Source organism: Lycium barbarum, chromosome 4 (genome assembly GCF_019175385.1).
Source record: "Lycium barbarum isolate Lr01 chromosome 4, ASM1917538v2, whole genome shotgun sequence".
NCBI classification, from domain to species: Eukaryota; Viridiplantae; Streptophyta; class Magnoliopsida; order Solanales; family Solanaceae; genus Lycium; species Lycium barbarum.
In genome coordinates this window covers 126146683-126218771 of record NC_083340.1, presented here as the reverse complement: position 1 = coordinate 126218771, position 72089 = coordinate 126146683, and the positions used below count along the sequence as shown (strand labels likewise).

The 72089-nt window shown below is 37.7% G+C and overlaps 4 protein-coding genes, 2 long non-coding RNA genes and 3 pseudogenes across 13 annotated transcripts in view; 6 read left to right on the top strand and 3 right to left on the bottom strand.

The window, feature by feature from the left end:
• Positions 1-13490: 13490 nt before the first annotated feature.
• LOC132638565 (uncharacterized) lies at positions 13491-15250 on the top strand. The gene is made up of 3 exons (XR_009581804.1): positions 13491-13597; positions 13718-13797; positions 14862-15250. It is a non-coding gene; the product is annotated as an uncharacterized LOC132638565 (long non-coding RNA).
• Positions 15251-34382: 19132 nt separating this feature from the next.
• Positions 34383-41678, top strand: LOC132637754 (putative late blight resistance protein homolog R1A-4; annotated as a pseudogene).
• Positions 41679-41702: 24 nt separating this feature from the next.
• On the top strand, positions 41703-43942 carry LOC132637753 (serine/threonine-protein phosphatase 4 regulatory subunit 2-like). The gene is made up of 4 exons (XM_060354797.1): positions 41703-41847; positions 43067-43198; positions 43281-43499; positions 43806-43942. Exons 1-4 carry the CDS (start codon positions 41703-41705, stop codon positions 43940-43942), a joined length of 633 nt encoding a protein of 210 aa, XP_060210780.1.
• A 9385-nt stretch (positions 43943-53327) lies between these two features.
• Positions 53328-56041, bottom strand: LOC132636392 (uncharacterized). The gene is made up of 3 exons (XR_009581239.1): positions 55741-56041; positions 55287-55337; positions 53328-54272 (listed from the first exon to the last, which is right to left on the bottom strand). It is a non-coding gene; the product is annotated as an uncharacterized LOC132636392 (long non-coding RNA).
• Positions 56042-58074: 2033 nt separating this feature from the next.
• On the bottom strand, positions 58075-59753 carry LOC132636391 (probable 2-oxoglutarate-dependent dioxygenase AOP1.2). The gene is made up of 2 exons (XM_060353244.1): positions 59070-59753; positions 58075-58248 (listed from the first exon to the last, which is right to left on the bottom strand). The coding sequence occupies exons 1-2, from the start codon at positions 59441-59443 to the stop codon at positions 58116-58118; spliced, it is 507 nt and encodes a 168-aa protein (XP_060209227.1). The 5' UTR covers positions 59444-59753; the 3' UTR covers positions 58075-58115.
• Positions 59754-60131: 378 nt separating this feature from the next.
• LOC132637752 (uncharacterized) lies at positions 60132-60743 on the top strand. The gene has a single exon (XM_060354796.1). The coding sequence runs from the start codon at positions 60132-60134 to the stop codon at positions 60741-60743; it is 612 nt and encodes a 203-aa protein (XP_060210779.1).
• Positions 60744-63517: 2774 nt separating this feature from the next.
• Positions 63518-66401, top strand: LOC132636390 (putative late blight resistance protein homolog R1A-10; annotated as a pseudogene).
• On the top strand, positions 66399-67405 carry LOC132637750 (putative late blight resistance protein homolog R1B-16; annotated as a pseudogene).
• Positions 67406-70619: 3214 nt separating this feature from the next.
• The window catches only part of LOC132636389 (uncharacterized), a 6563-nt gene continuing 5093 nt past the window's right edge, over positions 70620-72089 (bottom strand). For 6 of the 8 annotated variants that reach the window (XM_060353236.1, XM_060353237.1, XM_060353238.1 and 3 more), the window contains one exon: positions 70620-71095. In XM_060353236.1, coding sequence (XP_060209219.1) covers positions 70984-71095 — 112 coding nt within the window. In that variant the 3' untranslated portion in view covers positions 70620-70983. The remainder of the gene's footprint in view (positions 71096-72089) is intronic. The other 2 variants (XR_009581233.1, XR_009581224.1) reach the window with 2 other exon arrangements.

The window sequence follows — 72089 nt, the reverse complement described above, 5'->3', positions numbered from 1 at the left end:
CACATGAAAGGGAAAAACAAAAATATTGTCATGCAAGGGTGAGTACATCCACGTCGTACTCATCAAGTATCATCGACTCCCTAATATCGGGAAAGACTTTAAAGAAAACATCTTTCAAATGATGTGCTATTCAAATCAAGAAAGGCATTTCGTTACTTACAAAATACTTAAAGACTTAGAATTTTCTTTTAAGCTGAATAAGTGGCTTTAGCCCGTCTCCGCGGCACTGGAATCAATAGTTTTCTCGGCATAGTTGCAATACAACTTTTCCGGTCCATTTAACAAACTAAAGCTAGCCGAGATCAATAGCCTTCTTATCATGCAGCTCCTGGATTGAAAAGAAGCTGGTGGGCCAAGGCTTAAACTGCCAGACAGAGACAAGCCAGTTGGACTCTTACGTAATTGAGTATAGAAAGAGGAATAGTCTTATGTGCGGATTGATCACATCTTTAAGCGGGAGCACATATGGACTGACAAAATAGAACCAACCACCACGCGATCAGCGTGATGTCCGATCTCAGCCCTATCGGCTAATCCTCCTCACCATAATACCGTATGGAAGAGACATGAATCTTTGCTAGTATGATAACCCCAACCAAGGGAAACTATCTAGTCGCCCAAACCAATGGAAGAGACATGAATCTTTGCTAGTATGATAACCCCAACCAAGGGAAACTATCTAGTCGCCCAAACCAATGGTTACGACCATAGTTCTACACCAACACGTGTAGCTTCGGACATTTGACCCTTTTTGCAAATACCATCTCAATTCTAGGTCCAAGTATACTCCAAAAAATATTTTTCATATCATTTGACACCATTGATCCTTAAACATATTCTTTAACATGACCTTGATAGTCCAACATATCATCCATTTCATGAACTTAAGTCTCGAAAAATGTCATATAAATTTTATAAGGATCTTTTTTTTTTGTTTTGAAACATCACTTATGCACGAAATCGAAATCATGATGTTCAGCGTCAAGTAGAAAGCATGGATTTTAATATAATCATAAAACATATCCTGAAATACTTAAGATAGAACAAAACATATATATATATATATATATATATATATATATTTATTTATTTATTTATTTTATTTATTTTTTCATGGAAGACATGGAGAATGATCACTTGCTTGCCCCCTCAAGCTCACATTCACATTCTAATCATTTTTACAAATACGTGCAGTTCAAGACGTTGAAAAAGATCTGTACATATTAACTTGCCTTATATGATCCCGTTTGCCAAAGTAAAGTCCCAATTCATGAGCCTTTTTTAAAAAAAAGGATAAGATAAAGCTTTAAATCCATTGTGAAAATGGATTATTGGACAAAATACCTGAATGATGAAATTTAGAAACCTGCTGCACATGCTTGTAGCCGGCTTCGTATATTTGACAGCTGCGCCAAACCCGCGGCGCTTGCCTACAACTAGGGGCGGATCTACTAAGAGGGGAGGGAGTGTGATAGAAACTAAGAGTCTATCAAACAATATAGAAAACCACGTTCTCTATCTATTCCCTCAAGTAAAAGACAGAAGGTAAATAACACAAGATGTTTACGTGGAAAACTCCTTACTCAAGGGGTTAAAAATCATGACCTACCGGAGCAGGATTTCCCAACTTCACTAAACTGAGCAACTTTAGATTAAAACCTATTACAACCTAAGAATTAACCGCTTAATCCCTCAGCCCTTACAATAACTCTATTGTAAGCCCTTTATAATAACTCTATTGCAAAGCTACAAACCTTGACTATCTCTTGCCAAGAAAACAAAACAACAAAGGTTGAAATTTGTCCTAAAATGACACTTCTTGAAAGTAGTGTAGGATTACAAGTAAAGAACAATATGACAAAGACTTAAAAAACCTAAGTACTTAAGACATCTTCAGTGTTGGGATCTGGCCCTTAAGTTTGTGGCAGCTTTGTACTTGAGAAAACCTTGAGAGCAGCAGCGGCTAGCACTTGAGAGAGAATATGATTTTAGGTTTTGCAAGTGTTAAGTTAGTCCTTGTAACATGTTGTTTATATCTAAAAGAGCATGTGAGAAGAGATAGGGACATTTGATCTTTTGGTTTGGCCTCTAGCGAGCTGCAGCTGTGCTGCTGCACTCCTATCAGTCTGTACGGTGCAACAGCTTTACAGCTGTAGAGCTGACTGTACGACAGTTAGGGGAACTTATCACACCTGGTCCCTATCTGGTTCCTCGTGTATGTTTGGAAAATCATCAAAACACGAAATAACATAACTTATTAATTTCCCCTTTTTTGATGATGATAAACCCAGAATTGATATTCCTCCTGAGAACCAGATTCCCACTTGTTCCTCTTGCGGATCAGACCTATCTTTCAAGCATAACAACATGTTATTATCAACAACATCATATATCATCTACCCCTTGAACACAACATATCAATTTGAACTATTTGACCCCTTGAACTTTCCCTTTTTGGCATCATTGAAAAGAGTAATAAAAGTGGCACAAGCAAAAAGAAGTTCAGTAGCATTGACTCATTGCCACTTGGCAACACAACATAGCCAATAACAGGAACAACAAGTTAATTTCATTGCATAAACAGAGTAAGTGCCCATATGTGATTAATTACAGCAAAAACATAGTAGTTCCAACAACACAAAAATATGATAATGAAACATCCAAGAGTACCAATGTCATTAGGAACAGGGATCAAAAGAGGACATAACTTGGATTAAAAAGGGCTTAAGGACATGGGACTGAGGAGATGAAGGATAAGGTAGGGAAGAAACTAAGGGGCTATAATTTCGAGAAGCCTATCCACTCTCTCATTAGCAGTCCTCTGGTCCTGGACTATTTGCTCACGAAAGGCATCAAGTTTCTCCTTCAACTTCTCATTTTTCAGCCCTCAGTTGATTGTTAGCTTCTTCCACAGCGCTACTGGGACCAGGTTCCTATGCTTTCTTGACAAGCTTATCTTTAAGGATAGCATTTTCAGCCTGGAGCCTTTGGATCTCAGCAATAGCCTCCTTTTGGGCTTCCATTAGACTCGAAATAGTGGAATTGCTGCCAACACCACCCCTTTTTAGCACACACTCACATTCCTCCAAAGTTCTCATGGAGAACATTTGTTTCCTGGTCCCCATAGTGGCCTTTCCCGTTTTGATACGAAAATGCTCAAAGACTTTAGTTAGAAAGAACCCATAGGGAAGACCATGCCTACCCTCTCTCACATTGACAACCTTCAATCCAATTATCCAGCCTACAAGGCTTCTACAAGCCCAGCAACAATTTCTTCCGCACTCTTTATAATATTAGATCTACCCTGTTCCCTTTCACTTGAAGACCCTTCAAAATATACAGAGGGCTCATCTACTCCTTTAGGACTATCATGGGGAGTAAGATTACCTAATTTTACCAAATTTTCCTCAACGGAGACAGTTGCATGTTCCTTGGCCTTACCAACATTACGTGCCTCGTGCATGTCCTCAAACATCGATTTAGCATCAACAGCAGCATGTTCCTCTGTACCTGCAACCTCAGTCACCATAGTTTGACTAATGACCTCGATATCGTCATCCTTTTCATTGATTTCCTCTGTATTGTGGAGATATTTTGACATAAAAATTGTTTGACCACTTTTCACAGAGTCGAGTTGTTCAATAGGAGCAGAGGTTGAGGAAGAAGACACAAATTGCTTAGGGGTTTGACTCTTTCTTGTCCTAGGGGGACCAAAAATCGTAGGTTTTATGGGTGGGACAGTGAGGTTTTGGTCAGCAGAGATTGAGGCTTTTGGGGGTGACTCTTGGGTTTTTGGTTCTTGGTTCAGATGGGGTTGGATTTTTTTAAGGTGACAGAGATGGGTTCACTTCAGGCATATTTGGAGAGGAGGATTCTGAGTGAGAGATGACTGATTTTGGTTTAAAGAAGAAGAATGTAGGGTGTTTGAGTATGGACGCATGTTCAGTGAGAGAGAGAAAGGTCGTTTTAAGAGTTTAAGTAAAGAGAGAGATAAAATATTTTGATTTAAATAGGAGAGAGGGAATCGGTTCTGATTAGGTGTTAAACAAAAAACTTTTCTCGATCATCGGGTCAGTTCAGAGGAGGTGTACCGTGTAAGACTCAAATTTTAGAATTGGAGGCGGGAAGAAATTAATGACGTGGCACTCTAAGCAGTTCAAAAACACATAAGTACTGAAGAGACTACTAACTTGAGTCATAGGAACCAGGTTCCTTGACATTTTTTGAAAATGAGGACAAAAACTCTGAGAAGTGCAATGTCACTTATACTTGTGTTGTCCTGAAACTGCCAGGCGTGAATACCTGTAACAGTGTAAAATTGAGTTAGATGTCATCAAAAAACACTTTTTAGCATTGTTCCTTTCCTCTTAACATAGCCAACCATTGAGGGAACTTGTGGAAGGGCAACTAGTTGAGCTTGATCAAGCCCAAATCCAAGTGATTTCTTTCAAAGTGCTCCCTACTCAGTGCCTTGGTAAAGATGTATGGTACCTGGTCCTCAATTTTGTAGAACTTCATACAAATCAAACCTTTTTCAACATTATCCCTCAAGAAATGGTGCCTAACATCAATGTGCTTTGTCCGCTTGTGTTGCCGTAGATTTTTTGCCATATTAAGTATACTTGTATTGTCACACAAAAAGGGCACACAATCAGTAAGCACACCAAAATCCTCAAGCTATTGTTTATCAATAACAATTGAGCACAACAAGAAGCAGCAGCCACATACTCAGCTTCAGCAGTAGAAATAGCCACAAAATTTTGCTTCTTTGTACCCCATGAGACCAAGCATGACCCCAAAAAATGTGCCATTCTAGATGTGCTCTTCCTATCCACCAAATATCCAGCATAATAAGCTTCAGCATATCTAACCAAGTCAAAATTATCTCCTGAAGGATAGAAGAGGACCAGGTCCTGAGTCCCTTTGATATATCTCAAAATTCTTTTTGCAGCCTTCAAGTGAGATTCTTTTGGACTTGACTGGAACCTTGCACACAACCCAACACTAAAGAAAATGTCAGGTCTGCGAGCAGTTAAGTATAGAAGAGACCCAATGATACCCCTATACATGGTTTCATTGACAGGAGAACCAAGTTCGTCTATGTCTAACTGAGTAATTGTGGCTATAGGTGTATCAATGGTCTTAGCATTTTCTATCTCAAATCTCTTCAGCAGCTCCTTGATGTACTTTTGTTGACTTATCATGGTGCCTTTGAGATTTTCTTTACTGGCAGCCCAAGGAAGAAATTTAGTTCGCCCATCATGCTCATCTCAAATTCACTTCCCATGAACTTTGCAAATTCTTCACAAAAGGAATTATTAGTGGCAGCAAAAATGATGTCATCAAAATAGACTTGCACAATCAATAAATTTCTCCCTTATTTCTTTAGAAATAAGGTGTTATCAATTTTCCCTTTTGTAAAGCTATTTTCAAGAAGAAACTTTGACAATCTCTCATACCATGCCCGAGGATCTTGCTTTAAACCATATAGAGCCTTGTCAAGCTTGAAAACATGCTCAGGATGCTCATGACTTTCAAAACTAGGAGGTTTCTTGAAAAAGATTCCTCCTTCATATATCCATTTAGAAAGGTATTTTTCGCATCCATTTGGAACGATTTGAATTCCATATGAGATGCAAAGGCAATATGAATCCTGATTGCTTCCATGCGGGCAACAGGAGCAAAAGTCTTATCATAGTCAATCCCTTCTTCTTGATTGTAGCCTTGAACCACTAGCCTTGTCTTGTTTCTTGTTGTGTTTCCAAATTCATCAAGCTTATTTCGAAACACCCACATGGTTCCAATCACTGTTCTATCAAAAGGCCTAGGATCAGGTGCTACACCTTGTTTCTCTCAAATTGATGATGCTCTTCCGGCATAGCAGCTATCTAGTCAGCATCTTTCAATGTTTCCTTAATATTTTTAGGTTCAATTTGAGACAAAAAGGCTGAGAAGGCAAACATGTTTCTCGCCCTAGAACTAATTTGAATACCAGAGTCTAGGGAAGTAATCACATTTTGAAGTGGATGAGAACCCTTGTGCTTCTAGTTGGATACTTGAACTTCAGGATTTGAGGCATCGGGTTCCTCCATATAGGATCTATCATTGACATCAAGAGACGCATGGCTTCTACTTCTTTGTCCAACCTTAGAAGTGCCTGATACAGGATCAGCTACCCGATGTTCAGCGTTGAGTGGGGTAATAGAGGGACCAGGTACCTCTACGCCTTCTAGAGATTCTAGTGCATCTTCTTCACTGCTTTACTTGACTTGACTCATCAATTCAGTCTTTCCATTGGGATTTCTATGGCTTCATCAGGAACTTATGAAAATTCCCCATCTTCAGCTTCATCATTGTGTGTCCCTTTATCACCCAAATCATTTGATTTATCAAAGATTACATAGTTATTTTGTCATAGACCTTGTATGCCTTGCTATGAGAGAAGTAACCAAGGAAGATTCCTTCATCACTTTTTGCATCAAAATTTCTCAAGGCCTCCTTACCACTGTTGAGAACAAAGCATTTGCATCCACAAGCTCTCAGGTAAGTCAGCTTGGGCTTTTTCCCATTGAGCAGTTCGTAGGGAGTCTTCTCAAGCAGGGACCTGATCATGCAACTCTTAATCAAGTGGCAAGAAGTGTTAAAAACTTCAGCCTAGAAACTTTTATACACAACACTAGCGATAAACATTGTTCTAGCCATATCTTCAAGCGTCCTGTTTTTCCTCTCCACAACGCCGTTTTGCTGGGGGTGTTCTAGGAGCAAAAAAGTTGTGACTTATACCATTTTCAGCATAGAATTCTTCGAACTTGGCATTGTCAAACTCATTACCATGATCAGATCTAATGCTCACAATGTGATTTCCCAGTTTCACTTGGATTTGTTTCACAAAGGCAGTGAACATAAGAAATGTTTCATCCTTGGTTCTTAGAAACAGAGTCCAAGTGAATCTGGAATAGCCATCAACAATAACAAAAATGTACTTCTTTCCTCCTCTGCTAGGAACTCTCATTGGCCCACAGAGATCCATATGAAGAAGATCAAGTGGCCTTGAGGTACTCATATCTTTCTTTGATTTGAAGGAGTCTGCTTCCGTTTTATGCATGCATCACATGCCTTGTGCTCTTTAAACTTGGACTTTGGTAGCCCACGAAACCAAGTCCTTCACAACAAGCTTGTTTAGCAATGAGAAGCTTGCATGTCCCAGTTGTCTATGCCATAGCTCAGCATCATCATCCAAAGCACTAAGGCATGTCAAATCACTACCAATTACTGAATCAATATCTACTACATAAATATTCTTGAACATTTTTGCAATCAACACAACTTCACCAGATTTGAGCTTGGTGACAGTGCAAAAACAACACAAGAACAATAATTTATATCCTTTATCACAGATTTGAGACACACTCAACAGACTATACTTCAAGCCATTCAAATAGTACACATTCTCAATTGCATGGGAGAGGTCTTGCCAATTTTGCCAACTCCAAGAATATATCCTTTCTTTCATTTCCACAAGACACACTCCTACCTTAGAAGGCCTTGAGTGAGAGGAAATCATTAATTTTTCCAGTCATATGCTTTGAGCAGCCATTATCCATGTACCATTTTTTACTGCCTCCTCTCACTTCAGCTTGGAAGCAGAGTCACTGATTAGATTTAGGAATCTAAACCAGCTTGGGTCCCTTGTAATGATAAAGCGGGTAAATTAAACTTTTTTTAGTCCATGCAGGCAAAATATTTTTTCGTTTACGGGGACCAGGTCCCTCCTCTCTGAATTTCTTTACAACAAAATTCATATTTTTCTGAAGAGATTGAAATTTTGCTTTGCATGTATCCTTGTAATAGACAGTCTTACCACAGTGAGTGCACAACCAATTTTTAGTTGCAGTGACATACTTGTTGTGGGGATTATAGGGAATTTTTGCCTTTTGAAAACCAATGCCTTGCCTGCCACCACCATCACTCTTGTACATAGAAGCAGTTACATCAGAGGACCAGGGCCACTGAAGTGACTTATCAAGCTTAATTTTTTACCATTTTCAAACTTTCTTAGAGCTGTTTATTCTATTCTAACTCGGTAGTAAGATTCATTTTGATTCTCTCAAGCTCAATCTTAATCTTTCTAGCTTTCGTTTTTCTTTTAGAAGGAGTGTTCATTCATTTTTTCATTTGGTTATTTAACAAGGAATCATTTCTAGTTAATTCATCAACCTATTCTTTCAAATCTACAGTGATCACTACTAAGTCATCCCTTTCTTGTTCTAACTTACCAATTTCTTCGGCTAGAGCACTTTTTCTTCAATGAAACTATGATATGCACCAATTAATACATTTGCTAATGACATCAATTTTTTTAGAGTAATTTTTTAAGTTTTTCTGAACATCTAGAAAATTTACGTCATCCTCTTCATTGTCATCATCACTATCAGATTTAGCCATTAGTGCAAAGATTGATTCATATGTCGAGGGTCCATCATTAACAGCCATCAGGGATGCATCTATTTGATCCTCTTCATCCTCAGACTTACTTAAGGAATCTCCCTAGGCCTTAAGACCCTGCTTCACCAAGTTGTCAACAACTTCTCTCCTTTTGAACTTCATATCGGGGACCTGGTTCCTCTTTAGCCACTTTTTAACGTTGTTCTTGCAGTAATCCTTTTTGTGAAGAGGACATTCTTTGATAAAGTGACCAAGTTTCCCACACTTATGACAACAATCACTTCCTCTGGGATTTTTGCTTGTGTTTTTTTTTTTTTTGGAAACCACCATTCCACTTAATCATCTTTTGGAACCTACGAGTAAGATAAGCCATGTCTGACTCATCATCACTAGAGTCACTTTTGGCAGCAGCTTTGAGAATCAGGCTCCTCTCCTTCTTTGGCTCCCTTCTTTCCTGATCTTGTTGTCTTTTTAGCTCAAAAGTTTTGAGATTTGCAATGAGCTCATCAATTGTCAGTTTTTGTAAGTCCTTGGCTTCAGTAATAGTATTAAATTTGCTTTCCTATGAACTAGGAAAAACACTGAGCAACTTACGAACCAGTCTGTTAGTAGGAATGATTTCATCAAGTGAATGGAGTTCATTGATTATAGAGGTAAATCTCGTATGCATGTCATGAATTACCTCACCATCCTTCATCTTAAAGAGTTCATACTCAGTGGTAAGCATGTCTATTTTTGGACTGCTTTACCTGATTTGTTCCCTCATGAGCAATTTGAAGCGCGTCCCAAATCTCCTTTGCAGATTGGCATGAAGAGATTCAATTGTACTCATCAGCTCCAATACTGCACACAAGAATTTTCTTGGCTCTATAGTTCTTTTCCACAGCTTCCGGTCAGTTTCGTTATATTCCTTCCTTGTCTTTGGATCAGTTTCAACACGAGCCTCATTTTTCTTCATAGGAACAAAAAGACCATCACAAATGATGTCCTATAACTCAGAATCCTCAGCCATGATGTAGTCATGCATCCTTGTCTTCCACCACCCATAATATTTTTTATTGGATCTTGGTGGTCTTGTGCTAGATTGTCCTTTCTCTAAGTTTGGTGGAGTAGCCATGAGAAGGATCCTTCTAGGTGTTAAACTTTTAGAAAGAACCTACTCTGATACAAACTGATAGAAACTAAGAGTCCACCAAACAGTATAGAGAACCAGGTTCTCTATCTATTCTCTCAAGTAAAAGACAGAAGATAAATAACACAAGATGTTTACGTGGAAAGCTACTTGCTCAAGGGATTAAAATCCATGACTTACTGGAGTAGGATTTCCCATCTTCACTAAACTGAGCAACTTTAGATTACAACCTAGGAATTAACCTCTGAATCCCTCACCCCTTACAATAACTTTATTGCAAAGCTACAAACCTTGACTAACTCTAGCCAAGAAAACAAAACAACAAAGGTTGAAATCTATCTTACAATGACACTTCTTGAAAGTAGTGTAGGATTACAAGTAAAGAACAATATAACAAAGACTCAACAAACCTCAGAACTTAAGAAATCTTCAGTGTTGAGATCTGGTCCTTAAGTTTGTGGCAGCTTTGTTCATGAAAAGACCTTGAGAGCAGCAACGGCTAGCACTTGAGAGAGAATCTGATTTTAGGTTTTGCAAGTGTTGAGTTAATCCTTGTAACATGTTGTTTATATATGAGAGAGCATGTGAGAAGAGATAGAGACATTTCATCTTTTGGTTTGGCCTCTAGCGAGCTGCAGCTATGCTGCCAGTCGATACAGTGCAGCAGCTTTACAGCTGTAGAGTTGACTGTACGACAGCTAGGGGAACTGATCACACCTGGTCCCTATCTGCTTCCTCGAGTATGTTTGGAAAATCATCAAAACACGAAATAGCATAACTTATCAGTGTGTCATGCCACCCGCACACCTCAATCAAAACGTGGTATACAGGGGCGGATCTATGTACTATGGTGGGGATGCCATGGCACTTGGACACCTCAATTGAAATTATGTGTATATATGTATAATATGTATAAGATACTGTAGAAACAATAAACTTGCCACCCCCAGTAAAAATGAAGGGCATGGTGCCAGTGGTGAAGCGTATAGTTTTTGTATCACATGGACGCGAGTTCAATTCTGTTTGGCACGCTTTGCAATAACCTTTTTACCTTTTTGTTGCGTTTTTCTTTTCTTTAGCAAAACAAGTTCCTGCCAACCGACTCGAACCCAAAATTTGCCTCTATCATTAAAAGTCAAATGTCTTATTCATTAGGCATGGGCGCCATAATAGCTTTTCACATTAAGCCCCCGTTTGGCCATAAGAATTATTCACTTTATTTCGGAATTTTGTTTCACTTTTTTTCGGAATCAGCGTTTAGCCATGAGAATTTCAAATACTACTTGAAGTTGTATTTCGGAATACCAAAACTCAAAAAACTTGTTTTTCAAAAAAATTCACTTTTTTCACTTTTTTACAGCTACATTTCACCAAAAACTACAATTTCAAAAACTATGGCCAAACACAACTCCAACTCCAACTCCAAAATTCCAAAAAAAGTGATTTTTTTTTTTGTATCTATGGACAAACGGGGCCTTAGTTTTTAACTTGAATTTTGTTGACATTATTTTGTTTTAATTTTTGTTGACTTTCTTTTTCTTCCTTTTATTTTAAGCAATTACTCTCTTTGTCTCAATTTGTGTGAGTCACTTTTATTTTTAGTCTACCTAAAAAAGAATGTCACTTTCCGTAATTAGAAATAACTTAACTTTAAAATTCTCTGTTTACCCTTAATGAAATAATTTATAGCCGCACAAATGTCTAAGGTTTGTTTTAAATCACAAATTCCAAAAGTCTTTCTTTCTTTCTTTCTTTCTTTCTTTCTTTTTTAAACTTTGTATCTAATAAAACGATGCCACATAAGTAGAGGCAGAGGGAGTAATAATTTCCTTCTTTCAACTAAGTTTTTCTCCAAAATTTTCTCTTCTCTTTTCGTCAAAACTTTAAAAACTCGGCATTAAGTTCCTCTTATTCTTTGTTCTATTATATAAATCATTTGGATGCACATGGAAAAATTAGTTTATACTGTAAGTGGTCGTTTGGTTTAAGGTATAACATGGATTATACCGGTACTAATTTTTATACCACGTTTGGTATAAGGTATAGATTTATCCCGGGATTATTTTATACCTTGTACCAAACGTGGTATAAAAATTAGTGCTGGAATAACTCAACTTATACCTTCTTAACCCACTTATACTGGTATTATTTTATACCATCTTTCAGATGGTATAAAATAATACCAACAGATGGTATAAATTAGTCCCGGGATTGTAATCCCGGGACTATTTTGACCTCAAACCAAACGACCACTAATAGTTTAAATCCTGTTGAAAATTTTAATTTACAAAATAAAATGCATGTTATAACAAAGGATGACATAAAAACTATACTGAAATCTTATTTGATTTCTTTGGCTTTTTAAATTTTTTTTGTAGCTATCAATCGACACTTCCACATAAAACTTCTTCTCTGTACATGAAATTATGTACGTGAAATTCTTTGACCTCTTTATATTTAGTTTGTTACATAAAACGTGAAACATTTACAAATGTACATAACTATGCCTTCGTGGAGTGTTTTCAGAATATGAAAACTCATCGAGTGCAATTATAAAAGGATGATGTATATATATATATATATATATATATATATATATATATATATATATATATATATATATATATATATATATACATATATATATATATATATATACACACACAATTACTAATATATTGTTCGAAGTTTTTTCTTTTGCGCCATGTTGTCATAATTATTTCATTTTATTTTCAATTCATTTGTCTTTATAAATTGAAAAGACAAATAGCCAACCCGAGGTCCAAAGTTACTAATTTCAAGGTTGAAAATTGGGTAAACTTATGGTCAGTTTGATCAACACATCTATGTTCAAAGCGGTCTGGCACCCGTAACCCCCAAATCCTGAATTCGCCTCTGATTGTGTATATATAAGTGTGTGTATATATAGGAAATGGCTAAATATAAAAATTGGAACCATGTAGTCTGGTGCCACTGGCAAAGGCCCAAATTTTCAGCTCTCAACGCGCGGGATCGAAGCTGGCAGACTACATGTTTTTTTAAAACTACTCTGTTTTCTATTTTGCTTCTTCTTTTGTTTCTTCGTTTCTTTCTCTTTCTTTTTCTTTTTATTTATATGCTGCTGACTCTTTTTTGTTTGAGCAACTATGGACTTTTTAAATTTAATTAATTCTTGCTTCTGTTTTTATAGTTCATAGTATTATTGTTTTGAGTATCTAAATATGCATCTACAATGAATTCTAGCTCTAGCTTCCATTATCTATTCTTAATCGAGTCAGATGATAGTTCCAGAATACGAAAATTCATCGAGGAGAATTATAAATGAATAATACACTTTCGCTGATATAGTAATACTAATGAAGTTTTTCGACTTGTTCAAAATTATCATAACTATTAAATTATTTTGTTTAGTCAACTTGTATATAAATCGAAAAATATGAAAAACCTGAATTGAAGCTAAAACAATCAAGTCAAAGCGCAAAATAGTGTAGTAATGGGTTTGTCTATAAATACCAAAAACTGAATAACCCGAACAGGAAAAATGAATAACGCGAATCGAAGCTCAAAATATATCAAGTCAAAGTCTAAAATAATGTGGCACCCAGAACCTCAAAATCCTGGATCCATCCGATCTCCACAAGAAACAACTAATGTAAATGTATCATGTAACCAATATTGTTTAAAATATGAACACCCACGTGGCACAATGTTATGTTTCCTTAACTGAAGTTGTCATCCCATTCTAGCTTATGAAGTCAACTCTTTCTTTGTATAGAATTTACTTGGATAACATGACAGCAGACACCATGTTAGCCAGTCTAGGTACGCCATCTTTCTTTGACTCATTAATCTCCGATCTCCAGCTAAGAAAGTTCTATATAACCAACATTACTCTGAGGTACAATATATATATCCTTAATTGATGTAGCCACCCCGTCCCAATAATGTCAACTCTTTTGTGCTTTATATACAATTTACTTTGTAACTTGATTACATACATGCCATTGCAGCCTATTAGAGGTATCCATTTTTCTTTGTCTTCTCAGATCCTTTTTCTTGGTTACAGTACTATATATTTTGTGATTTGTTCATTTGTTGATTGTTATTCATAAATTTATTTCTTGTGTTATTTTCTCCAAGTATATGTTGCAGTACGTGCTTGCTTTTGTAGTCACTTGCTACCTTTCAGCAATCCTGCTTCCCTTATCAGCCATTGAAAGGTTAGTTGACCTTCTTATCATTTTATTACTTGAAACTTTTGTAAACCACCCTTGTACAAAGGGGCTGATCTAAGTTTTAGCTCCCTGCACAAATATGAATCTAATTTTAGGATAGATCTGAACTGTTGGAAAATCCATAAAGGTGGACATGAAACAAGCGATCGTTGTTTGTTTTTTATTTATAAATTATGCATTAATGTTTGCAGTTGACTTCTTGAATCAGGAAGAATCCAAGCTGGGATTTAACATAAGCATTCACCTCACTAGGCACGAGACATTAATATTTTCTAATTCTATTTAGAGATGCAATTTGATCTGAAGATTCAAGTATAGTTCTCTTTCCAGATTTTATTGATTGAAAAAGTCAATTAAAGACAACATAGGTTGCAATATGTGACAAATAGTCTATAGTGTTTCTTCGCTATATACTTTCTAGTGTTTGCTATCAACTTACTTTAGAATGTTTTTCATCTTACAGTACAATAAAAACTATAGTGCTGTTGACGAGACATTTTCCATCTGTGTTCATCTTATGTTAATATTTTCTGCTGATTATACTTTTGCCTTTTGTCCCATTCAGAACAATGTTTCCATTTTCTGCAAGAAAATCAATTTGGAATATGTCCTCCCCAATATGGGAATAAGTCCCTAACTGGGAAAATTTTCTGTTCTGATAAAAAGAAAATTTTCTATTCAAAATAAAAATTAGCCATAACTTTTTGCAGTGACGAACTATTTAGAACCATTTGAAAGTAGACTTTGAGGCTTACAGCTTTCTTTTACGTCATTATCAAATTCTCTCCAGATTCAAAGTAAAACCTTCTTCAAATTGAGTCATGACTCGTTCATAGATATTCTCTTGCCGTTTGCTTTATTTTTCCAACCTTCCTTGTTTCCAAGAACTCATTTATCCCTTAAATATTTAAAACAACATTCCCACGTGATCATTTTGACATGATATGCTTCAAGTTTCATCTAAGACAGGTTCGAGGAGGTCGAGGAGTGACAATTTAATTTGCTAATCACGTTATTAATAGCACCATTGAACTCTTGCAAACTTGCAGCTTTCAGGTCATCATTGGAATACAATAGTGTATTCTGTTAAATTCATACAGCACAAATGGACCAATACCGGTAAGCCACATGGCTTAAAGGATGAATCGGCACTTAGTGTCACCGGAGGCATTTCATTGTACCGGAGGTACCGCTTGGTCGGGAAGGCTGTTGGAATAGCTCTGGAGGAGACCTCAACAGGCGGCCGTTACGGATCAGGGGAAACGTTATCCTCTGATTTTAGTAGGCTTAAAGGTCCTCTTTATTGTTATTATTATTACTCAATTAATGCTCATTATGGGCAGGGGCATAATACATGGAACATGTGCCCCTAGCTCTTAGTATAAATAGGGATTGTCATTCCCATTGTAAGGAAATGAAATTCAAGAGAAAACATGGCTCCCATATACAATTGCTCCATTTCAAATTCAGGCCACGTTCTGCTGGGTCCGGACGGCGTGCCTCTCCAAGTACCACTGGATAGTTTGCATCCTCAAGATCAAAACAGGGATGTAACAGGAAGGGAGCAAGATCGCGGCACCACTGAGGACAATATTCCTACAGACGAGACTAGCATAGAGGCGATGTAAGTCGTGAGGAAACAATATTACTCGGTGAGAGAGGAGATGGATCAGATGAGATAGACCATCACATCCCTCGTGTCTGGTTTGCAGGTCAAAGTCACGGCTCCCAGCGGAGTCCCTACCACTCCTACCGGTGCAAACACTGTCGCCAATGGTAGCAGACAAACCATAGGAAGGAACAGAGATGCTTCCGGCAGTGAGACCGCCCCCGACGATCCTTTTCAAGCCGAAGTCAAGCAATTCATGAGAGATATCACTGGGAAAATATATCAAACTTTGAAGGAGGTCGAGAAGAATGGCTAGGAGTTCCAAAGGCATTTGAGCCAAATTCCTCGAGCTCCCCGGTCATAGAAGGCCCTGGCTCAAGGAAGTATATTCAACAAGCGTACAAACCTGAAGCCAAAAAGGATAAGATACCCGATATTCCCAAATATGAGGGAACGATAGATCCACAGGAGCATATCATGGCTTACACAATGGAGGTGAAAGGCAACGACTTAAAAGAGAAAAAGACCGAATTAGTCCTAATCAAAAAATTCGGTGAGACCCTAGCCAGGAGGGCTATGACATGGTACTCCTAACTGCCAGAGCATTCAATTACCTTCTTTTCCATGTTGGCCGATGCGTTCATCAAATCTCACGCCAGTGCCAGAAAGGGGAAAACAAGAAAGGCGGACATCTTTCGCATCGCGTAGGGAGAATCTGAGCGCCTCGGAGACTTCATTACACGATTCCAGAAGGAACGTATGCTTTTGCCTACTGTACCGGATGAGTAGGCAGTTGAAGGTTTCACCAATGGATTAAGCCCCTTAAGTTCGGATGCTTCCCACAAGCTCAAAGAGAACCTCTGTTACGCCCCGAACCATAGCCTGGGCGTAACACAGCACTCGGTGCCTGTCTGCATGTGCCCGAGCGAACCAACTGGCTGGTTGGATCAACATGTGGTATAGTGATATCTAAGTATGATAAACACATTCTAATCGAGTGAGAATAACTGACTGAAATATAACTGTGCGGAAGAAATACTAAAAGTCTGTAATGCTGAATAAGTAGTAGCCAAAGGGCTAACTCAATAATCTAACAAAAATACTGAAATATCTGACTGACTGTAATCTATGAAGCCTCCACTGAATAAGGAAATATTGACTGACTACCGGGACAAGGCCCCCCCGTATAGCTTAATACTAAATACTGTCTACTAACTGACTGAATATAAAGATAAAGGTAGGGCCTCGGAGAACTAAGACTCACCACTGACTAGCTAAAACCTGGAAGCCTCCTAGCGAGCTGCGTCTAAACCCTGTATATTGGTATCTGTATCATGAGATGCAGGCCCTGAGAAAATGGGACGTCAGTACACTGGAATTGTACTGGTATGTAAAGAAACTGAATGAAATAATAAGCTGAACTGAAACTGAACTGAAATGCTGATAACTGGATTGAAATAGAGAAGTAAAGATATGGATACTCCTTGTCCTTAATAATGAATAGCCTGTTTACTGTCTGTGACCTTAGGTCCAATAATAATAATATGCATGCAAAATCTATGGCATGAGACCTAAGTATACGTATACATAAACTGTGACCTTAGGTCTATATCTGTGGGCCTGATGCCCTAATACAGGTATTCAATAACAAGCGCTGAGACTGAGATATAACTGATAACGTGATACTGATTACTGATTATGAAGATGAAACAGGTAACTGTTCATAATAATTATAAGTATTCACATGAGATACAATTCACAAGTCTATATTAATTACGTACTGAGTTCATGATATTCAGATTAATCACCATGAACGAATTCTGAAACTATAAGCCTAGAAGATAGTAGTTTTACAACTTATTCATGAAACTAGGGCTAAACTATATTCTAAGTCAATTTACTGATAAGTATGAAGAACGAGGCGTAGGGAGAATCATGAACATTCCCTAACGTATAAAGTTAGCCTCGCATACCTTATTTGCTTCACAATCCTCTATCCAAAAGTCTGAATTCTGAGAAGAACCCAAAAGCCTGTGTCTCAAATCTTATCTGTGGGTTTTCACGAAAACCCTAGGTTAAGAACAATGAATTCTATCTTAGATTATCTAAATACATGATTGGAATGGATAGAACTTGCTTATCTTAGAGTTCTTGGGGTTGGAGAGGAGAAATAGGTCGTGCCAGGGTTTTAGGAACTGGTAAAAATAAAATTAGAACTGAAACAAGGTATTTATAGGTTCTGGTGCAGGCTGAGAAATACATACCAAAATATGGTCTGTATTCTGAATTACGGTCCGTAAACCTAGACCGTAAGTAAGCATGCTCAATAAACAGAAACACTGCACAAACTCCTCACCAAATACGACCATTAAATACAGGCCATATTTCAAAATACGGTCCGTATTTAACTATAAAATTTCATGAGCTAATTTCCAGAATGTACAGTGATTTAGATACCCAATTACAATTTGAAATATGGGTCGTATACTAAAATATGGTCCGTATTCTGGGGCGTAAATCCCCATTTGACAACTGTAAAGAAATTTCCAATTCCTACATTCTTTATCTGGTTTTCTAAGTCTAGAATCATGGTCAAAGCTTAAGTTAAAGGTATGAGGTGTTACAACCTCCTGGAGTTCCAAGCCACTACCTGAGAGGATGTGCATAATAGATAGGAGTCAAATATTCGGGTCGAGGACAACTTACAGGGGCTTTCTCAGTAAATCCCCTTACCAAGACGGACAAAGTCTTCGAGCCAGATCAAAATTCGACAAAGAATTGTTTCCAACGATACCTACCTTCGAAAATGACTAATGGTAGGTCAGGCTACCGATCGTTGGATACATCACATGTGAACAAGTAGAAGAACCTTAGGAAGAACGGTTGCGGGCTGCAACCCAAGAATAATTCATCTGGGATCGTTTTGAAGGGGGCAGAGTATCCTAAGCTCGCAGATTACAACTTCACTATCAGCGAAGCCCAAATAGTATCCCTACTGAAGTCTCATCCGGTATCACGCCCTCCTAGACCGTTGCGGTCGGATCCTATTACTCCAGATCAGGCAGTTTGGTGTGAGTTCCATAGAACGCCAAGGCATAAGACCACGGATTGCAGACACCTCTGGGAGGAAGTGGCTAAGATGCTCGTCAGGGGTCATCTTTGGGTGTATCTCAGTGATAGGGCGAAAAATAACTATAGTAGAGTCGGATCAGACGAAGAGAAAGGTGCAGCCGACACTCCACCGTATGCCATTAACATGATTTTTGGTGGATCCATGATTGTTGGGAGCAACTTCACTGCTTCCAGGAAGATGAAGATCTCGGTAACGTGGGACAGAAGGACTCGGGTCTTCCCAGAGGAGGATTTGATTACTTTCTCTGATGAGGATGCTGCGAGCATTACTTTACCTCACAATGACGCCTTGGTTATCACTGTGTTTATTAGCTGCGGTCGGGTAAAGCGTGTGACGGTAGATCCGGGGAGCTCAGCTAATATTCTCCGCTGGAAAGTAGTAGAAGAGATGGGTCTATTGGAGAAAATCACACCGGCAGCAAGGACCCTTGCTGGCTTCAATATGTCTAATGAAACTACTAAAAGCAAGATCGACTTACCAGTGGAAGCCGGAAGGGTCATCAAAGTAAAAAAGTTCCATGTAATCGATGGCAATATGTAATATAACTCAATCTTTGGAAGGCCTTGGCTTCACGACATGAAGGTTGTCCCTTCAACATTACATTTGCTTCTCAAATTCCCTACCTCAGAGAGGATCAGGCAGATCCGGGGGAAGCAGCCGACATTGAGTGAGAGGTTCACAATCGAGGTACCTGCAGCAGTTAAAAGTCCGGCCATACATGTCCAATAGCAATTACAGGATCCGGAATCCACATTAGTTATAGTCTAATAGATTCCATCGGAAAACAAGAATGATGTGGGATCGGAAGAAGTTGAAGATGAGTATGTAGTCCCAAGATACTTCCAGCCTCCCGACCACTCTCATTCCACCGAACAGGTAGCCTTACATCCAAATCAACCCGGACGAAAGGTATACCTGCGCACGGGGCTGACCTCCGAGCTTAGGGAGGTAATACTTAATTATTTGAGAGAAAACAGTGACTGTTATTCCTGGTTCCTTAAGGATATGACAGGTATACCCTTGGACGTGAAAACAAACAAGCTTGGGCTGGAACTCAGTTTTCCACCGATGCACCAGAAGAAGCGGCCCATTGCTGAAGTCCAAAACAGGTTTGTCAAAGAAGAGGTATCTCATTTGTTAAATATAGGATCTATCCGAAAAGTAAAATATCCAGATTGGTTTATAAACGTAGTCGTAGTACAAAAAAAGGGCAACAAATTTAGAATTTGTATAGATTTTAAAGATCTTAATAAAGCGTGTCCAAAGGATTCATTTCCATTTTCGTGCATCGATGAAATGATTGATGCCACGACCAGTCATTAAGTAATGAGTTTTCTTGATGCTTACTCTAGGTATAACCAAATAAGGATGCACCCGGAGACCAAGAGAAAACTTCTTTCATCACTAATTTTGGTACTTATTGTTACAATGTAATGCCCTTTGGGTTGAAGGATGTTGGAGCCACTTACCAGAGGCTTGAAAACAAAATGTTTGAGTAAGAAATAGGAAAAATTATGGAAGTATATATTGATGATATGCTAGTTAGGAGTCTCTATACTGGGGACCATCTAAGTCATTTGCAGGAAACGTTCGAGGTCCTGAGGCAGTATAACATGAACTTGAATCCAGAGAAATGTGCATTCAAAGTCGGATCCGGGAAGTTCCTGGGTTTTCTTGTCTCTCAAAGATGGATAGAAATAAACCCGCAGAAGATAAAAGCTATAGAAGACATCCCAGATACATTGAAAGATGTGAAGGCGGTGCAGCGAATAACCGGCTGCATAGCCACAGTCAGCAAGTTTATATCTCGGTCTTCAGAACAGTGCCATAAGTTCTTCACTTTGCTAAAAAAGAAGAACAACTTCGAGTGGACGCCGGAGTGTTGGCAGGCACTTCGAGATCTCAAGGCATACCTGTCTTCTCCTCCGCTCATGTCAAAGCCGAAAGACGGTGAGCTTTTATTGGTTTATCTGGTCGTCTCTGAGGTAGCGGTAAGTGTTGTCCTGGTACGAGAAGAGCAAGGTACGCAATTTCCTATCTATTATGGAAGTTGATTTATGTATGGGGCCGAAACACGGTACCCTCTCTTGGAAAGACTGGCCTTCGCTTTAGTAATGGCTTAGCGAAAGCTTCGAACGTATTTATAATGTCACCCAATTATCGTAGTGACCACGTTCCCTTTGAGGAATGCCCTTTACAAGCCTGAATTATCAGGGTGGTTGGAGAAATAGGCGGTCGAGTTAAATGTATTTGATATTGAATATAAGCCTTATACTGCGATTAAATCTCAAGTCCTCACGAATTTTGTGGTTGATTTCAGTCCGGGTGTAGCTCCCCAAGCAAAAAAGAAAGCCTCCTTGGTATCGGGGGCTACATCCAAAGTGTAGGCGCTCTATACTAACAGAGCGTCCAACGTAAAGGGAACGGGGCTGGGTGTGGTCTTTCACACCCCTGCGAGGGAATCTTGAGGCAAACAATTAATAGCGTGCCCTTGGATAACAATGAAGCAGAGTACGAAGGTTTTATTGCAGGTCTCGAGCTAGCCCGGAGGCTAGGTGCCGAACTCATCGAGGTGAAGTGTGACTCCCTATTGGTCATAAATCAAGTACACAAAGTGTTTCAAAGCCAAAGAGAACCGCATGCTGCGGTACCTAAAGAAGGTGCTAAAGTTGCTTACCCGGTTTCAAGAATGAACTGTGGTACACGTGCCTAGAGAAGAGAATGTGGAAGCTGACACACTCACCAACTTGGGTGTCACGACCCAGCCCCGTGGGCCGCGACTGGTGCCCTATTTGGACACCCAATCCATTCGCTTACCAAATCGACATATCAAAGACTTCTTCAAACTTATCATACGTCTTTTTAAACAGTTACTGAAAACAAATATCATCTTAAGCGGTCGCCCGTACAGAAACATCATATCAAATCCGGAAGGTTGGCGGAATACACATCGCCCAGATATACAAACATATATAAACGTATGGGCCGTTTTGGCCATAATATCAAATGGGACCGCTTAAGGCACAAATCACAAACATAATAGAACAAACACGACCCATGACCCACATATACGTCTACAGACCTCTAAACAGACCAACCGAATCATATGACGGGACAGGGCCCCGCCATACCCCAAATAGTCAGATATACAAAGCATATATGTCACAAAAGATGTGTACCCACATATGGGCTCCGGATCAAAAGGAGCACTCTATAATAGCAGAATGTGTGGCCTACACTGGCGGATCTCGAACCACTGTACCTGCGGGCATGAAACGCAGCCCCCCCCCCCTCCCCGAAGAAAGGGGGTCAGTACGAAAGATGTACTGAGTATGTAAAGCATAAAGTACAGAAATCCAAACCATAACTGAAGTGAAGGGTACAGAGAGAAAATACCGGATCAATATATCAAAACCTGTACTGAAGACATATGTACATAATGCAAACAGAAATCATGCATAAGACTCAGGAACGTGGTCACCACTCCGACGCTGGTGCCACAACACAGCATAACTCCAGAAGGTTTCAAATCTCCGTATCCCCGTCACACATCACATCACAACATAACGCCATACACAGCATAACACCACAATATAGGTGGAACCCGACCCTCTTTTGCGAGTAGCTCGGTGAACCATAAACACAGCATAACTCCGGAGTATATCAAAATGCGCACGATGACAGAACCGGCCCGGGACTCGGCGAAGGGAATAACAAAATGCACGAATAGAGTCGTGAGTAGTCATATGCATAAAATCAATATCATAAATTCAAACATAAGCAAAATGATCATATTTGAAAATCAAAATAATAGTCTTAACAAATTCTTTCCAAAGCTCCCAAATTTCATAAAGGGAAGTCGCGGGACCCACAGATGGAAATTTACCCAAGTCAGGCCCGCTTATGGAAAACATACTCGTTATACGTAATGCAAACTTTTATAAAAGTATATTGGAGCAATCCGAGCATTTATGTGAAAGATATGGCATTCAGAAATTTCGAAGTTCTTTAAAGTGAAACCCCCTTTTTTTTCGCAAAGTTCGAAAAGCGATTTTTCAAATACATAAAGGTTCATATTTCATCAAATCATACATAAGAGTGCCAAAGAACATATACGGATCATAACATGCTCGGATCTCGGACTTGGAATTTTCCTTAAGGCTCTAATTTAGCCTATGAAAACTAAGACATGCCAAAAGAAAGAAGGTTGGAGCTTTACATACCTCACGTCGTTCAAGAGCTCAGTCCATCCAAGAACTTCCACAATTAATATGATAAACCTATAATCGTAAGAATACGCACGTGACTTAAGAAGGCTTTCTTATATCATATATATTAATTGATGACTTAATTCTAAACGAAACGGGCAGCATCTCCTCTATATCATTAGCATCTCCCAACTTGGTATATCAGCCTAACAACAAATAAATCCCAAAAACACAACATGCATGTCCATAAAGACTTCATAATACTCTATAACGAGTGACAAGCTCGAATTACAATCCATATACTCCATGGCACCTTTTCGTATGTTTTCTTCTTAACCTTAAAAATATTCTCAATATGATAAGGACATCATTTACCACCAATATCGGTTTTATATCATATATTTACAACAAGAAAAACAGCCCACAATTCCAACTATATCAATTGACAATTCTATTCGTAAGTTCGTGTTTATTCCATCAATTCCTATATCGACACTTGTATACACTTCTTTATTTTCGTATATACATTGTATAACAACAAGCAGGATAACAATAACTACAACACATTTCACGATATTCTAGCTCACTAAATAATTTATAATAACCACCAAACAGTCCGTATGATAACAATAACCATTTACCCGATTTCCCGCAATTAATTTCGTAGTTCCCGTCTCACAATTTAACTATGACCTGGACGAATTTAAATATATCTTGTAGAGGAGAATTCTTACCTTATATTCCAAGAAATAATCTGCTTCCACCTTACTTCACTTCGAAGAAAACCCGGATTCAACAACACCACAAAATGGAATAACGAGATCAAAGCAGTGAGTGAAACTCGAATATTTCTCTTGAGGAAAATAATTTTACGTCATGTTGCTGCCTCTTGATAACAATTCTTGTGATGAAACTGACTGTTCAATATATATATAAAGCCGTGTGAATGCATTTTTGGGAGCTGCTAGTCGAATTGTCATTTTTCCTTCATCACAAAGGACAAGGGGTTTATGTGTATTCAGCAGCCCAAAGAATAATGAAGGGTGAAAGGTTATTTTATGAATATAGTACCATATATAGCTGCTACTAGTAGTATCATATCTACAGCCCACTTAATGGATAAATTTCCATTTAAGAAAGGACCAAAAACGTGGCAAGGAATACATTTACACGCATGCAGCAATTTTCCCTTAGTCACCATAGTATGTATGCCAAAATGGGCCACGTGGAAGTGTTGGATTAACACTTTGTCCACCCCTAATTAATATCTTCACTATGCTCCATATTTATCCCAATACACACGTAATTAATTTCTTGATCTCAATCTATTAAAATAGTACTTATATACTGTCCATAACCTCATTTTCCACATATAAAATATTATTCCCAATCACCGTCGTCACACTTGTAAGGCCTAAATTATTTTGGGACCTCCAACTTTTATACCCCGATATCTTTATTTGCATACTTAAATGAGACCAAAATTTCATATAGTTCGTTATAACCTGTTCCATTTCTAAACTTTGACAAAACCTATTTTCTCCGATTCGTTTAACCTCCATGACACTTACCTATCACTTGTTAAACATAGCATAAATACTTATAACGTCAAAAGTAATATTGTCCTCAAATTTATGTCGATTAACTTACGACAAATACAATGTACAAAAGTACGGGATATAACATTGGGCTCTTCAACAGAGTCATCACGCTCGAGTTTCGAATCAGTGGTCCAATTACTACACTTGGCATTGGACCAGACAGGTTATGATGAAGTCAACTCTACAAGCCTATTTTGGGATTAGCGGTATGAATTCCTAGACTATCTCAATCACTGGAAGTTATCGGAGGATTCGAAAGTGTCACGGGCCCTACAAGCTAAGGGAGCTCGATATTGCTTTGTGGACGATTTGCTCCACCGGAGATGTTTCTTTGGTCCAATGGTAAGACATATAGGGCCTGAAGAGTCTGACTATGTAATGCGAGAGTTTCATGAAGGCATTTATGGCAGTTATTTGGGGGCGGAATCACTCATTAAGAAGTTGCTCCGGGCCAGTTATTAATGGCCTAAAATGGAGAAGGATACGAAGGCATTCGTCTTCAAGTGCAACAAAGTAAGCGGTATGCCTAAATGCTACATCAACTAGGTGAGGAGCTGCATCCAGTGATTTCCCCTTAGTCGTTCATGAAGTGGGGCATAGACATAGTCAGACCGCTGCCGGCAGGACCTAGTCAGGTGCGTTTTCAACTGATTATAACTAACTATTTTTCTAAATGGATCGAGGCTGCAACATACAAGAAGGTCCGAGAAAAGAAGGTGATCGACTTCATTTGGCAGCACATGATCTGTCGGTTCGACATCCTAAAGGAGATAACTTGTGATAATGGTCCACAATTTATTGGGTCCAAGGTTACAAGGTTTCTTGAAGATTTGAACATCCAATGCATAACCTCAACTCTATATCACCCCAGTGGGAATGGTCAGGTGGAATCAACAAACAAGACTATCTATCATCCATAATTTAAAAAGGAAGCTGGAGGACGCCAAGGGAGCTTGTCCGTCAAAACTCCTGGAGGTGCTTTGGGCATATAGAACAACGATGAAACCCAGCACTAGTGTGATTGCGTTCTCCCCAGTATATGCGGCGAAGGCATTGATTCATTAGAAGTGGGTACTCCCAGTCCAAGGTACGATCGAGCGCAAGAGAAACCCAACACGGAGGAAATGCTGGTGCAATTGGATTTTCTAGAAGAACATAGAGATTTGGCGTATGTTCGGATGATCGCCCAAAAGCAGCGGATAGAACGTTACTACAACCGTCTAGCTAACCTTTGGCAATTAAAGTTAGGGACTTGATACTTTAAAAGGTGACACAATAACCGAGATTCCAATCCCGGAAAGCTCGATCCAAATAAAGAAGGCCCCCAAAGTAACCGGTATTGCAGGCAAGAGTCGTACCAGCTGGAAGATAGTGACGGAAACAAGGTCCCAACCAAATTAGAACATTAGCTTCCTTAAAAGGTATTATGTCTAACCGAGGAGACCGTTACCGGTGGTGTTGCACTCTTTATTCCGTCGTTCGATTTTTGTCCCAATTGGATTTTCTCGGCAAGGTTTTTAATGAGGCAACACAGTTTGATTATTCAAACGTTTTCCCAGAGGCATCCACCGGTGCTTGGAACTTCATTCTTTGCTCCCAAACACTGGGGGGCTATATATATGAATTAAGGCTTGGCCATGAGCAAAAGGCCAAAAAGCAAAAATTCAGAATATTTAAGACTATAATTGTAGCCGGGGACTGCCCGAGCGGAAATAAACATGTAATCGAACTGACCACACTAAATGGCAGCCATGCTTACGTTTTGTAACTCAAGAAAAAGTTACGAGAATCAATAAAAATTTCCTTCTTTTGAAAAATGCCATAGAAATCAAGTACCTTAAACAGATGCAATTTATGTCATACCGAAAATTTGTGCTGAAATGAATTGGAGACGTCCTTTTCTAAAGCATCGAGAAATAAGGGCCCTCTCTTATTAATAAAACCTCTTTCGAAATATTAAAGGAAAAGGGAAAGAAGGTTAAAGTTCAGACATAATAGCAACCGAACGAAAATTTGTCCGACATGATAACCGAAATCGGTTCTAAAAAGCCTTGGTGCAAATTGGCAGTTTAGGTCGATAAAAAAAAGGAACCAGATAGCTGGTATCTTTGAGATTTTAGGGTTACTACGAGACTTTAGAATCTCAGGATCGATCGCTTCGTCCTTCGAAACAAGGATTACTAAGGTTAAGCTAGGGAAATGAAAAAGGCATGAGCTAAAAAACAAGTCGTAAAGATAAGTACATTGCATTAAAATTCTCCTGAGGCTAGTAGCACCCGAAGGGAAAGAGCAAAAAAAGTAAGCCGGTAGGCCCGACTTCATAAAAGACCAATCCAACTAAAAGTGTTTGTCTGAAATTAAAAGAAAAATGTCACAACCCAAACCGGAGGGCCGCGACTGACACCCGATGCCCTGCCTGACCAAGAGTCACCATGCTATTCATTCCTTTTCTATTACCCTTACGTGAACCCATAAACTATTCATTTCATACTTGCTATCAATTTATCATAAACTTAGTAAAACTCTTCGTGAAGAATACACATGAATGTGTAGATCTACATGACTGCTATAGACACTGTCGACATCTCGACACACTATATACAAGACACTGTCTGTAAAGTCTCTAACATGGACTAAGATACCATAACATAAGTCGGGACAGGGCCCCGACGTACCCATAATGCATATGACACATATGTATAAACATACGCACTCCGACTCGGCAACACTCCGAATAGAAATAGAGTTCACCAATTCAGCTGATATCTCGGGAACATCCTATAGCAAGAGTCCTTTACTCATCTGTGTACACCTGTGTGGCATGACACACAGCGCCCCCAGGAAAAACGACATCAATACGAATAATGTACCGAGTATGTAAGGTAGAAATGAAACAACATATCAATACTCCAATGATAAGAAGAATGTAAGAGTCAACTTGTACATGTGACTGTCGCTAAGGACCACGAATATGCATAATGTACTTTTGATAACATTTATATATGTATATGTATATGTATATGTATATGTACCTTTACCCATTCCCTCCTTAGAGCTTCGCCCTGTCGGGCATCATATCATATAGACCCCTTCGGGCATCGTAATCACCATATACCAACTGATCAGGTGGTTTACGTATATAACGCCATAGCCCTTTCCCCTTCCCTGTAAAATCATGATACATAAGTATATAAATATGTATATATGTATAACGCATGACAAAGCTTATAAAACTCGAAACTCCCTTTGGAGTGACTCTTTAGTCGTCATAATCATACGTCCCCTTCGGGACTTGGAATTAATCAAGAAATGTATAGAAATGTGAAACCTCATACATGCCCCTTCGGGACTTACGAACTTAAGAAACAATATGCTTGGAAGCTCAATCATAATAATGTCAAAGAGTAAACTTTTCTAACATTCTAAGAGTAGAATCATTATGGAGCAACATTCGTTTACGCTTCATTCTATCACGGGTCATGCCAAAATGAAAGAAACGATAACCTTATCATATCCCGAAGTCTGTCTAAATGTCCAACATTTACTTCCCGAACTCACAAATCTACAACCATGATAATATAGGTTACAATTAGACCATATACACCTCTTATTATCCAATTCAAATATGAATGAAACTTTAACGAAATTCGCGCAGCATTTCCCCTACAATTCTTACTCCAATCCAACTCCAAAAAAACCCACAATATACAAAACATCATTAACAACAACAACAACAACAACAACAACAATATTCACATGCTATATTTCAAGAATTCCATCCACAACAACTCAAGAATATACTCCAAATCAGTCGACACGATAATAAACAACAATAACAACTTATACGATTTCCCGCCATTAATTCCGTAGTTCTCATCTTACAATTTAGCTATGGCCTAAATGAATTTAAATATACCAGGAGAGAATAGTTCTTACCTTATACGCCAATGACTACTCTTCTTCAATCTTACTTCCCTTCGAAGAGAGTCCGGATTTAACAACACGATGAAACGGAACAACAAGATCAAAGTAGTGGTAAAGCTCGCCATGCTGCTCCGTGATAAGAATTATACCCGTCCCATTAAGGAACGAGACACGTTGCTGTCGAGAAACCGAAATTTCACGTTTTGTAAGAAGAGATATGTTCTGCCCAAATTTCCATCTATGGAAATATCAAATATAGTTGCTTGTTCAAGTTGTAAGAACTCAATCAAGGCAACAATGGAGCTTTACAAGCCGCTGACACTTGTTTGGACAGGATGAAGTATTTCAAAAGTGAATTTAAGTGTAGAATATCCTTTATCTATGTGTAATAAAGACATGGCTCCAAATTTGCCATAACTAGGTATGTATACCCACGCCAATAAGTCACATGCTGGTCTCTTATAAGAGTTACACGTGGAAGACTTCATGATGGATATTATCCACTAATTTCATAATTAAAGTCTAGTCCCCCACTATAGTTATCCAACAGTTATCCAACAGTTAAATCCCTTGTCTTCCACTTTAGTTAATTCCTCATCTCAAATTGCTTACATATAAAATATTATTTGCAATCATCGTCGTCACACTTTTTCGTCTTAAATCATTGCGAGACTTCATTCCTTGTATACACCGAGTTCTTGATTTTCATGCTTAAATATGACCAAATCCTCCGGGCTCGGGTAAATATGCTCATGTTGGATGGTTCAATTTCCTAGTCCAAAAATACGGGATATTACAGCTTGGACCGTATTTCATTCAAGTAAATTTCAAACCTCAATAAAACTTAATCTCTTCGATTTGTTACTTCTAATCCTTACGACACATTTGTATCATCGCTCTAACCACCAATAAGCTTGGGAGATAACCTCGTTTCTGTTACTAATGTCATTTAACTCGCATGCTTTCCAATGCATGAAAACACGGGATGTAACAAAAAAGATTAAACATGGGCACATAGACCAAGAAATTGGTAATCCTTAAGGTTAAGAGGTGGGCAGATCGCCCCCATCAGGGGGGAAGGTCCCCAGTTCCTCGCTGTCAGAGCTATTGTCCTTAGATGATCGAAAGTTCGCCATTGTAGATTCAGTAGTCACAAAGTCCACATCAGGGTCCAACAGGGCTTCGGAGAGATCCAGTTTATTGTCCAAAGCTTCTTGAAAGGCATCCCTTCAAGACTTCAAAATAGTAAAGTCACGAACCAAGCTGGCTTTCTACTGTTCGGAAACTTGATGTTGTTGCAGCCTCGCCCATCACTCTCAGAGTTAGGCTCGAGAAGCCTCGGAGCACTTCAGTTGATCCCGGGCAGTTTTCAAATCATTCTCTAAGTGATGGACCCTTACCTAGAGGTTTTGATAGTTAGAGTCCTTGGCCTAAAGCCCCCCCCCCCCTCCTCTCTCTCATCCAGTTTTTGGTTCAATTCGTCACAACTAAACCGCAGGGAATGCTTTAAGGACTGTGACTCACGTCACCTTATCCGGAGTGTCTCTACCTCATGGCAGAGTTGTCGGATCTCCGCGACCATTAAGTTCTCTTTTGACATCTTCCCCGCTATAACTATGGCAGTGGTGGCGGTAGCATGGATTGAGGGGATTTTCTATGCAAGTTATGCCAGTATTGTTTTCAAGTTTTTAGCAACAGACCCAGGCTGAGCAGAGCTCTCAACGGGATCACTAGTGTTGAGGCACATTTCCAGTTGATTAGGACTGGCCTACTCCCGATCAAATTCAAAAGGATCCACTCCTGATCAAATTCAAAAGGATCCACTCCTTCAGGGGCAAAGGGATTCCAATCCTTGTCATCAACATTCACCACGCTGTGGCTGGCCTACACTTTCCTCCATGCTTCAAGAAGGTGGCGTTGGGTCCTCACTCGGGAACCTATCCCTTCCGCCGAAGTCCCAGAAGGTTGCGAAGGGTTACATTCCCTGTGCTTCCGGTCGCTTGAGTTTCCATTGGTGGCTGTCATGATGTTAGAAGAAATGGTTTCATTTTGAGGGGATTTTCTAGGCAGACGATCGCCTTATGGGGATGCCTTTACAAGATTAATACAAGTTCGTCAGAAAATGAGTGAGGCTTTTCCAAGTCCTGGTTAACCCTAAAGTAATACGTAGTAGGTCCATCACCCAATCAAACATTCCATGCACGTAGTCAGGACCTATATGGGCGGCTATAAAATAGAAGCAAGTTATCTATCAACGCCTATAAAAAGTACGGGTAAGGAAAGCAGGGCGAATTCAGACTTACAAGTATGGTTACAGGCTTTCGGTAACGGATCCCGGGAAGCACAGTGGAGAAGATCTGTTCGAATCATAACGAATCAATCACACCAGCCCCAGTCGAAGTCATCCTCATCACTGGTTATCAGCCCGCGGGAGCCCCGGGAGAACAAGTGGACCATTCCGTCTCGGAACAGACGTCGAGAATAAAGTGGCGTCAAGTGGTCAATGGTAAAGGCAAGTTCGGCACGGTCAGCAAGGTTCTGTATGCAGTAAACATTCCTCCATAGTTGGAGGAAAGTTGGCCTAGCTAGACTTGACACCTTCGACAGAAGGTCTCGATCAAACGAGGAACTGGTAGAGAGAACTTGATGGTGAAAGGATAAGTGCGGACCATGGAGTATCCTTAGAAATAAAGAATCGTCCGTCATCATGAAGCGTTAATCGATGCCGCCTTCTATGAGTAGTGACATTTTGGGTGATTGGCGCGCCGATTGAGGTGATTGGACGTCATCGTTTCCCACACAATCGGTCCAGGTTCAAACCTCTTCCGCTCCCCAATCACGACTGTTCGAATCTCGAAAAGTAGGGGGAATACCTGTATTGGGTTAAATTCATACAACATAGCTGGAACAATACTGGTAAGCCACATGGCTTAAAGGATGAGTCAGCACTTAGTGTCACCGGAAGAAATTTCTTTGTACCTGAGGTACCGCTTGGTCCGGAAGGTTGTTGGAATAGCTCCGGAGAAGAGGTCAACGACTGGCCGTTACGGATTGGGGGAACGTTATCTTCTGGTTTTATTAGTCTTAAAGGTCCTCTTTATTCTTATTATTATTACTTAATTAATGTTTATTATGGGCACGGGCATAATACATGGAACATGTGTCCCTAGCTCTTAGTATAAATAGGGAATGTCCTTCCAATTGTAAAGACGTGAAATTCAAGAGAATACATAGCTTCCATATAAAATTGCTCCATTTCAAAGCTCTCTTCTATTTTGCTAAGTTATCTGTCACAAGCTTGACCGGAGGAACTAGTACCGGTGTTACACCTTGAAAATTTCATGTCGTCGTGTAGTGAATGAACCAATGTAAGTTAAGGGTAACAGGAAGTTCTTAAGAATATAAGACGGATATTTAGTGGTCTTAGAATGCATACGTTAAGATTTTGAAGTTATATGAATTGATGAAATAAGGATTGATAAGGACAAGTGGAGTATAAGTGGGGTTTAAGAAAGTTTTCGTAAATAATTGCGTTAAGGATTGTTTGGTAAGGCCTTGAGGACGAGTTATAGGGATGTTTAGATTATTAATGAAGTATTAAACAAGTGTTAAGAAGGTTGTATAAGGATTGGAGACCAAACGAAACGACGAGGACAACTTCGAAAAAACTGTGAGTTACACGACCACATTACACGGACCGTGGAACTTTATACGGACCGTATAAGGGTCCCTATAATCCAACAGAAAGAATTTCTTCCATGGTGGTGAACCATGGACACTTATACGGACCGTACAATGTTATACGGACCGTATAAGTCCCGACGGGCTGAGTAATTCCAAGTATTTAAATGTGTTCCCACCTTATTATATTCATTCTCCTCACTTCTCCACTTCCCTCCAAGCCTCTAGAACATTCCATACATTTCATTTTCAAGAATACAAGGGAAATCAAAGGTTCATATCACAAATTCAAGTGAATCAAGTGCAAGGAATCTTTAGGATTGCTAGAGTCAAGAAATCCTTTGGAAGTTGAAGCTAGGGTTTTCTTCAAGTGAAGTATTGCCAACCAAAACCCGTTCCTACACATTCAAAGGTGAATTTTATGATTGTTCCATGTTGTTTAAGGTATTGAAAAGTTGAAACACTCGGATTATGGAAAAAAGATGGAAAATGGGTTACAAAATATGAGATTAGTGACAATTGTGAGTAGTAGATTAATATGAATCATGATTCTTGATATGTTGTGATTGTAATTACGTTATGAATGATGTTAAGAGCATGAGAGAAACATTAGATAAGAATGAATGTAATGTTGTATTATGATCATGATTATGGATGACCTTGAGAGGAAATTGTGGGGATTGGACAATGATGAATTTGACAAAAGTTATTGATAATGATATTATGAATGTTATTATTGACGTTTGGGAGTTGATCTATGATATGAGAAAAGTTTTATAAACAAAGTTAATGCTGCCCAACTTTCTCTAGCTTTAGTAAGCACGTTCGTATAATCGATTAGCTAATGTTAAAACGAACTCTCTTGAAGGTAGAAACGCGAGCATTGAAGGAGATCGATCAAGCGATAGAATAGCTAAACGAAAAGGTATGTAAGGCTAACCCTTTCTTCCAAGACATGAATCTTCCTAATTTTCCACAATCTCCCTAAATAATGGAAATTATGAGTCCATGACTATAAAAAACTACTTACGCATATGATAGAGAAAGGAGATACGATACGAGTATGTTAATAATGATGATGAATTTATGTATGAAGAATCCTAGAGTAATACAAGATGTCCACGAAGCTAATGATACTAAGTATAGTTTCATTGATGATTTTCCTTGTGTGCACTCACCTTAGAATACTAGTCCCTTCAAGGTGAGACATGACGATTATGACCACTCCATAACGTAGTCGGGGGTTCACGACCTTATGTCACCCCGACATAGCCATGGTTACCTCCAAGATTTAATGTAGGATTAATGATATATGTATGATGATGCTAAGTTATGATAAGATTATGATATGCCTATGAGATGTGTAATAGTGATGAGTTTATGTTGATTATATGACGATACAATTCCACCGTGCCTAAATGGCCGGACATGTCACCGCAAAGGCAGGCTGCTTGTGATTCCACCGTGCCTAAATGGCCGGACATGTCACCGCTAAGGCGGGCTGCTTATGATTCCACCGCGCCTAGAAGGCCGGACACGATCACTACTAGTGGGCGGCATATGATGGTTACCCGGACGCGGGTTAACGATGATGGTATATATACGATATGGTGATGTATGTGCTATGACGATATACGTACTACGAATATATATATGATGTATGTATGAAATGCGTCCACCCTTAAAAGTTACGCAAGTTATATCTTCATCTTATGTCTCATGACTTCTCTATTATGATCATTTCGTTCATGCCTTACATACTCAGTACAATGTTCGTATTGACGTCCGTTTTCTTTGAACGCTGTGTTCATGCCCACAGGTAGACAGGGGGACGGTGCAGATCCGTAGAAGCTCTCAGCAGATTTACAGGAGCACTCCATTACTCCGGAGGTGCTAATTGGTTTATTATTTTGTGTGTATATATATATATATATATATATATCTACGTATTTTGGGCACGACGGGGTCCTGTCCCGTCCATATGTCTAGTGCTCTAGTAGAGGCTCGTAGATACGCATATGTGGGTAGTATGGTCTCACGATGTCCTCATTGTATATATGTATTATTTTGATAGCCGAAGGGCTTATGTATATAAAAGTAATTATGTTTCCAAATGAAAAATGGTTTTCCTATGATTATGAACACAAGAATAATGAAGAATTGTATAATGAGTATGATGAGTAATAGAATGAGTGGTGCGCGATGGTTAGCCCCGGGTACCCGTCATGGCCCCTAGTCGGGTCGTGACAACCGGGTTCAACCGAGGCTCAGGCTATCCTTAACCTTGATTTACTTTATTTCATTTCAGTCTAATTTATTTGCACACTGTACTAATTTACTGGTCATTTTGATCCACGTGTCCTTAACCACGAACACAAATTCAATTGAACTGTTTTCCGAGTAAACAAATAGATATGGCTTATGCTAGTATAGCTTTCTTATGAGAATAATGGAATTGGTCTTGGCACCAAAGTCACCAATGAAATCTCTAGCTTCTGATCACATCGAAGAATTTCTTGCTCTTCACAAAAGAAATCATGCTCTTGTATTTCTTAAGAACTCTAGGGAAACCTACAATTCTGGGAAAATGACAGATTTGGAAGCACAGATACAAGAAGTTGCAAATGTTATTGAACACACAATTCAACTGCGACTAACAGAATCTGTAATGGCGAAGGATGACATGCAGAAAGAAAAGTCACATAAAAGGCTTTTTGATAGCCTAAAATAGGTAGCGGAGGAGATTGATCGTGTATAGAATGAGTTACCAAAGAGACAAGATAAAGTCAAACAAGTATCAAAGGACTTGATACAAGATTCAAGTTCAGGAAAACATACCTCGAATATGGTGAGACATTAATGATCAAAGGAAAAGGATGCTGGCAGAACTGACACAATATGGTGGTTCATCTAGTGAGCTCAATGTCATCCCAATAGTCGGGATGGGGGGGCATTGGTAAAACAACTTTAGCAAAAGAAGTTTACAGTGATTCATCCATTAGACTTCATTTTGTTGTTCGTGTTTGGGCTACTATATGTCAAGTACTGAGAAATCACAAGAGAAATTGAAGAATGACTATCTCAATTTGCCTACTAGAAACCAATAACGTTGTCTTGCCATGGATTTTGTAAACAAATTAGCTATTTGAAGATAACTGGATACATGAGGAAGAGTAATAACTCTTCTACCTACAACTTTTCTGATAAAATGACAGTCTACTTCAATATGCTTGGTCCTTTCGTGATAAACTGGATTGGTTGCAATCTAAATGACACTTGTGTTGTCAGCGTGGAAAGGAGTATGATTAGATAGAGGAAATCCTATTTCTGCAAGTAAACCACGAAGCCAAATAATCTCGGAGCAAGCAGTAGACATTGCTCGATATTCAGACTCCATTGAAGATTTTGAAACACGATCTTGCTTCTTGCTCTTCTAAGATATCAAAGAATCTCCAAGAAACATGCACCATCCCATGACGGAGCAGCTAGTATCAGAATATCCTGCCCAATTAGAATCACTAAACGCGTTAAACTGAATGGGAGAACTACTAGGAAAAAATAATCCACGAGTAGATGTTCCTGAGATATATCAAATGATGCGACGAATAACCACCAAATGTCGATAACGAGGGGTCTGCATAAATTAGCTGACTTGTTGAACTGCAAAAGAGATATCTGGCCAAGTAAAGTGAGATAATTTAGGCTCCCAACTAATTGTCGAAACAAAGTTGGATCAGGAAGAAGATCTCCTTCATCAGATGATACTTTACATTCAATTCCAATGGAGTATGAGCAGAGGGAGATTCTTGAAGACCAGCCAAAGCAATCAAATCCTGAGTATATCTGTGCTAGTTTAAGAACACACCTAAAGAATTATAATGAACTTCTAACCCTAATAAATATGTTAGAGTACCAAGATCGTTCATATGAAAAGAATCCTTAAGTTGCTGCTGAAGGCTAGTGATTAATGAAGAATCAGTTCCTGTGATAATGATGTCATCTACATATACCAAAAGTAGAACACAACCTGTAGATGTTTTTCGAAGAAACAAAGAAGAGTCATATTTACATTGTTCAAAAGAGAATTGAAGCAAAGTATATGAAAACTTGTCAAACCAAGCTCTGGGAGCTTGTTTTAATCCATACAAAGATCGCTTCAACTATGTAGGTGATGAAAACAAACCAGAGGAAGGTTTCATATAAATATCTTCTTTCAAATCACATAGAGAAAAATATTTTTGACATCCATTTGATGAAGAGGCCAGTTCTGTGATGCAGCAACGGAAATAATAGTTTGCACTGTAGTCATTTTTGCTACTGGTGCAAAAGTCTCCTCATAATCTACACCATACTCCTATTTGTTACCCAGGACAACCAAGTGAGCTTTGTACCGATCAAGAGTTCCATCAGAATGACGTTTAATTGAATAAACCCATTTACATCCAATTGGCTGGATATTTGAAGGACATGAAACAATGTCCCATGTGTTATTTTCTTTAAGACCCGAAAGTTCTTCCTCTATTGCTTTCTGCCAATATATGCTTGGAAGCTTGTGAGTAACAAGTTGGAAAGAAATGGTGGATAAAGTAGAGGAAAACCCATACCTATTAGGAGTACTTTGTACTCTGGTAGATCGCCGAATAGGCTCAAGAGGAGAAGGCCTTGAAGAAATCTCAGATTCTGGTTGTGGAGCAGTCCCAGGTGGCGGATCAGTTTCGGGATGGGATAAAGTTGGTTGACATCGTTCATACACAAATCCAGGTTTGAACCACTTAGAAGAAGATGAAAAATCTTCAAAAGTAGGAAGAAGAGGAGAAATATAAGATGACTCAACATGAGTAGGAAAGAAATATTGATTCTCAAAGAAAACACCATTTCTAGAAACACGAAATTTATTAAAACTTGCATCATAGAAAATAAACCCTTTTGGCGAAGTACTATAACCCATAAAAGCACACTTAGTAGACTGAACAAAAATTTTATTGCGTTGAGGAGGCATATGCACAATACAAAAATAACCAAATGTATGAAAATTATGATAACTAGGATTATGGTGATAAAGACGATAATATGGAGACTCAAGACTTCAAACTTTAGATGGAAGTCTATTAATTAAATAAATAGCAGTAGACAAAACTTCCACCCAATATTTAGATGGGACAGAGGACTCAATCAATAAAGTACGAGTGACATCTAAAAGGTGATGATTTTTATGCTCAGCAACCCCATTTTGTTGTGCAGTATATAGGCAAGAGCGTTGTGAGACGATTCCTTTCTCAAGCAAGAAATTATTGAATTCATGAGACATATATTCTCCACCAGAATCAGATCTTAATATTTTGATGCAGGTTGAAAATTGATTCTCAATTTAAGCCAAAAATGTCTTGAATATCGAAAATACCTCAAATTTGGAACGAAGAAAATACACCCACGCAAACCGACTATAATCATCTATAAATGTCACAAAGTATTTGAAATGAGCATGAGAAGTGATTGGTGAAATGCCCCAAACATCACTATGAATAACACCAAAACACTTTGCAGCACGACTACCAAAATTAGGAAAAGGAAGAGTTTTACTTTTGCCTAATTTACAAGTAGAACAATCAAATGAAGCAGTTGAAAATTTATTTTTATTTCCCAATAAACCAGAACTCGATAAATGAGAACAACACAATAGAATTTGCATGTCCTAGACGCTTATGCCAATCCTCGAACTTACTAGCAGTAGAAGTATAGCAAAAGATAGAACAGGAGGAATGGAAAAGTGTATAGGAAACAATCTTCCAACTTTAGGCCCCTTCGTGATTATCCTCCCTGACACCTGATCATGCACAAGACAACCATTACGAGAAAAATTCACATCACAATTGTTGTTTACCAATTGTCTAACTAAAATAAGACTAGTTAAGAGTTTTGGTGAAACAAAAACATTCTTGAAAGTTGGAGTAAGATCCCCAACTTTGGTAATGGATAAATTACTACCATTGGCAACCTGAATCTGTGATGGACCGTGATACTTACGAACATTTTTTAGCATACTTGTTGAGTTGGTCATATGATTGGAACCCCCGGAATCAACAAGCCAAAAATTAGATGCAGTATCATTACCTTGTAATCCCAAAGTCGAAAAGGCTGACACAATCATTTGTTGGACCATTTCAGGAGTAAGAATTTGTCCTACAGAAGATGAATTATCAATAGTGGAACTATTTACCTCAGCTTGAAAAGCATTGATCCTACGATTTTGAGGACGTGTGGGACACTCTTTGATTAATGTGTCCTTGTTTTTTACAATAATTATAGAACTTATTGCCACAATTGCTAGCAATATGACCATATTCCTTGCAGCTGTAGCATTGAGTTCTAGTCATATCCATGCCTTTTCCTTTTCCTTGTGCAGCAAATGCAACAGTGACATCATTTGCTTGCTTGAAAATGTTTGTGTGACAAGACACTACTCTTCACAAAGTAATTTCCTAAAACAAACATCCAAAGAGGGAGATGGGTCACGGTTCATCAAGTTAGAGAGAACACTCTCAAAATGGTATCACAATTTCATCAAAAATTGGTCTCGCTTGCTTGGCTAATTAACTGCTTGAATTATGGAGAGAGATTCAGCAAGTATTTTAGCATAAACAATATCAGTAAATTCTGCCCATAAATTCTGAAATCTAGAAAAATAATCCTGAACAAAGAGACCTTCTTGAGAATTATTAGCAATTTTATGCTCTTGCTGAAATCGTCTTGCGCTATTCTCTTGGTTGTAAACCTTTTGTAAATAATCCCACATGGCCTTTGCAACCTTGTACAGCCTGAGATTAAAAACAATAAGAGGGTCAATTGACCCTAAAACCCATGTCATCACTCGAGCATCTTTAACTTTCCACTAACTTAACTTTGTAAGATCAATAGAAGCAGGATCACTTCCATCTATATGGCCCCATAATTCTTTTCCCGTGACAAAAAGTTGAAATTGAAATTCCAAGCTGAATAATTTTTTCTAGTGAAATGAACACTGAAAGACTTAAACTAATTGTTGATAAACAGTCAAGAGAACCAAGAGAACTAAACTTTCAAAAAAAAAAGTTGAAAGGAAACCAGAGATGAAAGACACTAAGAATCAAAACAATGAAAAGAAGGCTCTAATACCATGCCAAGAATAGAGAAAGCACAAGAGAAATTGAAGAATGACTATCTCAATTACTTAATCCCAATACATCAGAATACATTGGTATCTCTATACAAGAGAAATAAGAGACGAAAGAAAGTAAAATATCCTACACTAAATGTGAATCCTACAAAATACTCTTCATATATTCTACAACTAATGCTACACAATATTCTACACTAAATGTATAGAATATCCCTAATAATATTTCATATATTCATAGTATCTCTTCATATTCACCATATCGAGAATATCTTAATGTAGATATTCTACAATCTGTCCATTATGCTAACACTATATCTCAACAACATAATGTGAAAGAAATTCTGTTGAGCCTTTTGCGTTCTACAAAGGATGACCAATTTTATATGGATGATGAGGTAGAGCTAGCAGCTATGCTAAAAAAAAGTTTAATTAGTAGGAGATATTTAATTGTATTGGATGACATGTGGAATAGTGAAGCATGGGATGATGTGAGACTGTTCTTTCCAAGTGAAAACAATGGAAGTCGAATATTGTTGACGACTCGTAACACTAAAGTAGCTTGTTCTAATGGTATAGAGAATATTTCTTTGCATATGGGTTTCATGGAGCCAGATGAGAGTTGGAAACTTTTCAAAAGTGTGGTATTTGCAAATGAGGCATTACCACCTTAGTTCGAGACTATAGGGAAGAAAATTGTAGACAAATGTCACGGGTTGCCTCTAACTATTGTTGTGGTTGTTGGGCTTTTGTCTAAATCTAAAAGGATAATAGAAGATTGGAAAATTGGTGCTGAAGATGTCATGTTATTCGTCACAATTGTTCCTGACGAACAATGTTTACGTATGCTTGCACTGAGTTACAATCACTTGCCCAGTCACCTAAAAGCATGCCTTTTGCATTTTGGAAATTTTTCCAGAAGACAGAGAGATTTCAGTGAAGAGATTGGTGAGATTATGGATGGCCGAGGATTCTATGAAGTTGGACAAAGACTTGGAAGAAATGTCTGAGAAGTGCATGAAAATCTTATGGATAGATGTCTAGTTCTCACCAGCAAGAAAAGTTTGGATGAAACAGAAATTAGATCATGTAAGGTTCATGATCTAATATACGAGCTGTGTTTGAGAGAAGCTCAAAGCCAAAATCTTGTTGTCATGAATGACACTCTATTCGATATCATAACATGAGGCCCTTTAGTAGGCATATTGACCAAAGTTCTTATAGGGCTCTTCTTACCCCTAGATGAGACGACGACAACAATCTCTTGAAACGAACTCATTCTATTTTCTTTCTTTGTAACTTTTATTTCTTAACTCCTACTCTTAAATTAGAGTTTAGTCATTTCAATTCACTAAGAATCTTGGACCTGAGTCCCGTAAGGATTGATGTTTTCCCTCCGCAGATACTATTGCTCATTTGGTTGAGGTGCCCAGAATTGAATGGGGATTTTGATATACCTCCAGGAATTTGCATATTACGGGATCTGCAAACATTCATTGTTGGAGGAAATCGTTCGGCATCTATAAAATTTCCCGAACAATTTTGGGAACTAGTCAAATTAAGACATCTTATATTGGATCTAATTGATTTAACAAATCCCACAAGTGTATCTGTTGACGAAGAGCGGTATTTGGTTTTTCTAAACATACGAACTATTTCTGGCTTGTGTCCAAGTAGTTCCACAAAGGAGGTTATTTCAGGGAATCGGAATGTTAAAAGATTAAGAATCTCTGGAGATCAAGGTAACTATGAACTTGTCCATCTACATCAACTTGAAGCATTGACTTTTCGACTTAGAATTCCGAAGGTGTCACACAAGATTCACCCAGTGATCGTTCCAAGTGCAAAAGCTTTTCCAGCAACGCTCAAGAAGTTAAAGTTCTAGGGAACTCGTTTAAGGTGGGAGGACATGAACACCATAGATGAGTTACCTAACCTTGAGGTGCTAAAGCTGATATTAGATGCTTGTATTGGCAAAGAATGGTGTCCAATTGCAGGAGGATTTAATCAGTTGAAGCTTTTTCTACTCGAGGATAATGAACTCAAGCACTGGAAAGTCACAGATGACAATTTTCCTGCTCTTGAGCGCCTCGTGATTAGATCTTGCCATTATTTGAATGAGTAACCCATTGAGTTAGCAGAAATCAACTGAAAATCAACTCACTACAATTAATTGAGTTGAATGATTGTACGCCCAGACTCGAGGCTTCTGTCGTACTAATTCAACAAGAACAAGAAGACCTTAGAAACAAACCTGTGGATGTTCGTATCTCCAATACATTTAGTCCATGTAAGTATAACCTTATACTTCAGATGAACTTCCCATAATCACTTATAAAACCTAAATGATGTTCATAACTTTGCTGATCTTACCTTGTGTTGTTTGTCTACAGCTGGCAGCAACATAAATACTGAATTGAGTTTCGTTGAAACTGTTACTAGTAGCAACTACGAAGACAGGAAACAGTATCTCAAAAGAATTTTGGGCCTGATGGATATGGACATTGCATTGACTGAACCAAAACCTGCTGAACCTACACCTCAGAGTACTCCTTAAGAAGTGGCTAAGCATGCAAAATGGATGGAGAGTAACAGATGCGGTCTTGTGCTAATGAAGACATCCATTTCTGATCACATAAAAGATGCAATCATGGATAATGGCTGTGCAAACGATTACTTGACTGCCATTGGACAGAAACTTATAGAATTTGATAACGGTGGGAAAGGTACTCTGATTGATACCCTGTCTAAATCAGCTTATTATCCCTCTTACAGCCCAAGTTCATAAAAAGGAAACGTGGTCAATCTCGTCATTCAGATGGTTATAGTGGTCACACTAATAAGCCTAGTGGTAACCAAGGTCGGTCTAATAATGTTAGTGACCCTCAAGCTGTAATAAAGAAAGAAATCAAGTGCTAGAGGATTGTACACAGGCAGGTCATAAAAAAGATGTTGGTCCTCTGGAAAAAAAAAAGGAGACCATTTCGAGTTTGTTACTTAAATTCCTGGTGGTTGGTAAGTGATGAAAATATTCATGTAACTAATACCTTGTAAGACTTGGTAAGCAAACAAAAGCATAATGAGGATGAGGCTAGCGTTATTGTGGGCAATGGCCTCAAAGTGGAAGTAGAGTTCATGGGAACTACTAGTCTGTCTTTCAAGGATAATTTTAGAATCTTCTTAGAAAATATTGTTTTTGTACCGACTATGAGATGGAAATTAGTTTATACTTTTGGACAAATATGGTATTTTTTTCAAATAATAATGCTTTTGTCAAGATTTTCTGCTGTTTACATGTAATTTGTGAGACCTTTTTAGTGATGGTTTATATTGCTTAAAAGTGTTGATAATTTTTTTTTTTTTTTTGCAATGCATGTTGAAAAGGTTACCCAGGAAAGGTCTGCTATGAGTAAAACGTCGTATCTCTTGTGACATGGCGTATTGGCCATCTTTTCGAAGAAAAAATCGAACGATTGGTGAAGGAAGATATTTTTATTTCTCGGTACAAAGTTTTGAGGTATCTATCCTTGTCCAGTTATTCATTTGATGTGCCTCGAGATATTTGCAAATTGTGGAATTTACAATCACTCAATGTCCATGGGGCAAATTTACTTCTTCCAAAACAAATTTGGAAATCAAGTCAGATAAGGCATCTCAAGCAGAATGAATTTTGTTGCGAAATCCTTCAAGATCTGTTGATGGGGAGAGGTGCTTGGGTTTTCCAAACCTACAAACGATTTCTGGCATGCTACCACAATGCTTCACAAAAGAGTTCATTCCACAGTGTGAGAACATCAAAAAGTTAAGATTTTACGGGTCTACAAAGGACTACAAAATTTGTGAAAAACCCAAGTTATTCGATAATCTTGTCCATATACAGCAAGTTCAAACCCTGAGTTTTGAAGTTCAATATAACAAGCGATACACAAGATTTTGCCCGTGCAGATTCAAATGCAAAAGCTTTTCCTGCACAGCTCAATGAATTAAAATTGGTCCGAACTGGTCAGACATGGGACTACTTGAACACCTTGAGCGAATTGCCTAACCTTCAACAGCTTAAGCTGAAATCAGATGCTTGTTGTGGCGAAGAATGGATAAGCGAAGGCACTTTTTGCTAAAATTTTACTAATTCGAAGCGTGAATCTCACGTCCTGGAAAGCAACAAATGATAATCTCCCTACCCTTGAGCGCCTAGTGATCAGAGCTTGCTCTAATTTGGAAGAGATTCCTATCGAGTTTGCAGAAATTGATTCACTCCAGCTGATTGATTTACAGAATTGTAACCCTCAACTCATGGCCTCTGCTGTGGAACTCAGGAAGAGCAAGAAAACATTGGAAATTAGCCAGTGGATGTTCTTTCCTACAATAATCCAGGTGAGTACTATATTATATTCCAGAACTAACTTTCCATAATTGCCTTTGAAACTTAAAGGGTATGCATCTTTCACAATTAATTTTTTTGATTCAACAATTTAAATTAATAAAAGAAATGCTAACTAAATTAGAGAAAAAAATGCAGATCAAAATGGTGTTGGATGTCGTTTCTTTTGTGTAGTTGTTGATGAGAATTTTCCTTTGAACTTTTGAGACCTTCCCTTTCATAGAGATTTATAATGTATAAATTATGTTTTGACTTGTATAAAGAAAAGCCCCGAAGGTAATTTACTTATGTGACATATTCCAGATGCTGATGATGACGATGACGACGACAACGATGATGATGAGGATGACGATGATGACGACGATTATGATGAAGATGACGGTGATTATGATGACGATGACGATGATGATGACGACGATGATGACAGTGAAGATGAATAAGAAGAAACATAATCATTTTACCAGGTGGCGACTTGAAAATAAGCATCAAAGAGCTCCATAAGGATTCGATATAAGAAGACAGAAGTCACCGTACCAGCAACTAGGCTTTTTAGATTACCAGCAACTAGGATTTTTAGATTTAGAAAAGGCATAATACATAGATAGACACTTTAACATGGTCTAAACTGGCAAATAAACACAACAATTTTGAGAATGCACATCTAGACACCTCAACTTGTTTAAGTTGACCTTGTAATCACCCCCACTTTGAAAATGCACATCTAGACAACTGAAATCTAGCCGTGTCTAAATGTGCATTTTTAAAGTTAGGGTGTTTACGGGGCCAATTTAATCCAAGTTACGGTGTCTAGATGTGCATTCTCAAAATTGAGGTATTTACTTGTCAGTTGAAGTCAAGTTAAGGTGTCTATCTATGTGTCATGCCTTTAGAAAAAGTGAGCAACCAGAAGAGGATCAAGTGCAAGAATACATGACTACTTGCTATATCCTTTGTGCTTCGTCCATTTGTTGATTGATAACAACTAATCAGATGAGTAGCACTTTTTATTTGTTTACAGGGAAGAGATTTTTCTGTAATATTCTCCACTAGACAACAAATCAAATTTAGCAAAATGGAGCATCATTAGATATGAAGGTATGAAAATAGAGGATTAAGGTATAAGATTAGTATGTAGCTGAGTGTTGCGTACTTTTAGTAGTATAATGTAGGTACCGTATAGTTTCTTTTTCGCCTATGTGTATTGATATTTGTTGCTGCACTTATGTTGTACATTACTATTTTGCTGTCTCTCTTTTCTTTCCCACTTTCTTGTGTCGATTACAATTGGCATGATACATAAACCGGCCCTTAAATTTGGCCTCAGCTGGCAAGTATGTCCTTTAACTTTGGGTGTGCACAAGTAGGCACCTCAACTTGTCTTCACTTTGTCAATTGAACACTCTAACTTACAAAATGATCGTCTAGACACCTCTAAAATTTATGTGTCACGTCAGTGCCATGTCAGCATTTGTCGTTATGTATTTAACCTTATACAATTTGAGGTGCCTAATTGTGCATATCCATTTTAAGGGCATACTTGCCAGCTGAGACCAAGTTTAAGAGCATGTTTATGTGTTATTTCTTTTTTTTTTTCAGCTGAGGATCTATCGAAAACAACCTCTCTACCTTGCAAAGATAGAAGTAAGGTTTGTGTACATCCTAGCCTCTTTAGACCTTACTTACGAGATTACAATGGGTATGTTGTTATTGAAGCATCATTAAGCATAAAATACTTATTACAAGTTGTAACAAAATTATAGGAGAATCTTGTTAATATATATGGAGTAACAAGTTGTAGAAAATTACAGAAGGCTGAAGCTTAGGATACTAACAATTCAAACACCACAATAAGACTTGAAAACACCAGTGCCTGCTCTATTGCCAGCTTCCGACATAACATATTTAAAATATCCAACATTTTCATAAGGCTTGAAAAGTAAAGGATGTTCTTGGTCTACAAGTTCTTTTGGGGCCTCTATGGTGCAATCTAGTTTTGGTAGTGACGATAACTGAATAGAGAATCTATCACCGTCTCCTGCCATTGTTACCCTATGAATAGGAGAATGCACTCGACCATTTGTCCATGCCTGTATACATTTTGCACAAAATTTTCTTTTATAGCTAGTTTTGGTATTATAATGTGTAACACTACTAAAAACATGTGAATTTTCTACAAAATGTCAGTGGAAATATGAAATTTATGATCGAAGGTCAGTCGGAAACATTTCTGACAAGTAAATTTCCAATGGATTCAATAAAGAAAAATTCAGGCCAGAACGTATGTAAAAAAAAAAAAGGATTTCAGACGCAATTAAAGTCCGGTCAAAACGTTTTCGACGAGTCAATTTTCGACAAATTCCGTCGAGATCATGTTTAGCAGTATATAATCAAGGGTGGACCCACGTACATCAGGTCGGGTTCTCAAGCACCCATTGACCCCAAAGTGAGCTATGTATATTTATATAGAAATTAACTTCTTAAGAAATAGAGCAGAGCTAGATTCTAGTTACAGCTGCTCAAAAAGGTGTAGGTAAACCAAGTGAACCAGCAGCTATTACATTTTTAAAATTTTAAAAGATATCAATTACCCGGAGCAAGACTCAAATCCTTGCCCGCTAAAAATATTTAAGAATAATTCTGGTTACTATTTAAAATTTATTATACAGAAAAGGGTCATACTTGCCCTTGCACTGACAGAAAAGAGCTATATTTATTTTTCGTTATACTTCTTTGATATATTTATCCTTTCCATCCAACTTTAGGGCCAGATTTACACTTGAACCGTTAGTTCCCTTGTCCCCACTTTTATTATCCTACGTGGTGCCTACGTGGATATTTTATCTCTGACAAATTAAATCCCATCAAAATAAAACCCGATCCATCCATATTAAACCCAACTTTGCATATTTCAATCCAGACAGTCCGTAATAAATTTCACTACTAAATCAAAGATTTTAGTCCCACCAGGAAGACCTGTATCAATCTGAACTCTAGTACAAGAAAGTGGCTGAAGAGACGACGCCAAAAGTGGTGGTTTCTGATGTTACAATGAGGGAGACACCTCAACCTAAGCCGGAAAAATTACCGAAGTCACCAGAGAAAGCTGCTCCTCCGGCCACCGGAGAATCCAAGATGATTAAAAGGAGAAGGACCTTGTCGCTGAATCCAATCCCTTTAAGGAAGAAAGTAACAAGGTTCAAGAACTCCCTAACCCTGAGCAAAAACCATTGGCTGAATTCAAACAATTGATTCAAGAAGCTCTTAAGCACGAATTCACTTCCCCTCCCTCGCCGCTGTAGGTGGCAAAGGAGGAGGATTGAGAAAAAGTAGTCATACCCCCCCCCCCTGCTGAGGCAACGGAGACAGTGCCTGTTACAGAGGCGGCAGGTGACGGAGAAGACAGTGATTTTTTTTAATCAGTTGGAGTGATGGGGATGAAATATGCAAGTTGGATCGATTTTACCGGGTCTGTTTAATATGGATGGGTCGGGTATTAATTTGATCGGATTTAATTTGTGAGAAATAATATATTCACTAGGCGCCACGTAGGATAATAAAAGTAGGAATAAGGGAAGTAACGGTTCAGGGGTAAATATGGCCTTAAAGTTGAATGGGGAAGACAAATATATCAAAAAAGTATAACGAAGGTGTCAAGACCCAGCCCCGTGGGCCGCGACTAGCACCCTACTTGGGCACCCAGACAGACTTACATATCAAGTCATCATATCCAAACATAGCTCAGATTTCATAATAATTATTTCAAACATGATTTAAATCAAAACTTGTCTTAAGCGGTCGTGCATACCCAAATATCATATCAGAACAAAAAGGAGCGGCGAAATACACATCGTCGTACATATGCACACATACAAATATACAGGCCATTTGGTCGTATCCAAATCTGATAGGTCGGCGGAATATACGTCGCCAATCATAAGTACAGATACAAACATAAGGGTCGTTCTTGGCCACCATATCAAACGGACCGCGTTAAGACGCAAATCGTAACCAAAGCGGACACATATAGGACCCTCGACCGACAGATATGACTACAGGCCTCTACAAATACAGAACGAAAACGTATGACGGGACAGGGCCCCGCCGTACCCCAAAATAGTCAAATATACAGATGCATATACATCACAAAAGATATGTACCGACATATGGGCTCCGGATCAAAGGAGCGCTCCGTAATAGCAGAACGTGTGGCCTACACTGGCAGATCACGGATCTCTGTACCTGCGGGCATGAAACGCAGCCCCCGAAGAAAGGGGGTCAATACGAAAGATGTACTGAGTATGTAAAGCATAGAATACAGAAATGTAAATCACAACTGAAAACAAACCGGATACAGAAGGGGAATACTGACCAGTATATCAAAATATGTACCAAAAACATATATACATAATGCAGATAAAAATCATGCAAAGCTCAGGAACGTGGTCACCACTCCGACGCTGGTGCCACACACAACATAACACCAGAAGGTTCAAATCTCCGTACATCCCCGAACACACATATCATCATAGCATATCACCAGCCATATCACAGCATAACTCCAAACGGAACCCGGCCCTATGGCGAGGTCTCGGGAACTGTAACACAGCATACGGCCGAATTTATCATAGCGCGCACGAACCATAACCGGCCCGGGAACCGGTGAACGAAATCATAATAAGGGCACGAGCGGAGTCGTGAGCAAACAATGCAATTTATATATTAAAATACTTTTGCAAACTTGATAAAATCATATGTTGACTCATTAGTCGAAATAGTTCGAACAATTAATCAAAACGGGGTTCATTTCACAAAAGTATCTCCAAAATGGGAATTATGGTTCAAAATATAATTTAGGATATCGTGGCAATCAAAACATTATTTTTCGATAGCCAAATTCACAAACAAAAGTCTTTTGCCGACATTATATAAAAATGAGCCTTATATAGCAAACGAAAGAGTCTCGGAGTTAGCGGGCCCACCTCGGGTCAAGTCGAGGTGGCGGACATGAATCACGGACATTTGGGGTCTATAGAAGCATACATGGAAGTTTCGAAGCAAATCGATTACATTTACAAAAGTTTCGGACATTTGAGCACTTTCTAGCAAAATATGGGTTTTATAGTTCAATTCGATTGAGTGAATAGTACTCGATTTCCATTTCGGATTTCAAGGAACAGAAGTGCCTCCGAGGCTCAAATATCGACCTAGTATACCTAAGACACGCCAAAAGAAGGAATGGGTAGCATTACATACCTTTCTTGCGGCTCATGCTCGTACAAAATCAAACGCCGTTTCGTCCAAAATCTACAAATGGTCAAAGTTACCAATTAGGAATTGCAAGACTTCAAGAATTCACTTATTTTTATTTTGTCTACCGAAATTTCGGCAGCACTTCCCCTATACATATAACACCCCCGAGGCTTAGCTCGGCTCAATATATCAACAACAACAACAACAACCCAATACTACATTTGTACCAGCATTATCTTCAAGTAATCAAGGGGCGACAAATTCCCGAAGCTATAATACAATGGTGTACTCCACATCCGACCTCCTTTGAACAACAAACAAGCTCTAAGCGAGCTACCAAACCCTACCAATCTCCATACCACAAGAAAATAATAACTAATCAGCTTATACAACTACCACAGGTTGAACTCACAGCTTCCGATCACCGTCCCATGAGTTTTTAACGAATACGTACCTTGCATCCGAGCTCAGACAATCTGATGTAGATGCTTTTAGTAATCAGTTACTACACCAATTGATCCTCCATATAAGTCCGTTGAGCATGTAGGAAAAAACTTACTATAGATCTAATTAATATAAGACATGCAATGAATATACGAAGAGAAAGAGGAATTTTGGTTCCCTATATATAAAATTCACCTCAATGTAGCACCACTTGAGGGAGTTCAGAAGATTAGGACTTCAATATGCTAGATAATGATCTGATAAGGAATATATACGAATCCTTATAAGTGAAGTAACGTGGTAACTAGTTGCCAAAGTAGAAAGTTAAAAGAGTATTGACACTATTTTAATGTAAGAGGCGGTGGGTGCATTAAATGAATCAATTGTCATGTTTCCGAGAAAACACATGTCAGGCACTAAAAAAAAAATCTTATCTTCATATATTAATTAAAATATATAATCATAAAGTTTATCCATTTATAGGATAATAAATATAAACTATTCAACAAAATTCTATAACCTGGCTACAAAAAGATATGTGTCTATATAATTCGTATCCAACTTATCTAGCAAAGGGTAAATTATACATTGTAACAAAAATATATTTTATAAAATTCTAGCATTTCAATTTATATCAAGAGTACAAATTTTTGTACTTTTAATTCTCAAAAGGAAAAAGATAACTTTCTTTTCTTATGATAAAATAATTTCTACCTTTATAATAAAGAAAATCCCATTTGTAAACCACCTGATATCATGTATATAATTTAAAGCGTATCAAAAAAAATAGTAGCAATTTTAACTATATAAAAATCATGTTTATCGATTTTTCACAGAAAGGTTACATTTAAAATAAAGTACAATATCAAGGCTATATATAATAGTTTAGAAATTCGTCAAACTTATGAGGTCTTACATCTATAACCTCATGTACGATTCTAATCCTTTGAATCCATATTGATCAACTCGTGATACATCATAACATAAACGTACGGGATGTTACATCCTTCCCCCCTTAGGAACATTCGTCTTCGAATGTTAGATTAGTCTTATAGGGTCTGTAAGTACTTCGGGGGAGTTTCTTTTACGGCCTGCACAATTGATACACATTCTCCTTGAATATAATCAAGTAGGGAATTTAGATTACCTGTGGCATAAGAAATAAGTGAGGACACTTCTTTTTCATTCCGTCCTCAACTTTCAAGGTCATTGCTTTTTACCATAAGACCTTAACAGGGGGTATATCTTTAGGGCGTAATCTCTGCGCCTGGCGATTCAGAATAATTATAGATCGTTCTTCACCAGACAATTCCTCCGTCGCTTGAATATCATTCACTGGAAATGTTCTGGACGGATCACCAACACATTTGCGGAACATGGATATCTGAAGTACCAAATGTACCGCTTTCAGATCAGATGGTAGATCTAGCCTGTAAATGACATTCTCAACTTTTCGAACAATCTGATAAAGTCCGATATGTCGCGGACTGAGCTTACTCTTTTTGCTGAATCACATTGCGCCTTTCATAGGCGATACTTTCAAAATACCCTATCGCCGACTTGGAATTCCAAGGGTCGACGCCGTTTGTCAGCATATGATCTCTATCGACTCTGGGCTGCTAATAATCTCTTTTGGATAAGTTTCACCTTACCAACGGCCTGCTGGATCACATCTGGACCGATTAATTCTGTTTCTCCAGTATCGAACTAGCCGATCAGTGACCTGAATTTTTCTGCCATACAAAACCTCATAGGGGTCATCTGGATACTAGAATAGTAGTTGCTATTATAAGCAACTCGATCAATGGCAGGTGATCATCCCAGCTACCTACGAAATCAGTAATACAGGCCCGCAACATATCTTCTAGCATCTGTATAGAGTGCTCGGCCTGTCTGTCGCTCTGAGGGTGGAATGTTGTGCTCAGACTTACCCGAGCCTTTAATCCTTCCCGGAAACAAATCCCCACAAATTAGTCATAACTGAGTACCTCTGTCAGTGACAACAGATATAGGAACTCCGTGGAGTCTCACTATTCCTTTAATACATATAGTCTGGCATAACCCTCAGCTGAATAAGTGGTTCCGACGGGAAGAAAATGGACTGATTCTGTCAGCCTATTAACCGTACCCCATGTGGAAATCATACTTCCGCGGGGTGCGAGACAAACCCGCAATGAGATCCATGTTAAGTATTTCCCACTTCCAGATCAGAATTTCCATTTCCTGAAACAGTCCACCCGGTTTCTGAAGCTCAATTTGGACTTGTTGACAATTCGGGCACTGGGCAACGAGCCTTGCGATGTCCCGTTTCATGCCATTCCATCAGTATAGACATCCGAGGTCATGGTACCTTTGAGTGGATTCGGGATAAACAGAATACCGAACATTATGCGCTCCGCTCATAATTGGCCGTTGCAGCCCTACGATGTCGGACACACATAATCTGCCCCGGTATAACAGTACTCATCCGGTAAAACCTCGAGCTGGATATTTTCCTTGTCAAAGGTCGTCTCTCTACAATACCAGAATAAACTCCTCAAACTGACGCTGTTTTACCTCTTCCATAATCGATGATTCTGCAATTTCTCAGGCGAAAATTTCAATATCTTCAGAACCGACCAAACGGGCTCCAAGGCTAGCCGACTGATGAGTTTTACAGACCAATTCTTTATTTCCGAATGTACGCCGGTCAATTCCGTCCATAGGTTCACGACTAAGTGCGTCCGCCACAACGTTAGCCCTTCTGGGGTGGCATAAAATATTAACATCATAATCTTTCAATAATTCGAACCATCTTTTCTGCCGTGAATTCGTCTCTTTTTTCTTAATATATATATATATATATATATATATATATATATATATATATATATATATATATATATATATATATATATATATCACTACCATTTCCTTTACAATACATCTTCAATCACTTGCTCATACTTACTCTAGTTTCGGAGCTGCGCTGCTTTTTCTTCCCTTTTTAGCAATCTAATCCGTCTCAGCTCGTGTGACCCCTATAAAGTTTCTAGCCATATCACACATCCTAATTCCCTTTTGGTTACCCAGAATTTCCTATTCGTCTCTCATATCTAAGTTTGCGAAAATTTTGTGCATTTCCCAGGGGGTCACCCATCCCAGAATTGCTCTGGCCCTGGCACGCTTAACCTTACAACTTTAATGAATTTAGGCACGTTAAGACCGGTATAATTACACCGATTTCCCCGCACAGCCTTTGTCACATAATTTAAGACAAATCGGGGTCTTAACAACTTTTCAAAACATTCCCGTAGCGGGTCCCACCCTGGCCTGGCGAGAATTCTCTTACTTTTGTGACTTTATGATTACCGTGTCGCCCTTCGTAAACCCTCAATATTACCTTCATGTATATATATGATTATAGACAGCCTACGAGTTTAAGTTTTTATCCCACAAATTCCGTCTCCAATCAGTCGATACTGCAAGGCATCTTCCGACCACTAGCGAAAGAAAACTAGAGTCCGACGAACTTCGCGGAATCTTTTAGTGCTTAATTCACATAATTACCTCCACGTTTATATACATCTATATATTTGAGTCGAGAGCGAACCGCTCAATTCTCAACTGCTTGTCCTACCTTTTGTATTCTTTCAATTAGAGAAAACTTGGTCGTCGGACATTTTTGCCCTTCACATGGGCTGTGCTAAAACAAAAAGGGTTGGAACATATTTCTGGTCCCTCAAATTAAATTGCGAATTTGCTACTCGTATATGCTTTCTCTAGATAAAATTTTCCGATAAGGGTGATGCTTCATACAAATGACATGGAGGGTACCTCTAAAACTTTTAATCCACCCTAATAGATTTATCCTATCGGTATCGACCTTTAAGACATGTTAAGAATTTATATCTCATTTTCCTTTTCGTATTTCTGGAAAAAAAAAATTGGGCAGAGATTCCTCTGTATTTCTTACTATCCCAAAACCTGTACACAGGAAATACCAACCATGCCTCACAGGGCCAACACATATACGTATATACATATCATATCATATCACATCATAGCCACATGGGGCTAACAATTACAGATAGAAGTATACAGATATCGAGGCTTACCTCACATGCCCAACTCAACTGCACCTGCTACACTTTTCATGTTTATTTCTCTTTTCAATGTTCGACTTTATGTTTTAATCGTACTTCAGAATACCTTACCCAACATACTTCTTTCATACCATTGCTTACCTGAGTACCGTGTAGCTTCCATTGTCAGCAGTCGCTGTCTTACGTCGATACCGCTCTCCAGCTGCAATCAAGGGTTAAAAAAAGAAATTCGTTTCCTCCAGCTGGCTCTATCGCACGATCTAAGATCCAAGGAAAGGGAACACCCTAAATGCCCTGTAGCCTCCTGTTTATAGATGCGGTGCACAACACACCGATAAACAAGACTCTACGAGACACGGCCTGTAGACATTCCGAAGACAAACCGCTCTGATACCACTTTTGTCAAGACCCAGCCCCGTGGGCCGCGACTGGCACCCTACTTGGGCACCCAGACAGACTTACATATCCAGTCATCATATCCAAACATAGCTCAGATTTCATAATAATTATTTCAAACATGATTTAAATCAAAACTTGTCTTAAGCGGTCGTGCATACCCAAATATCATATCAGAACAAAAAGGAGCGGCGAAATACACATCGCCGTACATATGCACACATACAAATATACAGGCCATTTGGCCGTATCCAAATCTGATAGGTCGGCGGAATATACGTCGCCAATCATAAGTACAGATACAAACATAAGGGTCGTTCTTGGCCACCATATCAAACGGACCGCGTTAAGACGCAAATCGTAACCAAAGCGGACACATATAGGACCCTCGACCGACAGATATGACTACAGGCCTCTACAAATACAGAACGAAAACGTATGACGGGACAGGGCCCCGTCGTACCCCAAAATAGTCAAATATACAGATACATATACATCACAAAAGATATGTACCGACATATGGGCTCCGGATCAAAGGAGCGCTCCGTAATAGCAGAACGTGTGGCCTACACTGGCAGATCACGGATCTCTGTACCTGCGGGCATGAAACGCAGCCCCCGAAGAAAGGGGGTCAGTTCGAAAGATGTACTGAGTATGTAAAGCATAAAGTACAGAAATGTAAATCACAACTGAAAACAAACCGGATACAGAAGGGGAATACTGACCAGTATATCAAAATCTGTACCAAAAACATATATACATAATGCAGATAAAAATCATGCAAAGCTCAGGAACGTGGTCACCACTCCGACGCTGGTGCCACACACAACATAACACCAGAAGGTTCAAATCTCCGTACATCCCCGAACACACATATCATCATAGCATATCACCAGCCATATCACAGCATAACTCCAAACGGAACCCGGCCCTATGGCGAGGTCTCGGGAACCGTAACACAGCATACGGCCGAATTTATCATAGCGCGCACGAACCATAACCGGCCCGGGAACCGGTGAACGAAATCATAATAAGGGCACGAGCGGAGTCGTGAGCAAACAATGCAATTTATATATTAAAATACTTTTGCAAACTTGATAAAATCATATGTTGACTCATTAGTCGAAATAGTTCGAACAATTAATCAAAACGGGGTTCATTTCACAAAAGTATCTCCAAAATGGCAATTATGGTTCAAAATATAATTTAGGATATCGTGGCAATCAAAACATTATTTTTCGATAGCCAAATTCACAAACAAAAGTCTTTTGCCGACATTATATAAAAATGAGCCTTATATAGCAAACGAAAGAGTCTCGGAGTTAGCGGGCCCACCTCGGGTCAAGTCGTGGTGGCGGACATGAATCACGGACATTTGGGGTCTATAGAAGCATACATGGAAGTTTCGAAGCAAATCGATTACATTTACAAAAGTTTCGGACATTTGAGCACTTTCCAGCAAAATATGGGGTTTATAGTTCAATTCGATTGAGTGAATAGTACTCGATTTCCATTTCGGATTTCAAGGAACAGAAGTGCCTCCGAGGCTCAAATATCGACCTAGTATACCTAAGACATGCCAAAAGAAGGAATGGGTAGCCTTACATACCTTTCTTGCGGCTCATGCTCGTACAAAATCAAACGTCGTTTCGTCCAAAATCTACAAATGGTCAAAGTTACCAATTAGGAATTGCAAGACTTCAAGAATTCACTTATTTTTATTTTGTCTACCGAAATTTCGGCAGCACTTCCCCTATACATATAACACCCCCGAGGCTTAGCTCGGCTCAATATATCAACAACAACAACAACAACAACCCAATACTACATTTGTACCAGCATTATCTTCAAGTAATCAAGGGGCGACAAATTCCCGAAGCTATAATATAATGGTGTACTCCACATCCGACCTCCTTTGAACAACAAACAAGCTCTAAGCGAGCTACCAAATCCTACCAATCTCCATACCACAAGAAAATAATAACTAATCAGCTTATACAACTACCACAGGTTGAACTCACAGCTTCCGATCACCGTCCCATGAGTTTTTAACGAATACGTACCTTGCATCCGAGCTCAAACAATTTGATGTAGATGCTTTTAGTAATCAGTTACTACACCAATTGATCCTCCATATAAGTCCGTTGAGCATGTAGGAAAAAAATTACTATAGATCTAATTAATATAAGACATGCAATGAATATACGAAGAGAAAGAGGAATTTTGGTTCCCTATATATAAAATTCACCTCAATGTAGCACCACTTGAGGGAGTTCAGAAGATTAGGACTTCAATATGCTAGATAATGATCTGATAAGGAATATATACGAATCCTTATAAGTGAAGTAACGTGGTAACTAGTTGCCAAAGTAGAAAGTTAAAAGAGTATTGACACTATTTTAATGTAAGAGGCGGTGGGTGCATTAAATGAATCAATTGTCATGTTTCCGAGAAAACACATGTCAGGCACTAAAAAAAAAATCTTATCTTCATATATTAATTAAAATATATAATCATAAAGTTTATCCATTTATAGGATAATAAATATAAACTATTCAACAAAATTCTATAACCTGGCTACAAAAAGATATGTGTCTATATAATTCGTATCCAACTTATCTAGCAAAGGGTAAATTATACATTGTAACAAAAATATATTTTATAAAATTCTAGCATTTCAATTTATATCAAGAGTACAAATTTTTGTACTTTTAATTCTCAAAAGGAAAAAGATAACTTTCTTTTCTTATGATAAAATAATTTCTACCTTTATAATAAAGAAAATACCATTTGTAAACCACCTGATATCATGTATATAATTTAAAGCGTATCAAAAAAAATAGTAGCAATTTTAACTATATAAAAATCATGTTTATCGATTTTTCACAGAAAGGTTACATTTAAAATAAAGTACAATATCAAGGCTATATATAATAGTTTAGAAATTCGTCAAACTTATGAGGTCTTACATCTATAACCTCATGTACGATTCTAATCCTCTGAATCCATATTGATCAACTCGTGATACATCATAACATAAACGTACGGGATGTTACAGAAGGCAAATTTAACTCTTTTCTATGAGTACACCAGCAAATATGACCCTTTTCCATTTATTATATGTGGGAATCGAAGCTTCGTCCAAGCGGCTGGCAAAGCTTAAGCAGGTTTTAAAAGCACTTAATTATGTAGAAATAGTGTTCACTGACCACTTTTTGACATTCTCTTTGGAAAGTAGTCATTGTCGTGGAGTTTGAAATTCTAAAGGAAAACTCTATGACAATATCTTAGAGTTTCACATGCGGAATTTAAAGATCCATGGTAATGGCTAGTCTCCAAATACATGGGCTGAATAGTGGATATTTGTGAATTTTGCCCCACAAATATGTATAACTAATTTATTTAGAATCCAGTAACTTGACTTTTCAAAAATCTAGAACCAATAAACTCAAGATTTTGAATCTGTCTATTCTCCTACAACAAGTTATAAGTGACACTTACCATGAGGGCGTCTCCAGACAAAACAAGGAAGGAATTATGTGCAATGTTGACCCACTGATCTCCATTTTTGTTGAGAACTTGCAATCCATTTACTTGATTTTGTGATATTATGGACAAAACAGTAACATCCGTGTGGCCACTAGGGCTGTTCAAAACCGAACCGCTATCGATAACCCAACTGCAAAATTGGCTTATTGGCTTAATGGTATTGCATCAACGGTTGGGGAATGGATTAAAATTTTATAGTTATCGGCTTATCGGTGCGGGGGCGGATTACTCAATTTTCTTATCGGGTAAACCGTTAATCCGTCAGAATTTGTCATATTTATATTCTTAGCCCTAACAAATAAAATATGTATTGTGATTGTAACTTGTAAACCTAAAGCTAAAGCCTCAACCTAAAATATGTATCTCTATTTCTGTTAATTGTGAAACCTGATTGTTTTCTATCAAATAGTTCATTCCCTGTTTCTTGTTTGCCTATATTGTAGTTTGCTAATTTTCTTGGAAAACTGTTGCTACTTGCTACGGTATTTTTACTAATATTGAATCCAACATTTCAATCTTCTTGGTTATATTCCTATCCCTTTTTTTTTTGGAGGATATCAGTATCTTCTTTATAACCTATAAGGTAAAAATATTACATTTTGAGTCATTTTAAAGGCAAGTAATTTCCTTGACTACATGTGATTTTATCATTCATTTTTCTCTTAGATTTAACCGATACACCGCCCGATAACCGTCCGATAATTGCTAATCCGATACCGAACCAACCGATATCTTATAGGTTGGCTAGCGGATTAGCACTTTTAAAAGCCGATAACCGTTAAGCCGAACCGTTAAGCGTAATTATCCGTCCAATCCGCCCGATAAGCAGCCCTAGTGGCCACTCAATCCAATTTTATTTCTGTCTTCACCTTGAGGTGCCTTGTAATGGCTAAATCTCAAATTCGTTGGGCTCCAAGAATTCATCTTTAACATAATGTTTTAGCCCCAAGGTCTCCAAAACCATCCTTTTTACAATTTTATCCAACTCCACAGGTGACTTTGAGTAGGACTTTACCACATTGCTGCCAAAATTAATAAAGGTACATATATGTTAAGATTAAAACTTACAACTTGTAGAAATATATACTAGTAAGCAATAACACAATGATTTCTAACGGAAAACTACTTTCTCAAAAAAAAAAAAAAAAAAAAAGGAGATTTTTGTTGTACCAAAAGCGTCTGTTAAAAAGTACTACTCCCTATGTTCCAATTTATGTTGCACCGCTCAAATGGAATGGAGATTTAGAAAGAAAGAACTATTTGTAAACATGTGTTACAAAACAAGTTGTAGACATTTGTATGACTGTAAACATCTGATTAAGGGTAAAATGAGAAGTTTGAAGTTAAATTTTCTTCTAAATATAGAAAGTTTTCATTATTTTTTGGACAAACTAAAAAGGAAACTGCATCACATAAATTACGAGGAGGAAGCATGTAGCTGTCGAAATTTATGAGGCCAGCGATGTTGACTGGATACAAAGCTTAAGGAAGAATGAATGACTTTTGAAACTCATGGTCTAAAACAAGTCGCAGATAAAGCTGGCTATAAAGATTCTCATTATGGTAAACACGAGGATTTAAAGTTAAATTGTCTAGAAAATACCTTATTCTTTTTAAAACAGACAAAAAACGGAAATACAACAACAACATATTCGGAGAAATTCCACAAGTGGGTCTGGGGAGAGTGACTGTGCACGCAGCCTTACACCTACCTTGTGAACCACAAGGTAGAAAGTCTGTCTTAGATTGACCCTTGTCTTGAGTAAAGCTTGTCAAGACTAAAAACAAAAATATATCACATAAATTGAGTGGAAGCCACATCTAACAAAAGAAGTAGACATACCAACAGTCGGGTTTTCCATCATGAGGCCAAAAGATATTGGCAAACATTTCAACACTTTGAGATTGGAGCAAGTCAGATACTGACACACTTTCATACAATAGTAAGTGTGGAATCTGTCCTAAGTAGCCTTGCAATGGTTTATCTGATAAATTTTTCAGTTTGGTCTCCAATGGAAATTCAAATATTTCTTTTAAAGTACCAAACATGGATTCCCTAATTTCACTTGGAACATTATCATATATTGCTTCAAAGCAACCATATTCTTGCAAAGCTTGAAAAACTTGAGCTTTTGTTGAGTGCCAATGTGTAGTGTCTGGTTTTAGCTCTACCTTGCAAAAATCTGTTGTGGGAATTTTCACTTCTTTGGATGTCATTTTGACAAAACTGTTAATTGTCTTCTATTATTACACATTACTATATATAGGAACATAGTTGTCAGAGGCATTACATAGTAGGTACAATATTTTCCCTGTAAAGAAAAGGTGGTGGGGTTACAATGTTATATATTACTCTCTCTATTCCAACTTATGGGGCATTTTTTCTTTGAATGTTGTTAGTGCCAGTTAGATTGGAGTTAGTTTAAACTCATATATTGCATGTAATTCATGCAATATAGATATTTTGTTATTTTCTTTTAACATATTATTATCGTTGTTCCGCAAAAACTACACATCATTGGTTTAGAACTCCAACGTAACATAGTACACACTCTCTCTCTCTTCCAATTGATTTGACCCACTTTTCTTTTTAATTAGTCCCAAAAGGATTGTTATGTTTCTATATTTAAATTATTTTTATTTTACTCTTAATGAAATAATTTATATTAACACAAACATTTAAAATTCGTTTCATGCTATAAGTTTCAAAAATATATCTGTTTTTCTTAAATTTCGTGCCAATCCATCATAAATTCGGTCGGAGGAGTACTACTTAATACAATTCCTTCGGTCAATAATAAGTGTCTCTTTTTAAGGTTTTGTTTCTCATTAAGAAAACCAATTAATAATATTAATTATAAAAAGACGAGATAATGCCATTAAGGACCAGCCAATAGACGAGATAATGCCAAAACAAGCTTCTTGGATAATGCACAAAATTTTCAAAGCAAAAAGGCAGTTTGAAGAGAGTGGAATTAATGGCACTCAGTTGGACAGCTTCTCCATCAACTTCACGTACAACAAGCTTAGAGGAGATTTTGCCAAAGTTTCACGAAGGAAGATGATATGTAATAACCAAGGGGCCCCTAAGTGGATCTTCATCTCATACCTAGCAATACAGGGAAAGCTATACACCAGGGACAGGTTACTCAAATGGGGGATTATTGATGATGCTGAGTGTGCTATGTGTGGTTTGGAAACTGAGTCAGCTGAACATTTATTTTTCAAATGCCCACTGTCTGTCGCAATCTGGGGAAAGCTTCTCCAATGGCATTGGTACTCAAGACCAGTCCTGGCATGGAAGGATGAACAACAATGGCAAAGATTGTATGCTAATGGCAAGAACTCTAAAGATGAGATATACAGGGTGACATTGGCTGGTTGCATTTATACAGTATGGCATGAAAGGAATTGCAGAATCTTTCAACAGAAAATGAGGACAGTTGATGTGCTAACAAAGTTGATAATCCAAGAAGTTATATGTCGAGGAACCATGAAGCCTAAGTTAGCTAAGTAGATTTATGCAATTGAACACTTACTTGTAATGTGCTAGCTTTGATACGATCATAGGTCACTGATATCATGGGGCTCCCTGTCCATGAATCAGTCTGAGTTTTTGAACATACAGCTCACTTGGTAAATAATACTACAATTAGTTTTAAAAAAAAATACTTTCTTCGTTTCAATTTATGCGAGCCCATTTGATTGTGCACGACATTTAAGAAAGAGTGAAGACTTTTGAAACTTGTGGTTCAAAATAAATCTTGAATATTTGTGTGGTTATAAATCATTTCATAAAGTGATTTTTTTTTTCAAATTAGGAAAGAGGTCATTCATTTTGGCATGAATTAAAAAGAAAATAAGTTCATATAAATTGAAACAGAGAGAGTACTAATTATAAAAATTATTTGCAAAAGTCATAGACAACCCCTAAACTTGTCTACAAATTCCTCATGGCCACCTCAACTTTGTACCTATTGAACACTTATACTATTCCGGATTTGAACCAATTAGATACATTTTTAATAATCTGCCAAAAATGTAAAGTGTGTTAGTTAAACTTGCCAGTGACGTGGTAAGTGACAAATTAACTGTGGACACATGACATTTAAGTTCTATAATAATTAAAAATTATTTTAGTGAATGAAAAATGAAAAAGGAGTATTTTATGCAAAAAAGAAAAGGACCCTACCGCCCCCATCACAACACCCTTCCCCTGCTACAGAACCCCGTCCCCAGCCACCCCCATTTCTTCTTTTCTTCTTCTGTGATATCAATATGTTTTCTCTTCTTTTATCCATCTAAAAGAAGATTCCACTGATACAAAAACTTGCTTCCTCGACTAATTTTTCACTGATATAAGGAGCAAAAAAAGGAGGATGTGATACAAGTTAATGGATACAATCTTTTGGTAATTCAAGAACGTAATTTTTTGAGTTTTTATTGATTTCTTTTGGGTTCTTTTCCTTCTTGTATTGTGGATTCTTTAGAGATTAGAGGTTTTTTTTTTTTTTTATATATATAATCTCAGAGAAATTATTTTCAGAATCATTTCTACTTGCCGCAAAAAATGGAGATTCGCCGGAAAAGTTTTGAGACCCAAATCTGATATTTTTTTTTTCTTGATGGCCAACTCAGATTTGAAAAAGAAAAAGAAATGAAATGAAAATGGTGGTAGCATTTTTAAATCTGAAGAAAGAAAAACGACGAGGCAGTGGCTAGTGGCAGAGATGGTGGTCATCATCCAAAAGAGGATGAAAAAACTTCGGAGTGGCAGCGGTGATGGAAATTAAAAATGACAATGGTGAAGTGGCCGGAGAAAAAAGAGGAAGGAGAAGAGTGGATGGCGGCAGCGACGGGGTTGGTGGTCGATGATGGCAAAGTAAGATGAAGAAGAAGATAAAATAAAAATTAAAAAGGAAATGCTTAATTAGATTACCCTCCTCACTAAAAAAAAAAAAAAAAAAAAAAAGGTTACCCTCCTCACACGCTTCAACTAAGTGCAACACACACATTATACCAACTCAGTAAAAAGTATTCAATAGGTACAGGCTTTAAAGAGTTCGAGTGTCAAATTGAAACAGACTTAGATTTAGGTGGCCATTAGAAATTTATGAACAAGTTGAGGGGCGGTCTATCACTGTTGCCTTTAATTAAATTACCCTTCAACTCTTCCCAAGCATGAAAAGACAACTCTTTTAGAAAGTTATATATATGATTATTTATTAGAGCAAGGGTCAATTTAACTAAAATAATTAATATCTTCTTGATTTTTTATGGACATTTATTTTAGATTAAATTTAAAAAGTGAAAAAATACTTATTATGGACCGGATGGATTATAATGATTGCCCTATATTTAAGCTTACATCCTGTATCCAACATTAAAATAGTTTGTAAACAATCATGTCAACCACAAATAAAAAAACATCGAAACACATGTGAGCTGATTAATAATACTAGTTTCTATTTTAATTTATGTGATTAACATGTTAAGTTTCCTCTTTTACTAATTAATTTATCATTAAGGGGGAGAAAAGAAGAATAAAAATGGAGTGGCTCAATATTTAATTGAAACCACTTGTCCCAACACAGAAGACAAAGCAAATTGTTTACTTAAAACTGTTTAGTAATTACGTCATGCATGAGCTAAAATTCACGCCACTTGCTTTAAAAAATCATTTGTAGCTGATTTTATATTTAAAGAGTTGCTTATTTAAATAGAAATATTAAAACTGATAATAAACCGTCAGTGTATATTGTAAGAAGGTACTGGTAAGCAAATTTTCTATAAAATGACTGAAATGCCCTAAAATTTATTTACAAAAAATCTAATTTTAAAAGATTACATATAAAATAGAACGAATGATGTAATAGAATAGAGAGATAATTAAAAGAATTTATTTTAGAAAGAGTATGTAGGCGATTATAAAAGATATTAAAACACGCTACAAAGCTGATTTGGCAAACTATCAGTTTTTCCCTTTTTCTACTTGAACTACTCGACTAGGTATGTTTTAATACATAGTTGGTGATAATTCATATAGGAAAAAGAAACAACTGGTATTTGGGTCATGAAACTCACGAAAAAATGATAATTCACGTGTTTGACCATTATCTCTTGTATTTAATATCGGTCCTTTAGTTAAAAGTTTTTTTCCTTGACCCGGACCAAAAGTGAACCCATTTTGCAAAGATAAAGGAACATTTGTGTGCAGCATTAGATAATAGGGACCTAAATGAACCTACTATTTAAAGGTAAGGGACTATGTAAGATGTTTTCTCAAAGAGAAATTCTGCAGATGTCATTTCACCCACTCAAATTTTATCTTTTGTGTTTTACCCATCTGTTTGTTGATGCTCATATTTTCTTTTCTTCTATCCTTCTCTCAAATTTGTCTTGCACTGATTTTGCAGCTTTATTGCTAATGATCTACCATTGAAAGGTTAGTTGCCCTTAACTACTCTGTCATTTGTTTAAACTTGTTACAGCAAAACAACACTTTTAGTGGCTTATCAAAGTATAAAATTTAGCTCCTTGCCCTATATATAACTATGTTGGTCAAACTCATCAAAAGAAATACAACCGGGTGCATGTCGCCCCAAAAGTAGTATTTTTTGAGGATTTCACACGGGTGTGACAGCATTTTTTAAGAGTCCGATCAACATAGATGTATAATACAAGTCTATATTAGGATAGATCTAAACAACATCCTAAGAATTCATAAATTTTTTACAAAAGTCAAATAAAATATATGAAATAAAAAAATCGGGTGAGGAGGGTGGGGGGAGAGGGGGGGGGGCACGGTGGTGGTAGTCGGGTGGGCGATATTGGTTGGGAGGGGGAGTAAGGGGTGGCGTATAGGTGGGTGGGGGTGGTAGGGAGCAGGGGCAGGGGTGGGTAGGAGATATTTTTATGAGTAAAAAAGAAACTTTGAAGCTCATATTTGCCGACCCAACTCGCTAAATTGTTGGTTACATGCGCTAATTTTCTAAATATGGGCTGAAATTGCCAGCTCTACTTGTAAGTAAGGACCATTTAATGTCGCTTCGCTGCTGCAGTGACCAAAAGTTGGCTGCTGCAGACGGCAGTGCAACTTGTTGCGCCCGCTCCCCCAAAATTTGCAAGTTGGTCAGCAATTAAGTGAGCCTCTCCGTGACAATGATTGACAAGAAATCACCTTGCATGCTCATTTGTTGTGCCTCCCTGATGTCTTCTTATATCTGCACTGAAAGCTAGCTCAAGAGGCGACATTGTTCAGGACCATATAAAGAGGCCAAATGCTCGTTAAGCCACTGATGTGGAACTTAACCCACTGTTATACTGTAATAGACATGATTAAGACTAATAACTTACCTGATCTTATTTAATTTAAGCCTGCCTTTTTTGCAAATCTGCATATCAAGTTATCTGAAATACCATTGAACTCTCGCAACTTGCAGTTTTCAGGTCATAATTGGAATACAAATAGATATGGCTTATGCTAGTGTTGCTTCTCTTATGAGAACAATGGAATTGGTTTTGACATCCAATTTGCCAGTGCAATCTCTAAGTCAAGAATTTCACGCTCTTCGTGAAAAAGTGAGTTCCCTGGAAGTAATTCTCAAGGACTTTGAGAAAAGCAATGTTTCTGGGGAAATGACAGATTTGGAAGCACAGGTAAAAGAAGTTGCAAATGTTGTTGAATACACAATTCAACTAAGACTAACAGAAGCTGTAATGGCAAATGATGAAAAGGTGCATGAGAGGCTTTGTGATAGCCTAAAACAAGTAGTAGAGGATGTTCATCGTGTCTGGAAAGAGTCAACAAAGATTCAAGATAAAGGCAAACAAGCATCAAAGGAATCTTTGGTTAAAGATTTTTCAAGTTCAGCAAAAGATATTCTAAATGTTAAGAACAATATGATTGGACGTGATGATCAAAAGGAAAGGTTGTTAGAAGATCTGATTCAATATAGTGGCTCTTCTCGTGAACTCAAAGTCATCCGGATCATCGGAATGGGAGGCGTCGGTAAAACAACTTTAGCAAAAAAAGTTTATAATGATGCGTACATTCGTTCTCATTTTGATGTTCGTGCCTGGGATACTATATCTCAACACAATGTAAAGGAAATCTTGCTGAGCCTTCTGCATTCCACAAAGGGTGACTCATTTGACATGGACGATGAGGCATTGTTAACTGACATGCTACAAAAGAGTTTAAAGGGTAAGAGATATTTAATTCTATTAGATGACATGTGGAGCAGTAAGGCATGGGATGATGTGAGATTATGCTTTCCGAGTGAAAACAAAGGGAGTCGAATACTGTTGACTACCCATAACAATTAAGTAGCTTGTTCTGCTGGTACGAAGAATCTTTCTTTGCAGATGAGTTTCATGGATGCGGATGAGAGTTGGAACCTTTTCCAAAGTATTGTGTTCTCAAATGAAGAATTACCATCTGATGAGTTCGAGATTATTGCGAAGCAAATTGTAGACAAATGTCAAGGCTTACCTCTAACTGTTGTCGTGGTTGCTGGGCTTCTCAAATCAAAAAGGACAATAAAAGATTGGGGAAATGTTGCCAAAGATGTCAAGTCATCTGTCACAAATGATCCGGATGAACAATGCTCACGTGCTTGGGTTGAGTTACAATTACTTGACCAGCGATCTGAAAGCATGCCTTCTGTATTTCGGAATTTTTCCAGAAGATTGTGAGATTTCAGCGAAGAAGTTGGTGAGATTATGGATCGCCGAGGGGTTTCTGAAGTTGGAAAAAGACTACGAGGGGGAGGCTGAGAAGTATTTACAAGATCTTGTCGACAAATGTCTTGTTCTCGTCAGCAAGAAAAGTTCGGATGAATCAAAAATTAAATCATGTAAGGTTGATGATCTAATATATGAGTTGTGCTTGAGAGAAGTTCAAAGCCAAAATATTTTTGTCATGAAAGACATTGAATATGATGAGTACTGGGGTTCTTGTAGGGCCCTTCTTATCCCTGGACATCATCATTTGATTAAGAGGCAGACCTATGATGAAGACAACAATCTCTTGAATCGAACTCGTTCACTTTTCTTTCTTTCTAAATACCGTTTAAGATTTACTCTCAAACCAGGGCTTAATCATTTCAATTTGCTTAGAATCTTGGACTTGAGCTTCAAATAGTTCAAAAACTTCCCTCCTTAGATATGCCTCATTTGGTTGAGGTATCTTGCAATGCGAGGGGGTTTTGACATACCTTCAGAAATTTGCAGGTTATGGAATCTGCAAACATTCACTGTTGAAAGTTCTCAGTCGACTTCTACAAAATTTTCAGAGACAATTTGGGAACTGATGCAATTAAGGCACCTGGGACTCAAAAGATTTAATTTGCCAAATGCCCCAAGTGTATCTGTTGGTGAAGAGAGACACTTTGTTCTTTCAAACGTACAAACTATTTCTGGCTTGTCTCCAATAGTTGCACAAAGGAGGTTATTTCAGGGATTCGGAACGCTAAAAGATTAGAAATCTTTGGAGTTGCAGGTGACTATAAAAGTTTTCAAGAATCTAGACTTCTCGAAAATCTAGTCCATCTACATCAACTTGAAACATTGAGTCTTCAAGTTGATGATCTGTGGTTAGACCACAGTATTTCACTATTAACCAGTCCAAGTGCAAAAGCTTTTCCAGCAACGCTCAAGAAGTTAAAGTTGGAAGGAACTTATCTAAGGTGGATGTACTTGAACATCATACGTGAGCTACCTAACCTTGAGGTGCTGAAGCTGAAACCGAATGCTTGTTACGGCCGTGAATGGCACTTAATTGCGGATGGATTTACTCGATTGAAGCTTTTGCTAATTTACGGATGTTATCTCAAGCACTGGAAAACCACGAATGACAGTTTTGCTGTCCTTGAGCGCCTCGTGATTAAATATTGCGAATATTTGGAAAAGATACCCATTGAGTTTGCAGATATTCACTCACTACAACTAATTGAGTTAATGGACAGTGAGCCGGGACTCAAAGTTTCTGCTCTACAAATTCAACAAGAACAAGAATACATGGGAACCAAGCCCGCGGATGTTCATATCTCATATACATAATTCGGTCCATGTAAGTATAACAATATACTTCAGAATGAACTTCCCATAATTGTTTATGACACTTAAGCTTATCTTTATAAAGGTTAGACTCATTTCTCATTACCGCAAGGTTATACAGTTATACTCGTCCATTTGCAGTGCTTTTGCTTGCTATTCTCCAAGTTATAGTTGTCAAAAGAATAAGTATTTTCTGAATGCCTTCATTCTGAATGAACAAGAAGACTTGATGCTTCGTGTGTATTGCGTGAATATAAATTTTGCCAAAGAATTAATTAAAACAATTATCAAATTGATTCCATGTCACTATCTCCCCTTATGGCTGGTCTAGTTATCCTTCATGTTTCTTTCCTACAACTAATTAATGAAAAGCATAATTTAATCTAATTCTGTAGGATATTAGCTGAAGAGTTTTAAGATTCCTATGGAGTTTGCAGAAATTTACTCAGTACAGCTCATTGATTTAAAGAATTGTAATCATTATTCTTGTGACTTTTGCTGAGAGAATTCAAGAAAACCTCGAAATAAACCAGTCTTTCCTATATTGTATTCCAATATGAACTTCCAACGATTGCTTCTGAATCTTAAAGTGTGTAGCTTTTATAGTGACCAAAAAATTATTTTGATTCTACAAATTAATTTAATAAAAAATGGTAACTAGATTAGAGAAAGAATGCAAAATCAGATGGTGCTAGATGTGGTTATTTTTTGTAGTTGTAGATGAGTATTTGCCTTCAAATATTTGGGGCCGCCTTCCAGATTTGTAATGCGCAAATTATTGTAGGGAATTTTACATAAATGACTACACTTTGGGGGTTAAAATTTGTCATAGCTACAGTTTCAATATTTACATTGCGTAGCTACAGTTTCTTCGCTGTATTCAAAAAATGGCTCGCTGTATTCATAAAACGGCCTAGCTGTATTCATGAATACAACGAATAAAAAAATTTCAAAAAGTTTTTTCATTGTATTCAAGTCATATGTATTCAACTCAGCTGTATTCATGTCAAATGTATTTAACTCAGTTGTATTCATCTATAGCTACTTTTTGTATTCACTTTATTGTATTTAAAAATCAGTGGTATTCAAACAACATAAATACAAAAAATATTGTATTCAACTTGTTGCTAAAAAATTAATGAATACACTGAATTGTATGCTAAAAAAATTAATGAATACACTCATAAAAGAAACACTATTTTCCAGATCTACGACCGGATCTAGAATTAATGGCGGCGAGACGGCGGATACATACTTCTTTGTTGCCTCCCCATTTTTGCTCTACAGCTCCTACTTATTTTGGCTGGACCGCAGCTTAAGAAGGTTCACATGAACCAATTGCCGCATATCTTCATTAGTCTAGTTAAGCGATCTGTATTGGTGTTGCCCTGTGCACTTACCCTTTGTTGAGTATTTTCTGCCTTGGTCTTTTTGCCATCATCGCCGTCAGTGAGGGGAAGAGAGAGAAGCTGTCGCCGGAGACGCTCGCCGGAGAAGATGACTGGTTGGTTGGTGGTCGGAGCTCGTTCGTCGGAGCTCCGGGCACTGAGAGCAGAAGCAGTAAGATTAAAAAAAAAAAATTAGAAATAATAATAATAAGGGAGTATTCTACTTTAAATATATATGTGGCTATTAATTATATTTAACATACTACTCTTAGCTATAGGATGTAATTAATTTAAACTATATCTACTAAATTTAAATATGTACTATAGTTAGTTATGCCACGTAGAATTCCCATTATTGTATTGGCTTGTATTAAGAAAATACCTCAAGACATTTTAACCATAGTGCATAGGATGAAGACGAGGACGAGGAGGAGCTCCACAAGGATTCGAGATAAAGTGTCAAGAATTTCCTCACCTCTTATGTCAAAAGGAAGGAAAAAGAAGCCCACACAATTCTACATTGATAAATGTCATTTAATTGCACGGTTTTCCCTTCAAATGGGTTGATCATTAATTTTTGTCCTTCAAAATTGAACTTATGCCTAGCGGGATATAAATTCTTTAAGGGTGCAAGTGGAACTTGTGTGATATTATGGTGCAAAAATATAAATTTACGTCCCGTGAATAAGTTGTTTGTCTTGGCAGCGAAAATTAAAGACCAGCACAAAATAGGGTAAAAGTGCAAATGACCGGATAAATGTTTGACTGATTTATATACTTTGAATCAAGGAGAAAAGGCCGATATCTTCCTCAGCTTCTTTATCTTGTAACTCTTTTTTATTTGTTTTCAGTGCGCTTGTAAATTCTGTTAAACATCCTTGCACAAGTAGAATTCTAAATTCAGGACTGTCGGCTGAAGCCTAAAGCCACTAAAGCAGCGGCTTTAGGCCCCAAAATTATTTGTACTATATTTAATTTAAATAATTATATATTTATTATTAGTGATAAATAATTTTCTTAATCCTTTTATTGTCAATTATTTATTAATTATTACATACTTATTTTCAAGGTTTATGCTACTTTTTAAAAATATGATTGATGTAATTACAACTGGAAGTTGTAGTCAATTAAATTTATAATTACTTCCTACTTTTTAATGTGATTTAATTCACTTCAACCTAAATCAATATAGTTTATAACTTTGGCTTTGTAAGATATTTTATAATTCTTTGAGTGTCATTTTTAGACATTTTTCAAACTCAAGCTAAGTAGTTTATAAATGTCTTTAAGGCATAATAATCACTATACTATTGATGATTTTAATCTATTTTTAGAGTTAAAGTGATAGGAGAAATTATATTACTAGAAGATGATACTCTTACTAGCATATTCAATAAGGTCATGAAGTCTTACTTTTATTTTTAAACTAGTAAATTTACCCGCACTTCGCGCGGTCATAAAAGTATCCATATAATGTTTAGTAGTTCATGTCTTAAATTTTGTAAGAAGAATTATTCTTTAATAATCAACCATCTAGTATGAAAAATTACAACGAATTTTTTGTGAAAATAGGGACGAAAACCTTAAATAAAATTTTGTGAAAGACTTTAATTCGAGAATAGTACTTTTTTATAAATGGATTGAAGCCTTGCCAGCCTTCAACACCAGGGCTGGAGCAACACTAGTAATTTGGCCGCGCTTTGCGCGGTAATGGTTGATTCTTCAGATTTATGAATGATCTTTTCCAATATCCGAATATCAAGAATAACGAAAATAAAAATTCTTACTTCACTTCCTTTTGGTGATGTCAAATCTGCCTTTCCTTTCTTCCTCTGTAAGTAATTAAGTAGGTAAGCAAACAAACTCAGAGACATAGAGAACATATATAAGCAAAGAGATTCAAAGTATTTTTGCAAAGATACAGTCCAACATTAGGAATTGGAGGGCTATACTGTACTTTTTTTAAAAAAAATAATGGAAATATTATTGTCAGTACCAAGAGATGGTATACATTACAGCACAAAAGTAACAGAATTTACAGCTATTGACTCAAAAGAGTCCAAAACAATCCAAAAACTCCATCATACTATCTAGTGTGTTTCCTGAGCACTAGAAGTACAACTTTTGTAAGCATTTAAACTTAACAAAAGAAATGCGCTCAACTTTCTCTTCAAAAGAACTTCATGTTTCTTTCAAGTCTTGTACTTCACATGATGCACATGGGATAGTGTTCCAGATCAGTTTGCCTCTGCAGTTCACCTTCTGTCTTACTCAACATAACTAAAGTTTCTTGATATCTTGTGGCATTTGTCAGCTTACACCAAACATATTGAGGAAGAGAGACCAATAGTCAAGTGAACCCACAGTGCATAAAATATATGGTTGTAGTCCTCCAACAAAATACCTCAAAAATAGACATCTGCTGCACAGTGAACATGAAACTTTAGGTTGGAACATTTGACTTCTAATTCAATTTCCATGGCCATTCATCTTTCTAACCCCCAACCCGCTTCAAAATAAATTATATCAGCTACTAACAGAAAAAAGAATCAAGGCTTACTCGCTAACCAAATCTTGAAATCTATCTTGATTTCATCCAGTACCACATGTTGTAGAGTTTTCAGTAAAAGATTTATATTGTCCAAGCTTCTTGTTCAATAGAGGAACCACCAATATTCTTCTTCGATATCTATAATTTTACCACCACATATTGAAAAAGATATTGATGGGTAGGGAACATCATACGGTATATACCGATTATCATACCGAAACCGAAATTTTTGATACCGCGGCTCCGGTATTATGGTATTTGGTACGGTATTTAGTATGCATTTTTGAAAAGTTTGGTATTTGGTACGGTATTCGGTATTGATAAAGAAAATACCGAAATACCGAATACCATACCGAAGTATTCCATATAGTTACATATACAATATATATATATAATTAGTATTGGTACAAACTAATTGTTTAGACGTTGGAATTGCTTGTAGTTTCTTTTAAATATTTTCACATGTGTAAGATGTTAGTATGATATAATTGATTGAAATGTCCTTTTTGTGTAATTGATTAACAAAGAGCATTGCTTGTACTTTCTTTTGAATATTTTTACACGTGTAAAGTGTTAGTATAATATAATTGAGTCGTTTCTTGAATAGCCGAAGTCTTAATTCTTTATTATATGTATATATGTAAGTCGTAGTCGAACAAACTATGGTTATTGAATTACCGTACCGCAAAATACCGAAACTGAACTTAAAAATACCGAACTATGCCGAGTTAATTTGGTATGGTAATGATATAGTATTTTTAAATACCGAAAACAGAAATTACCGAACCGAAGTTTCAAATACCGTACCACGCCCACCCCTAGATGGGCGAATAATTCTAATTTAACTCGTATTTTGGCTTATGGA

Coding starts and splice junctions, on each gene's coding strand:
- LOC132637753 (XM_060354797.1), top strand. CDS start 41,703: ATGGAGAGTAACAGATGCGGTCTTGTGCTAATGAAGACATCCATTTCT. Junction 41,848..43,066: donor ATTTGATAACGGTGGGAAAG/GTACTCTGATTG, acceptor TTGCCCGTGCAG/ATTCAAATGCAAAAGCTTTT. Junction 43,500..43,805: donor TCCTACAATAATCCAGGTGA/GTACTATATTAT, acceptor GACATATTCCAG/ATGCTGATGATGACGATGAC.
- LOC132636391 (XM_060353244.1), bottom strand. CDS start 59,443: ATGACATCCAAAGAAGTGAAAATTCCCACAACAGATTTTTGCAAGGTA. Junction 58,249..59,069: donor GATGGAAAACCCGACTGTTG/GTATGTCTACTT, acceptor TAATTTTGGCAG/CAATGTGGTAAAGTCCTACT.
- LOC132637752 (XM_060354796.1), top strand. CDS start 60,132: ATGCCAAAACAAGCTTCTTGGATAATGCACAAAATTTTCAAAGCAAAA.